A 71,751-nucleotide genomic window follows, 5' to 3' on the forward strand; every position below is an offset into this window, starting at 1 on the left:
GCAAGTGATGGAGTTACCGCTTCAACCAAGAGGGATGACATCATTAAGCCCCAACACAAACCCGAATTCTGATCTGTACTTGGCCCATCTTTATCAAGTTGATTTAGCAGCGACAGAAAGGAAAATCCGTATTCCAGGGGAGGCTTAATGCTTTATACAGCGAGCGAACTCCGACGCTCTATTAGTCCAATCTTTGCACAAAAAATAGGTCAACCTTACAAAAGGTCTGCAGTTATGGTTTTTTTAATATGTTGTTAGGACCTATGCAAAATAGTAAGAAATCAAGTTTGGAACTTCGAAGGACACATGCAGGAGGCGCAGTGGCCAAAAAATCGCGTAATTTTCGCACTTCGCGCAATCACACACCCAATACGCACTCACACAAATAAATACATTGCATTCAACCTATCTAGTAGATGGAGTACTCAATATTCCTCTATCAACCTGCATGAAATAACAAACTAGTCTAATTGTGGTCGATGGAATATTTTTATAAATATTCTGCATCGAATCAAGTCACAGCTCGAGGGGCGATGTGGGTGTTCTATTTCGCCATCCGCCCCTCCCAATTCACTCTACTAAGTACACTCACTCATACAAAACACAGAAACACATATTTTGGCGACTATATAAAAAATTCTTAATTCCCCTAAAAAGCGGAACAGGGGAAAATTTGTTGTTCTTGGTATAAAACTGAATTTGGCATAGTTCAATGGCAATCGATGGAGAATAATAAGATGGAACAGGAAAATTAATTTGGTTAAACAGTAATGGGCAATCAGTTAAGGATTGTAATAATTTATACAATAATATACAATCAAAGAAATTACTTCTGTACAGAACAGTCGTCAATTTCAGATCCGTCATTAACGATGAGTGCGGTGTATCTCTGTATTCTCCAATTGTCCTGTTATGTATCAGGCATAAAAATATTTTTTGAACCGCTTCTATGCGAATGATATGGGTAGATTGAAAGGGAGCCCAAAGCGGTGAACAGTAATCTAATATTGATCTTACAGTGGAAATGTATAAAATTTTAAGAGCATCTGGATTATGTAAATGTTTAGTATGACTTGTAATAATTCCTAAAGTTTTATTGGCTTTAGCAATAGTTTTATTAATGTGTTCTCAGAGGCCGTTCTCTCTGACTGAAAAAAATATGTGGAAAATTGTCTGAGAACGAATAGGTTTTAGTATGAAAGTTTATCTGACTGTCAATAATGTTGATATTTAACAATTTCACGTTTAATTAGGAGCGAGTCTGATATAGAGTAGTTAAATTTAATAGGATATTTTGTTTTATGGAAAGTCATAACTAAACTTTTTTCAGAATTTAAAAGAATGTTAATAGTTGAACACCAATTATTAATGTGTAGTATTTATATCACAACTTCATACAATAACAAACACGGGCAAAAGGCTACTCCACATAATTGTTACTCTCAGCCATGTATCTTTTCAACACAAGAACATATCCTACGTAACAATCACTACCCTAAACACATAAAAACAGAATAATCAACAACTACAACTCAACACTAACACCATCCACTATCTAATAAGTAATAACACTACAGCAATTCTATCAAACACAGACAAGATTTGTTGGTTGTCAAGTTATAAAAATATAGGCGGAAACCCTGTAGTTTTGAGATAAACTAAAAAAAACCGCAACAGACCTAGGATGGGAGGCCGTTCTCTCTGACTGAAAAAAATATGTGGAAAATTGTCTGAGAACGAATAGGTTTTAGTCGGAGATCTGTGTTGGGAAGGACATTTCCATAGCTATCCCTGTGCGCATGATCTCCGTAAGCACCCGCTGAGTGCATATGGAAGGTCGGACGAAGGAAGCGTTTAGCATGCGAGGGTGCGAAAACTACGCCTACAGAGTCCTTTGAATGCTTACCGGGTTCCTTTTCGCTCGATTGTTTTTTGTAGTTTATCAAACTATAAACTGGCAGGCTTTTTGTACGTTGTTTTTTTAAGGTCTGCTTCTTGTAGGCTATCCAGCAATAGATGTACGGTCTTATTAGGTTGTTTACCTTTAAAGTGGTAGGCTCTTTGATGGTTGTCAAGCAAAAAGGCGGTTTAACGGTTAGCCAGCGATAACGTTGTCTGCGTTTTTTAGAATATCCAGCAATAAAGACGTTGGGACTTTACAGGATTACAAAGCTACAAAAATGAAAGCTTTTTACAGGTTACCCACCTATATGAGGTAGGCTCTTTGTAGGTTATTAGCTTATAAAGGATAAGGTAGAACATCCAGCTACAAAAAGGTAGACTCTATGTAGGTTATCAACGTATAAAGATGTATGCATTTAATTGGTTGTCCAGCTAATACATTTAGGGTCTTTGTAGTTTATAACTTATACGCTATAAAAAAACAATAGGCTCATTGTAGGTTTCCAACAACAAAGATGTAGACTTTTTTTAAGGCAGGATCCGTTATAAAAATACCTGTTGATTACGCCTCGATGTATTGTAAGTGGCTGTGGGATCTAGAGTCTAGAAAGTCTAGAAAAAGGGATTTATTAAAGGTCGTCATGGTGGCAAAGAGGGTTACCCCACTTTCTAATGAAAAGAAGAGAACTCCATTCAACATCGTCTCTTTTTGACATCTATACCCGAGGACTGGATCGATTGATGTTGTCACCGACGTCGTGGAACGACTAAAAACAGTGCAGCTCATTTAAGAGATTAACAAAGCGGGAAATGAGCCCTCTCTATTTTCGGCTTATCCGCGGTTTATCCCTCGGCTCGTCATTTTCAAAAGAATGTTTTGTCACTTGTTAAAGGACGGGATTAAACTCTAAAGCAAGCTTAAAACCGCATCCCAGCCTCGGCTCAAAAACAACCCCCCCCCCTCGGGGGACGTTTCCTCCCCCGAGGACGGCGAGCGATGGCCCCATCTTCGTAGCCAGGGCAACCAGCGGGCTCGAATGTGCCGTTTACCGTGGATCTTCCAACCCCATCCGAGGGCCGAAAGCGGTTCAGAGGGAGAAAAGGAAGTGACTCGCCCCCGGGGGAAGAAAGTCCACCATATCGAGCTCGGAGTCCGGATGAAAGCGGGAGCGAATAAAAAAATTATCGCACCCCAGATAAATAATTTAAAAACTTAGTATTATTCATATAACCTCGACGATTACTGAACAAACAAGCTGAAACAGTACGTCACGTTATCAATTTTGTCAATGTGCTGAAGAAGATTGCACATTTGACGATTCGATAGACAGCTCACTAATAAAAGTTTACACTTTAAAGTACAATAACAAATAAGACATTTTTTTTCAACGGGTAATCCAGAAGTAACCTCATATTCATAGTTTAAAAACCAACCTAGTTTTCGACGGATATAATAAACCATAACTAACCTATAGAAATCATACTTTAGGTCGATTAACCAATGAAAAACCTACAAATTTTGATCGGATAACTTGCAGTCAACACTCATTTTGAAAGTTCGAAAACTTATGAAGTTCGTTTTTGTAATTAATAATCTATAACGAACCGTCTTACTTTCAGTATAGACTGGTAACCTACAAACACAAGCGTACAATTAACAAAAAACTGACTTCATGTAAACGGATGACCTTAGATAAACTTTTTTTTAAATAGATAACCTACACAAACCCTACCTAATTATTTAAAATCGGAAAGCTTAGATAAACATTCCCTTTTACATAGATAAGCTATATAAACCCTACATATTTAAAGTTTGATAACTTATAAAAACCTATTTTTCTAAGAGTAACCAAAAAATTGACATTTTTCCAGTTTAATGGCCTACAACAACCAACATGTGACCTAGGAATAACCTTAACAGAATTCTAACCTTAAAAACCCTGCTTTTAAGTTGGTAACCAAAAAACCAACTTCTTCTCGGTTAAGAACCTATATAACAGCCTAAAATTAAATTCGATAATAAAATCCAACTTTTAAACGGGTGTGGTGGCCACCTGGAGTTACTACGGCACTCGGTAGGTGTCGCTACCAGTTCTGGAATGGTCTCGCCCTGCACTCTGCAGTTATAGTAGACTGTAGAGCTATTTTGTATATAAGCCCCACTGACTTCAGACTCGACTACTCGACGAGCTTTCGCCAATCACTAATGAAGCATCAACAACGACAGCAAGGGTACTCGCAGCATTAGCCTCGAACTCGCCTTCCAAACACAGCCAACTTGGCTACTAGTCCACTGCTGCACTCAGCGACCTGATGCACCAGAGCCCCTTCAACTGTTGCAGAGCCAACCGACCCACGGACACGGAGTACTGCCAACGGCACAAACATGGTCACGACTTCGATTCGTCGTCTCAACACAACAAAACATCACCAGCCTTTGTCAGGCCAAAAAAACGCCAGTCATTAAAAAGGGTAACCTACGTACAACCTACGTTCAAGTTAAAAATCTATAAATCTACATTTTGACGAGTAACCTACAAAAACTTACCTCCACTTTAACAACCTTCAAAAACTCAATCAACAGTACTGTACGTAAATCAACTGTAATCATCAATCAACAGTTATTATTTTACTGCTATTTATTTTTTTAATAATAAACAGACTCTTCTGAGATAGAAGAAGTGCATGTAGGTGTGCGACAAGGGTCAATACTCACTCCGCTGTTGTACACAATTTTTACTTCTGATATGCTCATAAATGAGAATACTCTTACCGCCACCACATACGCAGATGACACCGCCATATTAACAAGTCATCCCTCTTCTACACAAGCGTCACTTATATTACAAAACCACAAATCAACAATTGAAAGATCTTTGGAAAATAAAGTCTAACCTTAAAGTCACAACGTAATACCTATACACTCCGTCATGAGACTTGTCCTAGCATATATTTATGCAATAAACCTGCTCCACAATCCGACAAAGTTAACTATTTAGGATTTACTACTTATTTGTTGGAAGACTAACTTGGAATTGTTGGAATCCCACACACGATTAAAAAAGACTCTCAACAATCGATTTAAAATGCTTTATTACCTACTCAACCGATAATCAAAATTTCCATTAAAATCAAAACTTTCGACGGACACATACCTACTCAAACCTATTTGGACGTACGGGTCAAGCTTATGGATCGGCTAAATACTCATATTCAAAGGTTACAAAGTTTACAATCCAAAATTTTAAGACTAATTGTTTCTGTTCCTTTTTACGTGAACAATAACACACTCCACAGAGATCTTCGCATGCCAACAGTTTTTTCATTCATCAAAACATATTACAAACGTTTTCATAGTAAATTATAAAATCATACTAACACACAAATACGATTACTCCATTTCCCACAATTACCACGTAAACATCTGAAAAGAGTGTGGATAAGAGACCTCTTAAATGATTATTATCATTTTATTAGTCCAGAGCGGCTGCCAATATACTTTCTCATAACGCCCGTAATGCCACTATCAAAAATTATCCAATCTGCTGATTGTATATACTAATGTACAGTTGTAGATACAAATAAATGAAGTAAAAGAAAAAGTAATAAACGATTCCTAACTAGTATTAATGAAAGAACAACATAGCGTTATTTCTGTTGGCCCAACTTTACAGTCTTGGATTTCCTCGATCTGAACCAAAAATTTGGAACGTTTTTCTTCCGAATTACAAAATTCAGAACAAAGTTTTCGATGTGTGGATATTCTGTGAATGATTTGTGTTTGTAGCCACTACACAAATCAGTAACCGCTATGTGGCGAATGTCAAGACGAGCATCTCTAGACTTGGCAAATGTTCGACGTGGATCCATGTCTTGGCTACCGTTGGTATGTCGGTGAATTTGGCCAAATAAATAGTCCATAAATATAACCACGATTAAATATTTTTCCGAATGAGTGAGATGGTGATTTTGGTTTGGCTTCCAAACAAGGAAGAAAATCTTTTTAAATTTTTACAATGTTTTTACAACATGGTTGTAGCAGATCGTGACAATTTTAGGCGGCTGCACAATCAGGCCACCGGAGGACGAAGTGCTTTTAATTAAGCACTCAGGCCGATCAAGAGTGGCTCGACAGCAAGGTCCGGCCTTTTTTTCTCTCTCTCTCACCCCTGACCTCACTGTACAAGCCGTCTTTTTTTATTCCACGTGTGAAAAATCCCCCCTTTCCCATGGAAAATAAAAACAAACAAATATATCGTCCGCGAGCCTGCGTGACGTCGAGATCGGAGGATCAAATCCAAACTTATCGCCTTGTTTTGTACCATTTGAATAAATCCGAAAATCCGACATCCCCCCTTCCGTCCTAATATGCCTTTATCCTTTATTTTATTATCCAGTCGAAAACCTCACCAACCAGATTGGGATCGGGGAGTAAATCGAAAATTGCCCGAGATATGACTATCACAAGGGGTCCGCCTCGCATACATTCTAACATAACTATGTCATGCCAACGGGCTTATCTGACGAGCAAAACTCTTTTTATACATTACTCAAATTATATTAAAATAGGTCTCGAGGTTTTAATATTTCATCCTTAATGTTTGCTAATTATATTTAATCAAATAGTACGCTATTCCTACGTCACCATATAAAAACTACGTTTCTCATACATTCCTCAACTTCACTTGTCTAACGATAGGTTTTGATCGTTTATATTTCGTAAAGTACATGTTGCTCAAATTATTAGGAGGGAAGGTCGTTACCCGTCAAAACTTATGTTTTAGAGGTTGTCACCCTGTAATCATGTACGCTATACATGATTTACCTAGGGTGTAAATTTGGGAAGAAGTAGGGTTTTTTTTTTGGGAACTGTTTATTAGTTACTCATCGTCATTTTTTCTCTAAGTTAAGGTTTTTATAGGCTGTCAAATTGTAAGTATTTTAGGTTACTCAGCGAAAAGTAAGGTTTTGTTGGTTGTCGAATCATAGGTAAGTTGTTTTTAGATTACTTATCGCCATTTTTATAGGTGAACAAAATGAAATGCATGTAAATTGTTTATATTCTACCCGTTGAAAATTAGGTTTTTATACGTTGTCAAAATGTAGGTACGGTTTTAGGTAACCCGTCGAAAAGTTAGTTTTTATCAGTCATAAAATTGTAAGTTTTTTAGGTTACCCATCGAAAAGTAAGGTTTTATAGATTGTCACATTTTAGGTACGTTATTTTTAGGTAATCAGTCAAAAAGTTGGTTTTTTTATAAGTTGTCAAATTGTAGGTAAGATTTTTAGGTTACCATCGAAAAGTAAGGTATAAGTTGTCAAATAGTAGGTAAGGTTTTTAGGTTACCTGCCGCAATTTTGATAGGTTAACAAATTGAAAATAGGAAGGTTTTAAGTTACCTGTCGAAAAATGGTTTGTCAAATTGGACGTAATTTTTTGTAGGTTAGCCGTTGAAAGTTAGGTTTTTATAGATAGATAAAATATGTATGTTGTTTTTAGGTGCGAATAATGATTGAGATTAAAAAAAGACTTGTCCTAATCTAGTTTTACATGTCAACAACGACAAATTTGACCCCTCTTTCAGTATGCTTTTTTTTTTTTTTTAATGCCTTCGTTTTTCAAAGGGTTGGTATTTTCTCGATTTACGTTCGATGAGAGCAACTTTTTTGTGTTAATTTTTGACGGCCTTTGATGTCCCAATCAATCTCCTTAATTGATCGACAAAGGACGAAACTCGATTATCTCCGGCTTGGCCTCGCAGAAATTTTACAGGCGTATCATTGGAAAAACTCTCCTCGTTTGTCGATTGATTTTCGCCTGGATTTGTCGGCTCACGGTTTTTCAATTATAATGCTTAATTATGTCATCGGTGGGGAGGGGGACTTGACAGGGTGACGGATGGCGAAGTCTCGGCCCTGGGTGAAGTCCGAGGTGGAAGAAAATCTTTCTTTCTTCTCCTTGACAAGTCTGGGACATAAACGGAGTATAATTCCCCCTCCTCCCAGAGGTCCTGACGTGTTGGGCCAGTGCAAACAAACCCTGAGGATCCCTTTTTCCAGCCGTTTTCCCTTAAAAGCCTCCCGTATAAATATAACTCCATTTCATCAAATATTGACGTACGAAGACATACCCAAACTGGAAGGATCCGATTGTCGGCCGCAAAGTACTCCTATTAAATGCCGTCCGTAAATAATAATGGGCCGTGGGGAGGAACTTGAACGGGGGAGTAAAAACAACCCCCTCCGACCCATTCTTCCGCCCTTTTCCTTTCCACTTCCAGCCCTCGGACGTTGAAAGGGTCAAGGGTCTTTAAATCTAAGAAAGATTTGCTTTTTCTGATATGACTGGATGTGGATAAAAAAAGACATGCTCGACAACATTTATTATCAATAATAATCATAAAACATCAAACTTTTTTTTAATTGACTAGGTACACTTTTTCTCTCTACTTAAGTCTAATTTTTGAAACAACAAAATTCACACTGCAAAATATTAAAAACGAACAAACAAAAAATACACAACAGATAAAGAGAGTCAATAAACAAATAAAAATTGCCTTATTAAAAACATCAGTCTTGAATTTTTCTTGACATTTTTCACTTGTCTTGCTTTGTCCAGTGAATAATTAATAAATAAAACAACAAAAAACGATAGGGTTAGACAGAAACATAGAAAAAGCACGCATGTACGATACAGTACATGTACAGTTCACCTGAGGAGAGACTGATAATTTATCTTTAAAAAAAATAAGTTAAAAAATATATATACGTATGTATGTATGCCTAAAAATATATTTTTTCCTCAGCCGTTGGTTTAAAAAAACAAAAAAAAACTATATTTAAAATAGGTTATCTTTAAAAAAAAGTAAGTTTTTATAAGTTCACTTTCAACCATGTAGGTTTTACTAAGGTTACGTTAGGACAATGTAAGTATTTATTTATAGATTATCCTTCAACAAAATTGGTGCAAAATAGGTTACCTTTCAATAAAATAAGTTTTTCATAAGTTAACCTTCAACTAGGAGGTTTTATTAAAGTTATCTTTGGACAATGTAAGCATTTTATTTGTAGGTTATCGTTAGTCATAGGAAGTTTTTCATTAGTTAGCCTTCAACAAATCAAGTTTCACTAAAGTTATCTGTGACTGTGAATAATGTTTTTGTTTTTATTTAATTTATAACTTCTCTTTCCACAAAGTATGTTTCAAATAGGTCATTTTTCAATAAAGTAGGTTTTCCTCACCTGCAACTGCCTGCAACTAAGTAGGTTTTACTAAAGTTAACTTAGGTCAATGTTAGTGCTTTATTTATAGATAATCCTTCAACAAAGTGGGTTAAAAATAGGAACATTTTCAATAAAGTAAGTTTTTCATAATTTAACTTTCAACTAAGTAGGTTATGTTAAAGTTTCCTGAAGACAATGAAGTATTTATAGGTTATCGTTAGTCAAAATAGGTATTTTCGTTAATTAGTCTCCAACGAAAAAAGGTTTCATTAAAGTTATTTTCGAATAATGCTGTTATTTTAAATGTCTCTTTAAATAAATTACGTTTCAAATAGGTGATTTTTCAATACATTAGATTTGTTGCTAGTCAGCCTTAGTAAGGGTTCTCAGTACGGGAGGTTTTAGCTGGCTATCTTTGGTCATTGCTTATTCATGGAAAACTAACGTTTTTGATAAGGTATCAAATTTAGGTATGTTTGTTTTAATTTGTTATTCATTAAACAAACCCTTCATTAAACAAAATATGTAGGTTAACTGTGCATGTGCAGGTTAATTATAGAGTATGTGTTTAAATAAATAAAACGTAGGTTTTTCAGTGGTTATCAAACCGTAAGTAGGCAGCTTTCGATACAGGTTATCCTTTTAAAAATGTTACTTTTTTATAGATTATCGTCGACAACCATCCTTTCGAAAAGACGAAAAAACGAAAGCCTTTTCGAATTATCAAAAAACTACAGTTTTCCATTGAAATTGTCCTTTATAGGTTATCAAAATGTAAGTAAGATGGTTCTTTATAGATTATCCGTTTAAAAAGGTAATTTTTCGTTGGTTATTCGTCGATAACGAAATCCTTTTAATAGGTTTTTATAATTTCGGTAGATTACAGGTTATCCGCTCACCACTGTGTTTGAAGGTTATGTGACTGTTGGTGGGAAGGATAGTTGTAGGTTATATTCAAAAAAGGAAGGCTTTTGATTGGTTCGATAATGTACTTTGTATTAATAGGTTATCAAACTCTAAGGGTAGGTTATTAAAGGTTAACCATTCAACAATGTCCTTGACAGGTTATACAACTGTTGGTGGTAAGGTTTGTTACATGTTATCCGTTAAAAAATAGTACGTTTTACATTGGTTATCCGTTGATAAAGTTTTATATATATATATATATATGAGTTGTTCTTTAAAAAATATTTATTTTTTTTTATACCGCCAAAAGCGCCTATAGTATTTACAGATAGCCTCGTGTTGATCATAAAAGGGTGACTAATGAGACGGGCTTTCGCGTCGAAGATCGTGAGTGGCTCAGGTTGGTCGAGCCCCTCTTTGACTGAAGGGTTATCGACGAAGTGAGGGTCGAGCTCATGTCGCCAGCGTAGCCGAGGCAGTTGTCGTTCCCTGATGAGGGGCAACAACACCTGAAGAGCCAGGAAAAAGGGGCAAACTTCCTAATAGCAAAAATTACAATAATAAATTGAATGATAAATTTCACAAAGACAGATGGTTCGTACCTGAGGCCCCTTGATATCCTCGTTGAGAATAGGCAGTAGATGAGCGGGTTGGCGGCGGAATTGAGCGGCGCCAGGCTCTGGACGAACGTGGCGATGGCAAGGTTCGTCTGCGTCTTGGGTACGTAGTCGTAGACCTGAAGGAGGTCGAAGATGATGTAAGGAGACCAGCATATTATGAAAACTGAAAGAGAAATACGATTTGTTATAAGTGGGAAGGTTACCCACCAATAGAGTTAGTTTTTATCGAAAATAAGCTTTCTAAAGGCTATGCAAGTATGAAAAGGTTTGCAAAGTTTATCTGTTTATAAAGTCAGTTTTTTTGAAAGGTTATGTATGATTTAAAAGGGAGGATTTTCAAAGGTTATCCTTCTATAATGCAAATTGTATGTGCAAATTGTACAAATGGTAGGTTTTTCGATGTTTATCCTTCTATAAGGTAAATTTTTAAAGGTCTTGAAAGTATGAGATGGTAGGATTTTCAAAGGTTATCCATCTATAAAGTTAGTTTTTAAAGTTTATGCAAGTATGAAATGGTAGGTTTTCAAAGGTTATCCACCTATAAGTCAGTTTTGTAAAGGATATGCGAGTATAAGAAGACAGACTTTTCAAAGGTTATACCTTCACAAAGTAAGGCTTTTTGTAAGTTAACATCGAATAGCATATTTCCAAATTGGCGCTACTTACCGAAAACTATGACGAATGTCATCTTGATAGTCTTGACCTTTGCCCTTGGAATAAGACCTCTTGAGCTCGCTCGCCTGCACTCGTGCTCGTGTTCGAGACGCACCCTTTGCAACATACCTAAAGAAATTTAAAGAAAAATAAATGTCATCAATTATAATAGAAGTTTATCTGTCTGTAAGTAATAGACGAAAAGGTAGGTTTTGTATAGATTATACATTTATCTTTTAAAAACATAAGGCTATTCTAAATTATGCGCCAGCAAAGTAGTTTTTTGTCAGTTCTCGAACTGAAATTAAATAGATAGAATTTTAATAGATTATGCTTTTTTAATCGAATGATTATCCGTTTTAAAGTAGGTGTTGTAGGTTGTCTGACTAATTTTTAAAAAGTAGGCTTTTTGAAGGGTGTCCATTTAAAAAAGAGGAAGGTTTGTTTGAGGTTATACGTTTGAAAAGCCTCTTTTTCATAGTTATTAAGTCGTAAATGGCTTGGATTTTTTCATAGGTAATCTGTTTAAAAAAAGGAAGGTTTTTTCTGATGTTCTCGTACATGAAATTGGTTTACTATGTTATCTTTTAGGTAGGTCTTTGATTGATTACTCATTCTTAAATTAAGTAAGTACAGTATGGAGTTTATTCTAAGGTCATCCAATAAGTGTTCGATTACATAACCGTAACACCGCTAAAGGCAAACTCCTACTGGTATATTGACGGCTCCAAAACCGCCAAAGGTACGAGAGCTGGAGTCTTCGGGATGAACCCAAAGACCGAACTGACGGTAAAACTAGGTAAATATGCTACAGTTTTCCAGTCTTAAATCATAACGATTGAACTATGTGCCAGAGAAATAAAAAGGCTAGGAATACATTCCCGGAAGATAGCCATTTTTTCTGACATTCAGGTAGGTTCACTTAGGGCCCCTAGCCTCATGCGAGTCGAAGAGAAAGAGGGTTTGGAGCTGCATGACGGAAGTCAGCGACACCAATGACCTGACGCTGGCCAAAAGAGGATACATCTTAAAATGGATCCTTAACGAGTCCAAACCCTGGTAGAACAATACAACAGGTATGAGACATTGGAAGAGAGTCATAGAAGGACCATCCGCAAAACTAACAAAAGAATTACTGGATGGCAACCGAACGAGGATTCCGGTTGGTCTCCCAACAGAGCACTACCACTTAAGAAAGCACATGCAACGGATGGGAGTGCAGTCAGAAGAAACACTGTGCAGATACTGCCAGGAAGAGGAGGAGACCGCAGAACACATTCTATGTTTCTGTGATGTGCAGTTGTGTATGTGCAGGTTATTGCACCTAGGACAAAAAAACCACAAGCAAGATCCTACACTAAGGAGCCGCTGGCAAAGCTATGGAGGCTAATTAATAACCTGAAGCTGGTCAGTGAATTATAAATAACAGGAGAGCACAGTAGATCAATACAGGTCGAGGTGCCGTAGGCCTTGTGGCCGCCTCTTTTATTACTATCTCTACTTAACTATAAGTCAACAGGTAGGGGTTTTATAGGTATATTATAGGTTATACATTGCAAAACAAAATGGGGTTTATTCTGAGGTGATCTAGCCTATAAAGTTAGCTTTCTATAGGTTTTATAAACCTTCTCTTTATTTATAAAGAGAAGGTTTTTCTTTGATTATCCCTTTTTTTAGGGATATGCAAGTAAACGAAGGATTTTCAAAGGTTATACATTTAAAAGGGGAATAAATTTTCTCAATCCCTTTTTATATTATTTTAATGTTATCCAAGTATAAATATGTACGTTTTTGTAAGAATTTGATGGGTGTTTTTGTATTTCTTTTTCGAGATGTTTCCAACATCCAGCCGCCGTTTTCTCGGAGGCGAATTTAATTAGCCAATTCGTCACGTTCTGCTTTAAAAGGGGCCGCCCGCACCGCCCGTTAACTCATTCAGGAAAAAGAGGTTGGGGTGAGGAGGATAGAAAAGGGTTGGAGATTCAGAAGGGATTTACCTTTCTGGGTCCTCTTCGTGAGTACGATGACGTTGCTGCCTTTGCTCCAGATGGTCGAGACGATGACCGTGTAGCAGGCTGTTATGATGACGGCGGGTATGACGAAGAGAGCGAGGCTGACGACTGTCATGTATACCCTCCACTCCCACTGTTTCATCTCGATCCAGCACTGGAGCTGGTCTGTAATACTTCTCATAAGTCAAAGCCCGTTGAAAGAAGTATGAGTGCTTACCCTGAATAAGCTCCTCTCTGTACATAATTAAACTCGGCAAGGAGAACAAAGCGCTGAGGGCCCACGCGATTCCCACGAGCACTCTCGCCCTCCTCCCTTAAACCGAATTGAAATATTAATAAAACGAAAATGTAAGAGTAGAACGGGGCTTGGATAATGTGATTACAGCTTCTCGAGAACTTCATTGGGTGCTTAATAGCGTCGTACCGGTCGATGCTTAGAGCGACGAGGACGTAAGTCGACGCGTAAGTTACCAAAGCCTAGGGGAAAAAACACAATTTAATATTCAACATCACAGGGACTTAGTTTTTATTTTCTTTGTTCAGCATTACCTGCAAGTATCTAATGAGCTTGCAGGCCACGTTGCCGGCATGCCAGGTGATCGTAATCCGCCACACGATGTCCGTCGAAACGCTGATGAGACCGACAGCGAGATCTAAAAGTTTTCAAACGGAAAATTTTTAACTTTCATTACCAATATCAAAACTAAATGAACAATCTGGCTTAATCACCTGCCGCCGCGAGCTGCATTATAAAGTAGTTCATCCTGGATTTTCGATTCTTCGAGAAGGATAGGGCCAGGATGACGGTCGCGTTGCCGAACACGATCAGGATGAACAGGGTCCAAAGGACGGCCAACTGTTCCGTCTGCCTCGAAAACAAAACAGAAAAAATCGCACTCGACGGAAAAACGGTGAATCATGCAAATTTAACTTACTCTAATACTACCTCGTAGTTGTAATAGCCTCTTAAAAAACTATCTAACCCAACTAAACCCTAACCAACTTGACTCTAAACATAACCCTCTCCCAACCAACCATAACACTAACTGGAATTCTAACTGCAAACATGCCTCACTCAAATCCCAACCTTAACCCTAACAAAACCTTCCCTAACGTGTGCAGACCCTAACCACAAATAAACTACTACCTCTAATCTAACTAGAACTCTAATCATAACCCTAAACCTAACTAATCTTAACCCTTCCAAATTCTAATCCTTTTAAATCTACTCTAACCGTTTCATACTCTAATCACACTTAACCGGCCCCTAACTCTAATGAAACCTAATTCTCATTCTAACTCCAACCTTACCTAACCCGTCTCTAACTCTAAACCTTACCCTAACGTCCCTGACTCAAATCAAACCTAACTCTAAACCTTACCCTAACGTCCCTGATTCAAATCAAACATAATCCTCATAACTCTAATTCTGACGTAACTTAACCCGTCCTTTACACCCCTAACCCTATCTAACTTTAATTCCAACTTTACCTTCCTGTATCTAATTCTACCTAACCTTAACCCAAACCCACCCTAAATGCAACTAACGTATTTTTAATTCTAGCTAACGCCTTCTAACCTGCTCTTAACCCTAACATAATTTTAATCCTAACCCTAACTCTACTTAACGTAAATACAGTCCCTATTCAACCCCTCCGTAACGTTACATAACCAGTCCTTAACCCAAACCACCCTGTACCTAACCTTAACCTCCACCCTCTAACTTTAATCCTATTGTTCATTCTATCTACCCTTATTTCTATATCATTATCCGTCTTTTATCTGTCTCGAACCGTAACTCAACCTGACTCTCAGCCTAACCGTAACCAGAAACGCAACCTAACCTGCCACAGCCCTGCCAATCATTCCTGGGTTGCGACTCTTACCATCAATAATGCTGGTAAGATCTTCACATTCATGTGAACCTCCATCTGTTCCCGTAAACCGTTTACTTCATCTGACGTCACATAAGAATTAAAACTCTTAACCCCTTCAATCCTTTGTAAACTTTAGAATGCAGCACAAAAAATCCACTACCTGGGGCTGTAACTAGACTATCGACCGACCTCGAACTACAATATATGCCCAATATACTAGTCTGAAAGGGGGGAAATACACTAGGTCGAATTCAAAGTTCATAAGGATAAAAAAAATTTCGGGAAAACCTTCCCGAGAGAACATAAGGTTTGGTGGATGCTTGGATGAGCAAATAGGATTAGGACGGAGGGTTGGGTATTAAGAAGATAGCCTGTCGGTTTGCATTTCACGTCGATATAGTCCAGACAATTCATATTTTATTTTGTGCCTCTGTCGTTTTTTGAAATTCGCCATCTCGTAAACCGAAGGAACGTAGAACAGCCCTCTTAGCTTGGTTTGCTGAAACATGTTTTCTCTCTCCATTATTTGGGGCAACTGTTAAAGAGACACCCCGAAAAAATGTAGGTGCTCCTCCACCCCCGCCTTCCACTCTTGAATCCGCTATTTACTGTTGATGCGTGACCGGATAGCCGCAGGGCGGATTATCCACCCCCCGAACCCCGATTTTATATACACCTCCGACGAATCCAACGGTTTACCCCGGCCCGTAAATCATCCCACGGGGAAGACGAAGAAAGCTTTTCAAGGCTCTTTTTTTAATCCTGTTCCGATCTTTAATGATTCACTTTCCATTCATTTCGCCGACGGTGGAGATTTTCCTAACAGGCTGGATTTCGCTCGCGTCATCTTAGGAAAATGTTGCTCGTTGATTAATAGACGAAGGATCGCATAATAGAGATGAAAATCGTCAATCCTTTCCATTCTGAACTGCACCATGAACATCACAACCTCCTGTCGGCATTTATATCATATCTTACGAATTATAATACATTTTCAGGATTGTATGAAATAGGTGCGCCAAGTAATTAAGGAAATGTTTCAGTCGAAAAGTAGGTTTTGTATAGGTTATCAAAGGTATTTGTAGGCTAACCGTCAAAAAGTAGGTTTTATATAGATTAAAAAACTGTTAAGAGGTAAATTATTTGTATGTTAACCTTAGAAAAATAAGTTTAATATAGGTTATCAAACTGTAAAGAAGAAGATTATTTGTAGGTTACTCGTCCAAACTTCTTGCTTTTGTATAGATTAAAAAATTATAAAGAGATTTTATTGGTAGATTATTTTAGAAAAGTAGATTTTGTATAAGTTATCAGACTCTACAGCGAAACATTATTTGTAGGTAGACAGGTACGTTTCAAAACGGTTATCAAACTGCAAGGAGGTAGGTTATTGGTAGGCTCACCGTCGAAATGTAGGTTTCTGTAGGTTATCAGACTGTAAAGAGGTAAATTGTTTCTAAATTAACCTTCGAAAGGAAGATAGATAAGTTATTTGTAGGTTAATTTAGGAAAGTATGTTTTGTGTAAGTTAGCAAATTCTAAAGAGAAACATTATTTTCTAGGTTACCCTTCCAAAAGTAGGTTTAGTATTGATTAAAAAATTGTAAAGAAGTAGTTATTTGTGGGTCATTTTTAGAAAATTAGGTTCCATAAGTAGGTTATCAGACTGTAAAGAGGTAAATAATTTGTAGATTAACCTTCGAGAAGAAGGTTTCAAAAAGGTTATTAAACTGTAATGAGATATGTTATTTGCAGGTTAACCGTCAAAAGTGGGTTTTGTACAAATTAAAAACTGTAAGGAGATAAGTTATTTTAGAAAAGTAGGTTTTTTATAAGTTATTAGACTTTAAAGAGAATAATAATTTTTAGTTTAAATTAGACAGGTCCGTTTCAAAACGGTTATCAAACTGTAAGGAGGTTGTTATTGGTAGGCTCACCGTCGAAAAGTAGGTTTCTGTAGATTATCAAACTGTAAAGAGATTATTTGCAGGTTATCTGCCGGTTGTATTTTTACAAAATATGCATCAAAAATAAATATATATAATTAACAATGTTTATAATCTGTTTGTTACCAACCGCGTAAAAGTAGAACTTGTTGATCTCCTCTGTGGAATTGGAAGCGTTCTGATTCTGGATGTCGATCTTGTTCTCCTGATCCATCTCCACCTCCTGTCCGATCCTACGGGTCAGATGTGAGTTTTAAAATATTGGCGGATTGAATCGTTCGCTGGATCTCAGTATTTTAGTCTGTCGGAATTTTTGTTCGGCAGAGGGATTGTTCGTTTTTTTTATTTATTTAAATGCCTTTTTGTATCTACTTGAAACGTTGAAGGAGTTTAGAGGTTATTTCAAGGTTATCATCTGTAAACAAGTAGTTAATTAAGTAAAATGTCTCTTCTGTTATCCAGTAGTAAAAACGTTATCCGTCTAAAAGTAGGTTTTTAAATGTTAATCGGTTGCTAACACTTCCTTCACCTTCGAAGAACCTAATATAAAATGTACTCTGCTAAAGACCAAAAATGCTGAATATGAAAGAAAATGCTGAAAAGTAGTAAACCGAACTATTTCTTTATAATAGAAAATTACCATCTTAACCTAGAAAAACTACGGTATTATATAAATGAGTGTAAGATTCACTTCTCTCTTTTTTTTCTGAAAGGAAATATTTTTGGTCATACTTATGTAATACCGTCGTTTTAATAAGTTAGGTTATTTAAGTGTATAACAAAATGGCGAACGTCCAGTTGTGATTAGTTATTTTTATTTTGTTTTAAACGCTTGATTGACTACTGTTTAGCCTTTTCTTTTAACTCAGATATTTACCTTTCTCTAAAATTAGACAATCACATTTTTTATAAAATAGATCTTTATTTGTTTTTATTAACTTTTTTGAAAAATGAACGAATAATTAATCTCATTTATATAATATCATTGTTTTTATAAATTAAAAAGGTAATTTTTTTGTTATAACATAATGGCGGAACGTCAAGTAAGTTTGTAAATGTTTGCCCTCGTACTTTTTAACCATTTCCTTGCCTCACATTTGCTTTCTGAAATTGATCAATAATATTTGTTTGTTTTTGTTATTTCCTATAAAAATAAAATCGTCTTTATTCACTTTTATATGATGTCTTAGTTATTCTAGGTTAGGAAGGTAATTTTGGTGTTATAGCAAAACGGCGGAGCTTCAAGATTTGATTGGTTGACCTTTTTTTAAACGCTTGCTTCAGTAATTTTTAACCTTTTTTTCAACTTAGATAATCATCTTATTTTCAAAATAAAACCTAATTTTTTAAAGTTATTTCCTGTAAAAATAAAAACGTCTTTAGTTACTTTTATATGATGCCTTAGTTATGCTTGGTTAGGGAGGTAATTTTTATGTTATAGCAAAATGTCGGAGCTTCATGATTTGGTTGGTTGACCTTTTTTTAAACGCTCAGTAATTTTTAACCTTTTCTTTCAACTTAGATGATCATCTTATTTACAAAATAAATCTTCATTTTTTGTTTTTGTTGTTATTTCCTGTAAAAATAAAATCGTCTTTAGTCACTTTTATATGATGTCTTAGTTATTCTAGGTTAGGAAGGTAATTTTTGGGTTATAGCAAAATGGCGGAGCTTCAAGATTCGGTTGGTTGACCTTTTTTTATACGCTTGCTTCAGTAATTTTCTGTAAAAATAAAAACACCTTTAGTCACTTTTATATGATGCCTTGGTTATTCTAAGTTAGGAAGGTAATTTATAAAATAAATATTAATTTTTTGTTTTTATTGTTATTTTCTGTAAAAATAAAAACACCTTTAGTCACTTTTATATGATGCCTTGGTTATTCTAAGTTAGGAAGGTAATTTTTAACATAATTTTTTTTAACTTTTTTTAATTTTTAACATAATTAAAATAACAAAATGTCGGAGCTTTAGGATTTGATAAGTATGTTCATATTGTAGGAAAACTTGGATCAACTGAAAGAACTTTGATGAAAGGAAAGTTCAAATGTACTAATGTAAAAATAACTAATTAAATCTTGACGGTTCGCCATGCCGTTGTAACATTTAAATAATCTTTTTAATTGATAAAAACGACGATATTATTTACGTTTCACCTCCGAAGAAAATATAAAATGTAGTGAACTAAAATGTGGAAACAGCGATGATAGGCGGGCCAGAATGATCTTAAAATGGACCAAACTACGAAAAAATAAAAAGTATATTGTGATTCACCACGTTTTCTTCCTCGTCTTAAAAGGATTTGCGATTCAGGAGGCATAGCGCACGGCCCAGATTTGCAACCTTTTTACCTGGGAAAGAAAAAAAATTCCTGCGATTTTTTTTTTAATATTTAAAAACCTTGCGTGTTGAATCCGCCTCGTTTCACATTCACATCAGGTTTAAGCCTCTTTCTGTCTTTTTATCAAAATTTGTCGGGGAAAAATGTAAGGAGGGGAGCAGACTTAAAATTCGCCATTCCGCTCCCCGAAAACGGCTCAACAGGCAATGAAAATTCAATTTCGCCCCATTTCAAAACGGCTCATTAACCACCCGATTGAATAATTTATACCGTCCTTTCTATTTGTTAGCAAACATCCCATTTTATTCGAAATGAAGGGGGAATTATGGACGGTACTTTTTTTTAAGGCTTAACGACTTTAGACTGGAGATAATAATAAACTTTATTTGCCAGAATGTACATTACATATAAATTTATAACAAAAATAATAGTTTGGTACATCCCAGCCTGCCGTCAAAAAGCAAAGCTTGTACTAGACAACAGGAAGTTTCGGAGATCCTCAGAGAAATAGACTGAATATATCTTTACAAAATCATAATGAAAAACAAACATAATACAGAATAAACGTGTAATATGAAAAAAAACTAACCAAATTAAATCTTGGCTTTAAAATATCTTAACTACAATTAAAAAAATTTTGAAATTATAAATTTTTTCCTTTTTGGTAGTTTTTGAAATTTTGATTAATAACCCTCTCTTTATAAAAAAAAAAAAAGAAGTGCCATATTTAATGAAAAATTATAATTGTACTTGTATTATAATTGTTAATTGTAAAAATGTGAGTTAGCCGATGAATTGTGTCTTTTGTTATATTCACTAGTATTATTAATTATTAGTTACAAGATTATTTTTGTATTTATACAAACTTGAACATTTAAGAAAGTTTTGGTATAGATCATTATTATTACTTTCACTGTACAATTTTTCTTATTATATCTATACGGTTTACTTAAAATATTGGTTGTTTCACAAGAAATGTCCGATTTCTGTTTATTCTATTCTTTATTTATTAATATTTCTGTTTATTGATTGTAGTTTCTGAAATTCAGAGAGGATATAGCGGTTTTCTATCGTTCACTTCCAATTGTTTACATATTATAATTAAGGAGTCATTATTAATCCACCAATTTTGTTTAAAATGATGAACTCCCAAATCCGTTACACACTTTTTGAACAAGGAAACATGCGGTTTTCGTCCTTTACTTCTTCTTTTTCTTCTTAGTTCTTTTTTCCTGTTCCTATACGACTTTAAACTCGGTCATTCGGCAGCTGAAGTTGCAAGAAACATCAGTAAGCCGTTGGGAAAGGGAGTGTAAATGAGCCCTTCGCCGTTGGTTTTCTAAGTTATCGGAACGTAAGACCGAATTGGAAGACCCTAGAATACCTCCAACTTTAATTGACATCGATGTCCTTAAGCTTCAGGTGGAAGAAAACCACCATTATCAAACAGTCAGAGGACTCGCAGCACTACTAAAGTGTGTGTCAAGACAATTAAAGAACAGTCAAAAATCTTGATCTTTGGCCCCCGTGAGCTCACTGAGCAACAGCAGTTAAAGCGCCTTGAGACATGTGTTTCGTTGTTCGGCTACTAAAAAGAATAATCACTTGCAACGAAAAATGAATTGCAAATGACAATCAGCGTCGGTCAGGGCAGTGGTTAAATATCGACGGAAGACCAGGACATATGACAAAACCAAATTAACACCCAAAAAATTGATAGTGACCATATGGCGGTGCATGGTTGGAATTATTCATTATTCCTTTTTGCCTAGAGATGAGACGCATCGTACTGCAAGGAAATTGACGAAATGCATAAAAAATTACTCAAAAAACAACCTGCATTGGTAAATCGGAAAGGTCCTACACTCCTCCACGCCAGGTCTTATGTTTCAAAACAAATTGAAAGGGCATGGCTGTGAAGTTCGTTAGCATTCACCTTATTCTCCAGGCTTTTCTCCAACAGATTTTCACCCGTGAAGGAATTTAGACAACTTTAGTCAAAGGAAAAATTGTAGAAAATTACGTTCAGGTCCAAAAAGCGTTTTCAGATTTTGTTTCATTTCAAAGCTCAGAATTCTTCAGTTCTGGCATAAAAAAGTTAATGACGCGTGTGTGAAAATTAAGGTAAATAATTCGAATAAAATGATTTTGTTTTTATATAGTAATGTTACTAAAAAAAACCTTATCTTGGAAAATGACATTTCATTTGAAACAACCCAACAATTTTAAGAAGTGAGTTTACAGTTACATCCAGTCTTAGTATAGCATTTATTAATAACTCCCCAGGAAACAAATACCATAGGAAGGATGTGCAAGAGAAAAATATATTGCCCTTAAGAGTTCAATTTTCATAAAGTTGCGTAAAAATTCTAAATTTATAAAACAGCTTTCTCAGGCGGGAAACCAAAGGATCAATATTGCTACTCATGTTACAAACATTGCCAGTAGATTCTACATTCAAAATGGGACCAAAAAGTCCTAATTATCTTAATCCAATCGCACATCAGAAATCCCGCATCCCGACGAGTCCCCTCAAAAACCTCTCCGCCGACTAAAGAGACAATGGCCGCGAGATCTCCTAGGAAATGATGGTGATGATAGTGAAAGTGATAATGACAGAAGTATTAATTAAGCAGACAATATTTTAGTAATACCAATGGGTATTTTCTCCACTCTTGGTTTTAATGTTTTATATATTACACTCTCAACACGACACGCAAGGATGGCACAATTACACAGAAGACAAACACTTTGAGCCCTGAAGATGATTTCAATAAAAGATCGAAACGTTGGCACGATAAAGAAAATGTTTTTCTGAAACCTACATCACACCCGACCGCATCTCACGATAACTGAATAACTATCGATTAACGGTCACTAATCTCTACACATTTATATATTACATTGCTCATTGTTACTGTAATGTTCTTTTAATTTAATGCTCATTTTAACGGTTAATGCTCATTGTAACTACTTGAAGGTAGTTATAATGTACTACAAATAAAAAAAAGGAATATTAGAGATACCAATACACTCTGTATATCATACAAACGTATGATCAACAGTCGAAAGCATTTTTAATGTCCAGAAACAATCGAATAACCTTTATTAATTTCTTATGAAATCAAATTAGTAACATTAAACTAAGCCTACTCGGTGGATATTTTGTCGTTTTCTCGTCGGGGCCATATTCGCCCGATCATGAAACGTGAAATCGATGGACCAAAAAAAAAAAAAAGTCCAAAAGTGTTCTTTATGTGTTTGTCCTCTTGAATCTCTAATAGACTAATTGCCTATCGGGCCAAGTTTCCCGCCCCCTGTTAATATTCACCGTGATTTATGTACCTTCTGGACCATTTAAAACAGACAAACGGGACAGATTTTTTTTCCCGAAATACTACTGTTTTTTATTGGATCAGGAATTACTTTCTAGCCGTTATCGTGATGCCCCCCGGCTCAAAAACACGGTAGCATTATCCCAGGATAATAAGGCCTATCCGGCCCGGGGCCTGGGCGGAGTTTACTTTTACAAAAATGGAAATTCCATCCTCTCGGGCGCAATGACGGTGAGTCAGTCGCGGAAATAAATACACTCTCACCGGAGAGGTGTGCTCAGGAGATGATGGAAGAGATGAGAAACGTCCTGAATCATAAACTCGTATTAATTTTCCACCCCGTGACGCCTTTTGAATGAGGAAAAGGGACAAAAGGCGGCTTTGTACCTTGTAAAAAGGGTTTTACAGGAGGAAACAATGGACCTTTTCTAATTGAGGCCCTTTTGTGCCTCGCGTCCCTTGTTTACCGCCAAATTACCTGTAAATCCAATACATTCTAAACCCTTTTCCAGCCATTGAAAAAACAAATTTATTATAATACAAATGTATCCTCCCTAACCTTTGAAAACGAAAATATCGTTTGGTAAAAAATGCTTCCTTTTTTTACATCAAATAACAGTAATTACATAGGGATAAAAGAGGCGGCTACAAGGACTACTGCACCTCGGCCTGAATGGCCTATTGTGCTCCCCTGTTTTTTATAACTCACTGGCCAGCTTCAGGTTGTTAATCAAACTCCATAGCCTTTCCAGCGGATCCTTAGTGTAGGACCTTACTTGCGGTTTTTCCTGTCCTATTTGCAAGAACCGGCACCTTTACAGAAACATAGAATGTTTTCTGCTACCTCCTCTTTCGGCTTCCTGGTAGTATCTGCAGAGTGTTTTTGTCTGTACTCCTATCCGGTGCATGTGCTTTCTTAAGTGGCACTGCCCTGTCAAGAGTCCAACCAAAATCCAGGTTCGGTTGCAGTTGCCTTCCAGTAATTCCTTTGTACGTTTTGGGGATGTCCCTTCTATGAATCTCTTCGCTGCCTCACACCTGTGATATTGTTCCACCAGGTTTTGGACTCATTAAGGATCCATTTTAAGATGGACTTTTGTGGCAGGTTGCTAAGCCACAGTAGAGTTCAGGACCCAGAGAGGCCATGATGGCCCCATCTTTTGCCACATGTCAAACTTTTCGTTGTCTCTTTGCACCGAGTGTCCAGGGCCCATGCCAGGGTCAGGTCATTGGTGTCGCTGACTTCCGTCAGGGCCTCTATGCAAATCTGAACATTCTTTGCCTTTGCTCGAGGCTTAGTAACTGACTGTCAGAGAAAATGGCTTTCTTCCGGGAATGTATTCCTAGTGTTTTTATTTTTCTGACGCATTTTTCAATCGTTATGATTTCAGACCGGAAAACTGTAGCATATTTACCTAGGTTTACCGTCAATTCCTGGGTTCATCCCGAAGACTTCAAGGATCTAGAGAGAGTCCATGACCTCTTTGGTCAACCTTTTTGTTGACCAAACAACCATCCTAACTTATTAGAAAGACATGATAAAAAATGAAACTAATCATCCATTCATTTTGGCAATAAACAACAATAACACTACGTTACAATATATTTGCTGGTGTCGAGGATGTGATCCAATGAATGTGGCCAAGTTTTCGGTGTTTTATTTCTACTTCCTCAAGGCTCTACAACGGATATACAAATATATATTTTTTATTTATTACTTATTTTTTAATAATTATTGACCTAGGTAAGTGAAAATCAACAATCAGCTTATTAATGATTATAATATTATGATTATGAACCGGTGGCACTGGCCACCAAACACAAAACAAACAACAAGCCACTCGTCATGAACAAGAAGATGAGATAGGAGGTGTCAGCTGATTTCTGTATGTCAACATTCAATTCTCCCAAACTACCGTTACAGCCTGGTACACACGAACCTCGTTATGCAAACGACGCCTAAGTCCTCCAAACGCCCAAGAAGTTCTCCTGGATCTGGATCTGTCAAACTTTTCATTCCTGTGTAAAAACTCCAAAGCCGGCTGCCTCGTCAGTAAGTGATCCTAGTAATGACTTTGTTCGTAAGCTTAAGCCTAATGATAGATGAAAAGCTCTCATGCTTGCCTACAAAACAGTACCTGAATACATTAAAGGAGAACATTGATAGAGTGTATGAAGAAATCAAAGCGTCGAAAAAAGAAAATATGGGACTGAGGAACGAAGTGCCCGCCTACCTCAAGTGGATAGAAGGTGTGAAATGCAGGTGGAAGCTTTGGATAATTTTAACCGAAGAAATAATTTAATTTTTTTCGGTATTTCTTATAAAGTTGATGACAACCTTGAAGAAGTTGTTCGCACTTTTATGAAGTTTTACAGTTGTCAAAATCCTTTGAGATTGCAGCTGTGAAACCTTTAGGCCGCAAGAATACTTTTCCGGGTCTTTTGATGGTCAATCTTGGTCGCGTGCACGCACATCGGATAAGATAAATGGGAAATATTTAAATCTGCCTCCAGACTAAAAGGTACGAAATGGAGAATATGGGCAGATTTTGGCTTATATCACTCGCATTAAAATAAGCAAACAAGTACAGCTACGAAGGAACATTAAGCAAATCAAACCTGACACTATCTGCATTTTGAGTAAAGACTCATTACACATAAATGGTTGCCGTTTTCACTGGGACACCATTGTCGGCCTTACATACCAGAAAGTACCAGGATCGGATAAGCTGGGTGAAGTTTTGGGAATGGATTTCAGGAGTCTTTTGAAGCAACTTTCATCGAACCAAAAAGTCAAGATGAACCAGGTGATCATCGCACCCAGGGATGTTCGGCGCTTCAAGATCTTCAGAAATCTCCAAATCAAGCTCGGAAGGATTGACGAAGGCAGGCCTACCGAAAAAATTCATACCAATTCTAATGTTAAACAGTTTAGTTTGTTAGCGTATAATATAACTATAACAAATAATATATATTATTAGATACATAGCTGAGCAATTATAAAAAAAATATATGTCTGTATATCCGTTGTAACGCCCTGAGGAAGGTGAAATAAAACACCGAAAGCTTGGCATAGTTTCAACACACAACATTCATCGGACCATACCCCGATCCAACCAAACATATTGTGAATAGTAGCTGTTCGTTCATTTTTACATCATTACGTTATAACACAAAAATTAACTTTTCAAACTATCAAAATGTAAAAATGAAAACACCGGTTTATCATAGTTTTATTTGCGCAAAAGGTGATTTCCCATCTTACCTGCCGATCAATTGTAACACAAATATTTGCGATAAATGGTTTCTTTTTGTTAAAAATGATTTTGTGCAACTTCAACAACTGTCCAGAAACAATGTCACCCGAGACGAGCTATTCGATAAATTCGGCCGCCTTCTGTGAATATAATTAAGCTGTTTTATTTACCTTTTTTCTTTCCTTTTTCCCTTTTATTTCTCTTTATAATACGCCCGTAGCACTTTGAAAGGCGCACACCAAAAAAAGGCGTTGTTTCCTTTGGAACAAGGACGCGGGCAGATGTTTTGAATTTGGCCAATTCATTTAGGCCGACAATGGAGTTTGTTATTGTTCTCCTTATTTTTGCAGGGTTTCCTTTCGTCTCGGACTCAGCTTTTTTTAATATCAATCCGAAGAAATAACAAATTTGCCGCAGCTCCCCGACATTGGCGTTATATTTTCGTTTTAGACCTTAGACCTTCGATATATATAAAAAAAAAGTGTTAAATAAACGACAACAACAATGGAATCTATATTACAATAAAACTATATTTTATTTGATCGTAGTTTTAAAGAAACAAAGACTAGACAAATTTAGAAAAAAAAATACAGACAACTTTTTTTCTCTGGGGAATTTTCTACTTAATAAAAGTGAGTGCGCTGTTCAATCTTTTTAAAAGCTAACTGTGAGTAGGAAGTATCTTTTTAAAATGTTTCTACTTAGTTTGAAAAATATTATATAATAAAATTATACTTTATTACTGTTGAATTGAATGTTTTCCATTGGAATTAGTTACGTATATAGAGTTTTTACGTTAAAGAGGTTTCAGTCGTGTTACAACACAATGGCGGTTAGTCAATTTAACCCTGATGGACCCTTTCTTTCCCTTTGGATGTTCATATTTTGTCAAAATAAAATCATGATAAATCACAGATTACATTAACATTGTTTCTCTGTCAAATTAAAAGAATGCTAATCAAGTTTAAAATATTATGGCAGTTTATTCAGGTTAGGAAGGTTATAACGAAATGGCGCCCGGTCAGGGTTCAATTTGTCCTTGATGTAGCCTTTCTTTCTCTTTGGAGTTTCATATTTTGTCAAAATAAAATCATAATAAATCACAGACTGCATTAAGATTGTAAAATTTAAAAGGATGTGAATAAGTTGAAGGTTTTTTGCCGGTTTTTTAGGTTAGATAGGTTTTCTAGGGTTATAGCCAAAACCAAAAATGGCGGCTTGTCCGGTTACAGTTAGTACATCTTAACTTTGTCTTCCTTCTTGGATGTTCTTCTGCTGGTCACATACGATCCCTATTACAAATATCTTTTGTTTATATGTTATGAAAGCGGTATTTTTCCCCCCGACAGCTTGGTCATTTTAGCCCGAGCGTATTAACAACACATGCAATACGCATTCACAGAAATAAATACATTCACACCTATATACATTGCATTCACTCTATTTACTAGATGGAGCACTCAATATTCCTCCATCAACTTGCATACAATAACTAAACTAATCTAATTGGGGTCGATGTGGTTCTTTTATAAATATTCCGCCATCGACTCAATTCACGTGCTCAGCTCGATGTGGAAGCTATTTCACCATCAGCCCCTCCCCATTCACTCTAATTAATACACTCACTTAACACAAAACACATATTTTGACGGTTAGAAGCAATGAAAAAAATTCCCAATTCTCCTAAAAAGCGCAACAGAGGTCACTGAAACTCGCTACCGTGTCCTAGAACCATTCTTATATCTGGCGGCATACCTACACGCTCTTTGTATGGAGCCAAAGCATGACACGCCTCTATTATGTAGGACACATCGAGCAACCTTTCTCAGATAAGGGGCACCTGCGCGGGCTTTGGCCCAAAAGTATGGCCTATCCTTAATCGAGTGAGGTCTATTTACCGGTCGTGCTTTTGAACTCGCAAGAGCCTCTCAATGAAAGCGGTATTATTAAAAACGACAAAATTTACGTGGCTGAGAGTGACGTTTATTTAAAATTAAAACGTCAAAGTTCGCTATTAAATCATCTTCCATCCATGTCATCCCTTTCGGGAAAAAGAAGGTAGACCATACCGGAATAGCCAGACGAGGGCTTGTTTTCCTCTAATAATTCGACGCTGGGGAATTAATCCAAATCCAACGTCAAACTGGTTCCGGCCGTGAAATATCGCCGCATGCAAATGCAAACGCTGCCGGATTCGAAGTCGAAAAAAAGGTGAAACCGACCTAATGGATTTCCACCGGATTAATCCTATTTAGCGTCAAGCTAACAGAGGATAATCCTTTTTCAAACGGATAACAATACACGAATTCCATGCTACAGACCTGTTTTCTTAATTTTACTTATTTTAAAAAGTACTTGGCAAATATCACAGAATCGTATTTCAAACTTTATAATTCTATTTGAAAGGTTTAAACTAGATCCAAAGAGAAAGAAAGGGTTAACAAGGGTCAAATTGAGCGCTGAGTAGCCGCCATTTTGTTGTAAACAGGAAAACCTTCCTAATCTAAAAAATGTCCATAATATTTTAAACTTGATTCACATCGTTTTATAGACAAACCATCGTAAACTTTACATTATTGTAGAAAACAGTGATGATTTACTCTGATTTTGTTTTGACAAAATATGAACTTATGAGTATGAGAATGGAACGGTTTATAAGCACTAATTCAATACCGATCACCCGCCATTTTTTCTACGAATGCTGCTTTATAATAAATTGTACAGAAAACAAGTCAAAGTTAATGTTTATTTTTTATAAAAACGTTAATTTTTATATTTAAATGAGAAGGAAAAAAGGACTAAATCAATAAATTTATTTATTCTAGGTTAAGAAGGTTATACTCGTGTTATGATAAATGGCGGTTTGACAAGATTTCGATAATTGTTTTTTGACTTTTTTAAACCTAACATGGTTGTTTTAATATTTATTTTAATATTTACCGTTTGTATAAAATATGAATTGCCAACTCTGATTTTTTTTCTTCACAATTTATTATAAAAGAAGAAGAAGAAAGAAACAAAAGTCCGAAAACTGTTAATGCCACCTTGACAAACCACCATTTTGTTATAACACGATTATCCCCTTTCTAACCTAGTAATAATCAATAATATTTGATATTTGTCTTGTTTCATACATAGTTTAATACAAAAAGAACCACTTTTATAAAAAATAAATTCTAATTCCGACTTGTTTTCACTATAATTTATAATAAGCTGCCTAGAAAAACAAAAGTCTGACGACTATTAATCCCATCATGACAAACTGCCATTTTCTTATAATACGAGTGGTACCTGCCTAACCTCGAATAACCAAAATATTTGATTTCAGCCTTTTTTCCTTCCATATTTTAAATCAGAAGAAGAACTTGTATAAAAAAGAAATATTAACTCTGACTTGTTTTCATCATAATTTATAATAACCTTCCTAGAAAAACAAAATTCTGACTACTATTAATGCCATATTGACAAACCTCCATTTTCTTTTAACAGGAGTGGTACCTGCCTAACCTCGAATAACCAAAATATTTGATTTCAGCCTTTTTTCCTTCCATATTTTAAATCAGAAGAAGAACTTGTATAAAAAAGAAATATTAACTCTGACTTGTTTTCATCATAATTTATAATAACCTTCCTAAAAAAACAAAATTCTGACGACTATTAATGCCATATTGACAAACCTCCATTTTCTTTTAACAAGAGTATTACCTTCCTATAAAATATTTTCTCTTTTTGTAAAACGATGTCTGTCCTTCGTGGTAGTACACAGCGATTGATTTTTTATCTTATATGCTTTATGCTTAATTATGTGTGTAATCAGTTAATTCTGGATTGATAAAAAACGCGTTTGACTCTGTAAAGAACGATTTTTTAAAATTAAAAGTGCACAGTAGTAATTTTTTTTTAACATAAAAGTACCACAGTGACCAGAGATAAGCCCATGAGCTTTAAGGATGGAATTATATCTATAACCCATTTTTATCGTAACCAGGGTTTCCTCACCCTTCATTCCTGCACATAGAACATGCAGGTTTCTAAAATATAGGAAGTTTCTAGGGTTTTTTTTTTTTTTTTAGGTGGGTTGTGTGTTTGCGTTCCAACCCCTTTGGAAGACCAAAAGTAGGAAGCGGCTCTTTCCGCCCCCGGGCATCTTTTATTCAGCTTCCACCGACTCAAATTCCCTCCCGGGTCTTGATTTCATTATTCACGCTTTACGCTCTTGTCAAAAAAATTTTCCGAAACTGTAGGCCACCCCAGAAAAAAAATATATATCGGAAGGGAAAGATTTATTCACCACCCCACCCTTTAACTGGCGATCTGATCTTCTTTTTTTATTCGATAGTTTTCTTTTCAACCTTCCTGCTTGAGAAAAAAAGCGACCCTTCCAAGCCTTCAAGAGCATGGGCGAAAATTCCCGGAAGTTTTCCCCAATTAAAAAACAATTTTTATCGTACAAATAAAAAGCTTTTAATCAACCCCCCTTCGGATGTTTAATATTAATCCTTTTCCCGAAGATTTTAATATAATCGGACCAAGGGACCTTTTGGGAGCGTGTACAGGTTTTGTATTTTGTTTTGTTTCCTCGCAAGGCGTGACAGTAGCTAAGACCCCTTTGATGTCCCGATATTGCCATCGGACTTATTGAACCCCACCCTTTCATCCACCTTCACAAACTTTTCATTACTTAAAAGTGAAATATTATGTTCAAAACAATTACCACCACCCCTCGTCAAAGAGGTTTTAACATTCGAAAATTAAAAGCCGTCTCGAAACGGGTGAGACGCGAATGTTTAAAAGGTAGTCGGGTTAATTTCAGCAAATTTTTCTACAGTCAGATTCTGTTTCGCTTTTTTTCCGATAAAAAAATATTAATAATTGTAAAAAGCAGTCGAAAAAATACTGAAATTTTATGTTTAAATTCTCGATCTGTTGTTCTTGGGTCCGTCCAGTTTCGCTTTTTTCCAATAAAAGAATGTCTTCTTGAAAAAGCAATAACGAAAAAACCTCAACTGTTAATTTTAATAAACCCTCGATTGGTTTGTTCTTGGGTCCGTCAAGTTTCACTTTTTTCCGATAAAAGAATCAATCCTTGTAGAAAGCAGTAAAACCAATCCTCACCTTTTCTTTTCAAATCCTCAAACTCTTGTTCTTGGGTTCGTCCTGTTTTGCTTTTTGTCCGATAAAAAAAAATCAATCCTTGTAAGCTAGGAATTTTAAAAAATCCTGAACATTTCTTTTTAAATCCTCGATCTGTTGTTCTTAGGTTCGTCCAGTTTAGCTTTTTGTCCAATAAAAAAAATCTTTGTAAGATAGGATTTTTAAAAAATCCTGAACATTTATAAATTTAAATCCTGTTCCTCCTATTATCCTATTATTTAAATCCTCGATCTGTTATTCTTGGGTCCGTCAAGTTTTGCTTTTTTCCGACAAAAGAATATTAATCATTGTAAAAAGCAATCGAAAACAATACTAAACTTTTCTTTTTAAATCCTCAATCTGTCGTTCTTGGGTCCTTCCAGTTTCGCTTTTTTTCCGATAAAAGAATCTCTCTTTGTAAAAAGCAATAAAAAAATCTCAACTTCTTTTGTGTTTGTGTGTTGTTCTTTTTAATAAACCCTCGATTTGTTTGTTCTTGGGTCCGTCAAGTTTCGATTTTTTTTCCGATATAACAATCAATCCTGGCAAAAAGCAATTAAAGAAAAATATCCAAAAATTTTCTTTTTACATCCTCAATCTATTATTCTTGGGACCGTCCAAATTCGCTTTACCCCTTGTCAAAAGCAATCAAATTAAAAAATCCTCAACTTCCGTCATTAAATCCTCAATCTGTTGTTGTTGGACCCGTCCAGTTTCGATTTCTTCCGATAAAAGAATCTATCCTTGCAGAAAGCAATAAAAAAAATCCTCAACTTTTCTTTTTAAATTATCAATCTGTTGTTCTTGGGACGGTCGCTATATCCCTTACAAAAAGCAATGAAACAAAAAATCCTCAACTTTTCTCATTAAATCCTCAATAGTTGTTTTTGGTCCGTCCAGTTTCGCCTTTTTCCGATAAAAGAATCAATCCTTGTAAAAAGCAATAAAAAAATCCACAACAATTTTTTATAACCCTCGATCTATTGTTCTTGAGACCGTCAAGTTTCGCCTTTTTTACGATGAAAAATCGATCATTGTAAGATAGGAATTTTAAAACATCTTGAATTTTTTTAACTCCTCGATCTGTTGTTTTTGGGTCCGCCAAGTTTCGCTTTTTTCCGATAAAAGAATCTATCCTGGCAAAAGCAATTAAAGAAAAAATCCCAAACTTGTCTTTTTCATCCTCAATCTGTTACCCTTGGGTCCGTCCAGATTAGCTCCTTGTAACATAGTATCTAAGCCAAACAAAACAAAATTCTCAACTTTTCTTATTAAATCCTCAATATGTTGTTTAGGGTCCGTCCAGTTTCACCTTTTTCCAATAAAAGAATCGATTCTTGTAAAAAGCAATAAAAAAATAAAAATCCTCAACTATTTTTTAAAACCCTCAATCTGTTTGATCTTGGGATCGTTCAGTTTCGCCGTTTTACCTACAGATTAAGTTATTAATATCTCTCAAAAAAATACAAAAATCTAGAAACCCAGTGCACTTTGGTTTTAGAGGTCTGAAACTATACTATTCTACATTTTTTTTCTTCCATAAAGAAACTAATCATTTTTTGGGTCCGTCCTGTCTCGCTCGGTTCTGGGGGGGGGGATCAAGCTTAAACAAAGAAATTCTGTGGTGTTTTTTTCTTTTTTTAAATTTACATCTCCGAAAACTCAGCTTTTCTTGTTTTTTCCATATANTTTTTTACAACGAAATTTTTCCTTTTTGGGGTTCGCCCAGTTTCGTTTTTCTCCGGAGAAAAAATGTTTTGGACTTGCTTTTGTTACAAACCATTCTTTATACAATTATTCATGCATGTAGGGATCCGCAATGCCTCGCTATTTTAATAGGAAAATCTTTTTTTATATATATTAAAAAAAGCCTGGATGCATGATTTTTTATTTTATTTTTATTATTAGTTCCTCAGAAGGTTGTTATGTAGAAATTTTATTTTATTTTTTTTAACAAACCTCAGATGCGTGTTTCCGCGATCGTTTCCTCCATGTCAGCGTGAGACTCACCCCTCCGGCGTCTGGGACACGACTGAGAAGACGCCGACTAAAGAGCGAGGACCAGGCGGACCGCGCCGTCTCGCGAGGGGAGGGGGATCGGCTAATCCCACTCCAATAATACGCTGAAGTGGAGGAACAGACAAAGAGAAACAAAAACAATAAAAACATAACAAATACGTAAGGGGTGGATTGGGGGAGAGAATAAAAAAACGATTGTCAGTCCAAAAACGCCGAATGCGTAGGGAAAAAAGGATAAATATAAAGCAATATTTATGTTTAGTTAGACAAAAAAATAAATAAATTTTATTCCAATTAGTATTTTGAAATTACAAATGGATCCAACAAAATATCTCCCTATTTTTAAACTAGAAGTAGATTTTTTTTAAATAACTTCATTTCTGCCTGCTCTCTCTTTGTCAGACTACAGGAGTAAGAATTATGAGTTCTTAATGTAATAGAATACAGTTGGTTGTACATGTTTCATTTTACTTATCAAAATTGGTTAATAAATTAAAAGTATAGCATACTATTAATAATGCAAATAAATAACAATTTGTGCAAATAACAAATATAGATGTATATTATACAGTAACTGTAGATTAACTATTGCTTATCAATTTATTGAAGAACAATAAATTTATAGTAGATGATGGGTTTTAATCTAGAGAATGAAACGGGATGTCTCCAACAATGATTCAAGACCATAGAAACCATCATAAATTAGTCGAAGAAATCACGAATAAACTAAAAATATTGCAACATGATTTTGGTTGGAACATTACAATTTATTGGATAAAGGCACATTCTGGTGAAGTGGGGAACGGGGTGGCCGATTTCACCGCAAACAGGCAGCAAAGGTTGAGGAAATAACCATATGTTTCGCTGAAGTTCCTATAACCTACGTCAAAATTCATACTTAGGAGGAGAACATAAAAAAATGAGAGGAAGAATGGAAAAATACCAACGATGCAGAAATTACAAAACGCTTTTTTACGACTATTAACCTCGCCTTCGATTAGATATAAAACATTCCTTCACATCCACAATGGTGACAATTCCATGACAAACCATAGAAAAAATAGATCATATCTTGCAAAATTTAATATAATAAATAATCCTGCCCTTGTGGCTACAATAACCAAACCTGGAGTCACGTAATAACAGATTCGACATAGAAAGATCTATTTTGATACGATATTTGGTACAAAATAGTAAAACTTGGCCAACAGAGGAAGAAAAACTGAAAAACTCTCTACACTTTTTAAAAGTTTCTTACATTGTTATTTTTATTGATAACTATGCATATTGCCCTCAGGTTGTCCAAATGTAGAGTGGAAAGCTTGACATATGTAAAATATAGCATCGTAATTATTAATTGCCATACCGGACCACATACCCAATCAATTCTAAAAATCCAGGTAACCTCTCTATTTCTTACATTTTAATCATAAAATTGACGTTTGTAATCTGGAACTGTTAATATCAATTTTTCCTGAAAACCATTTTTCACGAATTTTAGTATTTGGCCATTAGAGGGGAAACTATTGGTCCTAGAGGTCCTTTTGCGCTCAAAACAAAGCTAAATAAATTTGTTATAACTTATTCCAAATGACTTTTCTCGTAGGATGAAACATGACCAAAACTAAAATTTTGCCCTTTTTTTTTATGAGCTGTATCTATCAAACGCGCAGAGCTCATTCTGACCTTGCATTGTAGCAAATTTGTTTTCTTCTAAAAAGAAAACAGGAAAAGGGAATTTTTGGTAGGATGCATAATTTAGGACATATTTCGCGAAAACCAAAAAAAAGTGCGAAAATTCATCTGCTTTTGGGCCAAAGCCCTCGCAGGAGCCCCTTATGCAGATAAAGGTTGCTCGATGTGTCCCACATAATATGTGTGTCATGGTTCCATACAGAGAGCGTGTAGGTAGGCCGCCAGATTTAAGAATGGCTCTCGGACACGGTAGCGAATTTCAGGGTCCCCTGTTCCCCTTTTTAGGGAAATTGGGAATTTTTTTTATTGTATATAGCCGTCAAAACATGGTTTTGTGTTTCTGTAAGTGTATTTATTAGAATGAATGGGGAGGGGCTGTTGGTGAAATAGCAACCACATCGCCCCTCGAGCTCTGTTCACATCCTTTTAAATTTTACAGAGAAACGATGTTAATGCAATCTGTGATTTATTATGATTTTATTTTGACAAAATATGAACTTCCAAAGGGAAAGAAAGGGTTCATCAAGGTTAAACTGAACCCTGATTAGCCGCCATTGTGTTGTTGCATGAATGAAACCTCTTTAACTCTGAAAAACTCTGTATATGTAACTAATTCTAATAGAAAACTTTCAATTCAATAATAATAAAGGATAATTTTATTGGTGTAGAATATTTTTCAAAGTAAGTAGAAACATTTTAAAAGGATACTTCCTACTCACAGTTAGCTTTTAAAAAGATTGAACAGCACACTCACTTTTATTAAGTAGAAACTTCCCCAGTGAAAAAAGTTGTCTGTATATTTTTTTTATTTATTTGTCTAGCCTTTGTTTCTTTAAAACTACGATCAAATGAAATATAGTTTTATTGTAATATAGATTCCGTTGTTGTTGTCGTTGATTGTTGTCTTTATATATATATATATATATATAAAACTATGATAAACCGGTGTTTTCATTTTTACATTTTGATAGTTTGAGAAGTTAATTTTTGTTATAACGTAATGTAAAAATGATCGAACAGCTACTATTCTCAATATGTTTGGTCTCCAAATAATCATTTATTCTTATGTGTATACTTGTTTCCTATTATTCTATTTAAGCCATTTTTATTGGGTTTATTGCATTTAAGTAATTCATTATGTGTGGTGTTTAGTGACCGTTAGTTAATGATTATTTGGAGATCGTTAGATGCGGTCTGGCGTGACGTAGGTTTTAGAAAAATATTTTCTTTGTCGTGCCAACGTTTCGATCTTTATTGAGATCGTCTTCAGGACTTGGGATTATCCAAATTATCTAAAGCTTCCACTTGCCTTTCACGCCTTCTATCCACTTCAATTAGGCGGGCTACTTCGTTCCTCAGCGCCATATTTCCTTTTTTCGACACGCTTTGATTTCTTCATATACTCTATCAATGTTCTCGTTTAATGTATTCGACTACTGTTTTGTAGGTAAGCATGAGAGCTTTTCATTTTATTGTATTTAGCCTTCAAAATATGTGTTTTGGGTTTCTGTGAGTAACTCTAATATTTATTAGAGTGAATGGGGAGAGGCTGATGGTGAAATAGCATCCACATTGCCTCTCGAGTTGTGTACGTGACTTGGTTCGATGGCGGAATATTCATAAAAAAGGTACCCCATCGATCCAAATTAGATTAGTTTGTTATTATATGCAGGTTGATAATATGCAATATCCATCTATTAAATAGAATGAATATTTATTATTGTGTAAATGTATGTAAATGTATGTAAATGTATTTAAATAAATGTATTTATTTGTATGAAAAAATTGCGAAAATTACGAGGTTTTTTGGCCACTGTGCCGCCTGCCGGTGACCTTCGAAGTTCCAAACTTGATTTCTTTCTGTTGTGCATAGGTCCTAACAACATATTAAAAAAACCATAATTACCCGATCTTTTGTAAGGTCGACCTTTTTTTGTGCAAAGATTGGACTAATACAGCGTCGGAGTCCGCTCGCAGTATAAAGTTCTCCCCTTTCTTTTCTTTCTTTTCCGTCGCTGCTAAATCCACTTGATAATGTTGGGCCAAGTACAGTTCAAAATTGGGGTTTTGTTGGTGCCTAATGATGTCAACACCCACCTCAGCCCTTTTGGTTGAAGCGGTAACTCCATCACTCATCGCCATTAGAAGAGATTTCCCCATACGAAATTTATTGAGTAGAAAGGGTCGAATCGATTCTTGATGAATCTTTCCCGATGTAACAGGGGATTCTGAAATATATCATGTGGATTTTCCAACGTTAAGCACCTTACGCCGTGTCTATCAAGCTTCACAAGACTTAATTAACATTTATACTCAATACAATTGTATTTATGGATATATCAGATTCGTTGTGGTGTTGATCTAACGAGGTCCGTCGGCGATATGACGTGACTAGACTTAAGAATTTGTCCTGCATAATTTGTATTTTTAGCAGATTCGTTTTTCTTGTAAAACTCCATGCAGGACAAGTGTATAGCATGGGTTGGACGATCACCTTGTAAATAAGGCGCTTATTGTGCATTGACATCCCTGATTCCTTAGCCAGGGAACAGAATTCTGTTGGTTAATTTGGTTTTTGCTATCCAATGTAAGCCAAAGTGAAGTCTTCTATCCAGAATTAAGCCCAGGTAGTTTACCTTTTTTGACCGTGGATTGAGAGTTCCATTAATGTTGATTATCGCTCTTATTGTGCGGCGCCTCTTTGTGAATAGGAATGGTTCAAATTTTGGTTTGTTAATCATCAGTAGTTTCCTCCTTAGACAGAAGCAACTTTTTTTTTTAAATTTAGTTGTTCAGCCTGTTAGTAATGGCGCTTGTTCTCCAGGAAGATAGAAGCACCATATCATCTGCGAACAGTGCTGCTTGACAGGATTTGATCTTGGGCATGGCTATTAAGGAAAGGTGTAAAAACATATGGTCCCAGAATTGATCCCTGTACCACGCCTTCTGCTATGCTAAAAGGGGTGGGTGGAAAAGGTGTCGTTGAGGGTTGTATATATGGATGGTTCAGTGGATATACCGGACAATATTAGATGTGCAGTAGAGTTATTATCAGTCAGGGCATCAATGGCGCATCTATTTATATACTGATCAATGACAAATGACAAAGTAAAAGAATTAATCACAAGCAAATAAATAAAATCTATAATTTGCCCTTGTTCTGCCTAAAGTATATGGCAAATTCCTTAAGGGAAAAGAAAAATACTTTGTGAAATCGGATAAAATAAGCATAATTAATTACATAAAACATAACCTATCATGTATAAATGATTATTGCACTTTTATCTTTTTTTTAATTATTTGAAAAATCGTAAAGAATTTGTAGGGGGGATCACACTGGGATGATAAATGTGTGAATGAAAAATAAAAGTGGGATTGGTATTTGTCCTTGTCGGAGTACTTTTTTTTAATCAGTGACTTTTTTCTGCCTTCCACGATCACCCCCCCTTACTTTGTCTGTTTCATTATTTATATATTTAATTTACAAGTAGATCTCTTCCTTCGCAATCTTCTTCCTTGTCGTCGAATATTTAAATCCCCGATCCCTCGGGTGATGGAAGGGGGGTGGAATAAATTTAATTTAAGAATTCCTCCTCCTCCCACGACCTGCTAATTAAACGGAAATTTCCAAAACGGATGAGGGATCCTGGGCAAGAAACTAATATTATTAACCTGTGGGCGAGCTGGAGCTGCCTCATCCGGCCGGATAACGGTCACAAGTTTAAATTGGGCTGAATCCTAATCAAAACCCGATTTCTTAAACCAAGGGGGACGGTGGACTAAGCGAAACTATCCGGACTGATGTCTGGGTCAAGTTTTATTCCTCCCTTCCCGAATCAATAGATGCTTCTAATCTCATACCGTGTTTGAATATTTTTCGAAGGTTGAAAGTCGAGTTTGTAATTGTTTTTTTTCCACCAAACTTTCTTTGACTTTTCCTCTCCCTCTGGGATCTTCCAATTGAAATTTACTTAACAAATCTCGCAATAATAAAGTCCCTTTGAAGCCCCTTTGACTCTCCGACCCAGCCGGTGCAGAGAAGATGAAAGATCAAAGGGTAAAAAAGTAGAGGATTTTCTTATTTCTCCAGGGCCGGGACAGTTTGTAAACTCCTAAATACAAGTCTTACCTCTATTAAAAAAATCCGCTAATTAACCATCGCCTTTAAGACCGAAAAAAGCAAAAGTCAATTAGGGAATTGACAAAACGTAAGGACAGACGGCAGGCGTCGAGGCGCTCCCGGGCAACGATTCCGCCTCTTGACGGTTTAGCATACCCGCTCAGCCGTGATTTTCCGATGAGAAATACCGATTATTCTACGAAACCTAATATTACTAATTTAGTGCATTTAAATGCCAGAAAGCCAAATAATTGAAAAAAAAAGTTTATGAGAAGGGCTATCCTTTCCGTTAACGTTCATCACGATGGAGTATTAGTTAATCATCAGTTTGCCAAATGGGGTTAATCATCATGGTTGAAATGGTTAACCAAGATGGCGATTTGGTTAATCTATTTGGTGAAATTGTTAATCATTATGGTTGAATGGTAAATCAAGATGGCGATATGGTTAATCTAGTTGGCGATATGGTTAATAAAGATGTAGTATTGGTTAATCAAGATGGCAATATGATCAATCTAGTTGGTGATATGGTTAATCAAGATGGCGATATGGTGAATCAATCAGCAGCGGTTCTCTATGATTTCAAAACTTGTCTCAAAATATACTTTTTGCATGATTGCAAAAGTTTTTTAAAATTTATTTTTCAGTATTTTACCATGCATTTATAGTAGTAAAAACTTCTTTGAGGTTTACCGGGAATGAAATTTATGCACTACAGGGTGTCTGGCGCCTCCTTAAACCAAGGAAATCCCCAGAATGAAATGTTTCCTTTCGAGTTACATTATTTTCTTCATGGCAGTCAAATAAGTAGTATTGTCGGTTTTATTTTGAAAATCTCTATTCTGCCCCGTTTTTCTTTCTCTATCCTCTGTGTTCTCTTTCTTCTCCAATGCGTTTTGACTTGTGGAATTTGACGTTGACACTACATGCCAGGCCTGTTAGGGGGAGAAAGACGTCCGAGGGCCGTCCGGCCGGAAAATTGTCTCGGCCAATTCTCGACCAATTTGTAAAGGTGGTCATTTTCGTGTCGATCGACTCGGATAAACATCACACAGTGAATTTTCGGGTCCGATTGCTTCTCGAATCCCCACCCGAAGGCGATGTGTGAACAATCCAAACAAATAGAAGAAAAGAAAAAATAATAATCCGCATGCAAAACACGTCTCATCACATACAGTCAAATACCTGCAATAATATACATATATATTTTTTTTTATAAACAAATACACACCGCCCTTCGACCAGCTTTCACTACGTGACTCGAAAACACAAAGAACGCGAAAACGGAGAATTAACATTCCTAGGGTCAATTAATGACCCCCGGGATGAGCTCGCATGGGAACATTCCGACTCGAATGAACCGATAAAAATTATTTCTAGGGCAAAAGTGATGAAAACAAACGAACAATTTGTTTGATATTAAATATTTTTCTTATTTTTACGCAGGTGAAGCGATCCAAGGGGCCTATTTTGTTTCTCATTAGCCCTCTTTTATGTCAACAACAGCATTTTTGCCCCCCCCCCCTTCAACAACCGGCCGTTATAACCAATTAGTGACTTGTCACACCCAATAAAGCGATACATAAAAAGAGAAACCCTTCTCCACCCCTCCTTCAGAAATAAGTTAACCAAGTAAATGTAATTTATAGATTAATTATTTATTTTCTAAAACACGGGAAATGTGTTTTTCACTTCTAATCTAATGACAGATGATATCGTTTTGATTCCAAGATTTATCAGCACAGGTTTCGCCATCTTGATTGATCAGACGACATCATGATTGACATATCGCCATATTGATTGTCCAAAATACTCGTACCTTTATTGATGAGACTACATTATCATTGACCATTTCTCCATCTAGATTGACCATATCTTGAGTGACCAAAAAGTTGATCTTTATTGATTAGACGCCATTATCATAGACCGTTTTTCCAATTAGATTAACCATGTCTCCATCTTGATTGACCATATCGCCATTTTGATTGCCAAATACTCGATCTTTATTGATCAGACGCCATCTTGACTAACCATATCGCTATCTTGATTGCCCATAATCTTTATTGATCAGACGCCATCTTGATTAACCATATCGTCATCTTGATTAACCATATCGTAATCTTGATTAACCAATATTTGATCTTGATTGATCAGACGCCATCTTGACTAACCATATTGCCATCTTGATTGATCAGACGCCATCATGATTGACCGTTTCACCATCTTGATTAAACATATCGCCATCTTGATTGAGCAGTACTCCATCTTGATTGATCAGACTCCATCATGATTGACCATCTCGATTCCATACCGGGGAAATATATTAACATTTCATACATAAGTTTCTGAAATATGAAAAAAATTGATTCTGACATTGTCATCGGTTGTTATCATCATTGTTATCACTTATTAACACTTTCACTCCGGAGATCTATTATGGGTTCGGGCAACTGGTGGCTGAAATTAGATTTTTCCAAAAATTGGTCAATTTGGGCCCATAATAATTTGTAAAAATATTTTTTAAAGCAGTATTAGTAAGTAATTTCGTGGAAAAAATTCTTCTAAATTTTGGACCCATAAGCGGTTGTCCTCAGTCAACAAGTAAAGCAGCCTAGGCAAACCCGCATAGCAACACATTTATTTCTTTTTATTTTTGATTTGGGGAACAGATTAAACAAAAATTATCGTTTGTTACCACAATTAATATAAAATCATATTTAAACTTACATAATTTAGCTATAAATACGTTAATAATTACATGAATAGAAAAACAAATACTGCCTACACCTAACACATTGCGTTAATTTGTTACTATTCAATTAATTTATTACAAACTAAATATTATAACAGAACTTACAGCAAATTTGAGAGTAGAGTTAATGTTAAATTTGTATGTTTCTATGTAGTACATTGTGTATGATGTGTTACTGATTACCACGGGGGGGGGGGGATTAACATATTACTAAGTTTTAAACCAATAAACATATTTAAATAATTACAAACCAATTCTGAAGGTCGGGTTCAGTTTGCACGATCACTAAGTGGCAATCACACAGAAAATTCCTGCAAACATCAAAGAAACAGTCGCACAAAAAGACTATTGAACTGCACAATTGCCTAGAGCTTTCTGGAGACAATCAGTGGATTTACAGGTTTCTAAAGAAAAAGACCAACTTCCCCTACCCGTTTTCTACAAATAGAACTAAGGATGCATACATGGTTGTCCCCAGGTACTGGAAATTGTCTGGTGAGGAAAACTCTGTGTGCATCCCCGCAGTGAAAGTGTTAATATTAATTTTTGAGGCTGCATCGGGCATCCTAAATTTGATTCCAGGTAAACTTCAAGGAATGTTTCAACTACTATGTTTTCATTATCACTTTCATATGTGTATATATATAACTTTTCAACATTGCATATAGTACATGTCTGAAACATTAAAATAAAATTGGTTTCTTGTAATCATGTGATACAATCATTTGTCTTTCTTGGTTAACCATTTCAACCATACTGATTGATCAGTTGCCCTCTTGATAAACCATATCACTATCTTGATTGACCACTTTGCCAGTTTGGTTAACCATTATGCCATCTTGATTGGCTCTAACCTACATAACGGATTTGTCATTGAAGAATAATTATAAATGCCAACTGTGATGTTGTAACCTAAATTTGATTACCAGTATCCTTAATAACCTAGAAAATATCAGCTTTAACACAATTCTCATGTAATAAATTTCTGAAAAAAATAAATCTGTCTATCAGAAAATATAAGTTGGGAACATGATTATAATGCATGTTATAACTTAATAAATTTCTGAATTATGAAAAAGTTCATTTTCTATAAAATATGAATAAAATTAAGTACAGGAAGCCAACGGTGAAGCTGAAACCTATATTTGAAGCAAATAAACCTCAAGAAAGATTATATACTACCTCATTATTAAATCCTCAATACTTTTTTAATTAATGTCATAAAAATAATTATAATCAAATTAATTTAGTTGACTACAGGTTCTATATTTTACCCGGTTGCAAATATAAAATATACAAACTTAACCTACAGTATTTATTAACATTGTACATAGTTTTATAGATAGTTAGTTTATACATTTTTTTGTTGGTTTTTTTAAGTGAAGACAAGTGTACAAAATGTAAATTGAATTCTGTTTTATTGGTATTTATTTCATTTTTTAATTAAAAACATTAATAATGCTTTTTTGTAATTTTATTATGTTTTGTACAAGTTTTATTGCACAATTTATAAGAGCGTTGCATAGACAGACTTTTTTTTAATATCCAAGGCCTTGTTAATAAATAATAAAATATTTACAAAAGGGAAATATATATCACAGTCACCCGGAGGACGATGAAATCGAACTCTTCAACGTGCCAACTGTGATCATTACGGTTTTTCTCACTCCCGCCTCAGATTTTCAAGGCGAGCCAGTAGGTCGGCGTCTGCATCGATCGGTGCTGCGGCGTTGCCACCTCCTGCCAGTACGGCCACCCTGCCTTTGGCGGAGGCAGCAATCGACTCGGACGGCAGGCCTGGAAGGGCGTCCTTGAGCTGAAGGCCGAGTTCGTCCAAGACTTGCGATACAATCTGATCACTGAAATATTTATTTTTTTTAATTGGTAATTTTATTAATGAAATGTAATAATTTTTCATTACCTTTCTTCTTCGTCGCCTTCGTCTTCCATCGCATCATCAATTGCGTCATTCATCACCTCTTCTTTCATGTCCATCATCTCCGATTGTTTCTCGAACTCCTGAAGTATCCTCTGGATTTGCGGCAGGTTCAGCTGCCTAGTGATTATACATAAAAATAATAATTATTATTATTTTTTATTTTTTTAATATGATACCTGTTCATGTTCTGCATGGCTTTCGTGACGCCCTTCATCGCCTGAGCCATAGCGTTCTGCGACCTGAGCGTCTGTATCTTGAGCGACACAGCCTGTATGTTCGCCCTCATGAGCATAAACTTCTTCTCGTAGCGGCGAGTGCGTACGAGGTCTTTCGCCATTATCTTCACCGCCTCCATCTGGCCCTCGTTGGCCGACTTCTTGATGTCCGATATGATCTTCTTCTCCTGCTGCTCCATCCGAGACCGCTCCCTGTCGAGGTCTCGCATTGCGCGGTTGAGGGCCGTCTGGTTCTTGCGGAGCATCTGCTCCGGTGTGAGCTTCTTACCAAACAGCCACTCCATTTCTTTCAAATAAACTTAGAAAAAAACAAAAAACATTACTCATAAATAATGAATCACCACAAGGTCAAAACTCACTCGATTAAACAGACTAAACAGACTCTGAGAATCACTTCAATCGATCCCCAACCTGCACTTAAAAACAACGCTTAATTTCAATAAATTAGAAAATATATTTAAACAGAATAAAAATGAATCTTACCGGAAATCCTTTCGACAAAAGACGAAATCGACCTGGGTGGAAAGTCGAGATAAACAAAGTAAACACTTCAAACCTCAGGCTGTCGAGTTTCACAGAAGCTGACGACCGTTGAATTGGGGAAAGGGGAAAAACCAAGAGGGAAAACAAGGAAAACCCGAAGATTTTTCCTAAAAAGGAAAAGTTTTTTAAAGATCAAACCTTTAAACGGGTAAAACATCCACTTTATAAAATTACGTTCTCTTCTTGTCTGTATGAATCACTTCAAACGTAGGGTACCATCGGGTTATCCAAATGGAGGGAAATTTAAAAATTTGTACTTACTAAATACAGAAAAAACGCAGTGAAAATATCAAAAATAAAATTTTAAAAACTTGGGAAATTTATAAAAAAATTGTTTTGTTTTTTTATATGTTAAATAAACAGCCTCAATGCGGAATTACAACAGTGTCAGCGATTGATCATTTAACTGAACCAGTTCCATAAATTTGCAAAGTTCACCGCAATATAAGACGCTTCTATTAAAAATGGTTTAAATTGCCTATTGGGTCAACACTGCACAACTTTGTAATCGGCCTTTTTATCAAAAATCAAACGCAATTTTCTGCGTCCTGAAGCTTCCTGGCTGAGCCTGTACCGGAGAATCAGACACAGTCACCTGAGTCTTTCTGATTTTGAGGGTCATGCCTTCTCAAGGGATTTGTCATAAGAAGAGGGTCTTCAGTGATCAACCGCTTTCAAGACCTGACACTCCAGCATGAAGACTCTAGTTACTAAATGTAAGCCCTTAAACTAGAGGATTTATTCAATTAAGCCCTTTTCCCTTCATTGCTGTCAAGAGGAAGTAAGACACTTATCACACTAGTTCATATATTACTTGAAAAACCCCTCCCTCCAAAAAAAAATGTACAAGGCCCAAATCTATCTAGGACATGAAATATTAAATTACGCATGTTTTTTGTCTTTTAATATAAGTTTCAGTGTTTTTTAAGTGTTTCTTTTTTCTTTTTTTTTTTTTCGGAAAATGGAATAAGATTTGCCTAATGACTGCGATCCTTTTGTCTTGTCCTTTAGTCTCAATTGTTTCTAAGGCAAATAAACTTTAGATATACACTGACAGGAAAAAAATTCCAACCAATTGATTTTTCATTTTCTTGATAAAAGAATGACTGCAATCCTTTTGTCTTGTCCTTTAGTCTCAAATGTTTCTAAGGCAAATAAACTTTAGATATACACTGACAGGAAAAAAATTCCAACCAATTGATTTTTCATTTTCTTGATAAAAGAAAATTCTGCCCTTAATTTGTCTCATTGTTTTTATCAATAAATATTTCTTTATGTTATGTTTTAAATTGGGAATATCAATTAGAGGTAAACACACTTAATCCTTAATGCAAAACAAGGATAGATAATTTTTCAATGTTTATTTTTTACGGTATTTAAAATGTTTATTCAGTCTCATTTGAATTCTGAAGCAATAAACTGTTTAGTTTTCATATTTGTTTTCTTAATTTCAATTTTTAAACTTAAAAATGCCACTTAGAGCTGAGGATGTTGGGCCCAGTGTGGCACTTATTGATGATGGATGTTCCAACAGGTAAGTGTCTATTGCCATCGGAGATCCCTATGAAACACTGCGAGATCCTACCATAGAAGACCTGGTTCTGGTCACCCAAGGGTCACAGAACCACAGGATGACCTTTTTTTTTTTCTTTCTCTTTGCAAATTTTGCGAAACTAGCACCTTACTGTTCACGCGATTCATCAGCTCCAGGAAGTTCGAGGTGACCAAATTTCTGAACGCACTGCTTGAAGAAGATTAAATCGGTATGGAATGATGGCTTTTTGCTCCCTAAGAGTACCAGAATTGACTGGAACACACAGAGTTGCATGGTTCCCATTTGCTTGAGAATACAGCCATTGGTCTTTGGACAATTGGTCTGCTGTACTTTTAATGGGGGGGGGAGGTTGTAGATTTGCTCTACGATCTCCGGATGGGCGTGAAAGAGTGTGGAGATGGTGAAATGAAAGGTACCCGGCCTTTTCAACATAGCTCAGTGATGGTGTGGGCTGGAATTTCAATGGAGAGTCCACATAGTTGGTTGTAGTTCGTGGAGGGTCATTGACGGCCAGTCGTTTGTGGATGAAATTTTGGAGCACATGCATCACCTATCCTCGATGAAATCAGCGACAATCCTATTCAAATGGATGATAATGCCTGACCACATGTCGCTCGCATAACATAACAGCATAACATCGGGGTCTTAGCCTGGCCAGCCCGTTCTCCAGACTTGAACCCCATTGAATATTTATGGGACAACCTCAAAAGATGAATAAGAGCATGTCCATCACTTCCTGATATACTCCACGATCTTGAAAGGACTCTTCATCAAGAATGGGCTAACCCCTGGCAAAGAGACATTTCCAGACTGGTAGAAAGTATGCCAAGCTGTCTTCGAGATGAAATTAAGCCATGAGGAGGAAAAAGCTATATTGAAATGTTAAAAGACTCAATTATTAAACATTAAAGTGAAACTTTGATTAATATATAAACATATATACAAATCAAATTATATTACAAGTGGGTAGATTTTTTTTTCCTGTCGGCGTATCATCTATGCATTTAGCGAGAAAGTGTAATGTGAAAGGAAGTCGTGGTATAGCTGTGTTCAATAGATGTATCATGTCTGCAAGTATCGGACCGAGGTTGCTACCCATGGCTGTGCTAAATAGTTGTAAAAATGATTGTTGTATGTAAAGCATCCATTAATTATCCAGTGTTGAACCATTGTTATGGATATGTTTTTTGATAGTCTTATTTTTCTAAAGCTACATCACACCAGACCACATCTCACGACCTTAAGTAATCATTAATTAACGGTCACTAAATACCACACATTAAAATATATATATGTAGCAACTGAGTATAGTTTTTGTTTAAAATTAATCAGAATAAACCTCCAATACCTGTGTTTTATCGTTTCAACACGGCGTCGATAGATGGCACATGCGTGTTCTCTCGCTTCCACGGCCCTGCCAAGGACAGGAATGCAGACCTCCTGTCGTTTCCTGGCCTCCTGGGATCCAGGATCTCTCCGGAGCGAGTTGTTGGAATCATTCGGATGCCAGGCATTGCTCGAAGGATTTCGTTCCCGTCCGCCAACGACGTTGTTAAGAGAACGTACGATTTCAAACGAAAAAACGCCGAGAAAAAGGGTTTCTCCTGATTAAAAAAAGAATTTTTTTTTCAATTTTTTTAAAATATTTTTTTTTAATAATAAAACATCCCGACTGAATCGGTCTTTAACTCATATGACCAAAAAGTTTTAAAGGATCATCCCTTAACCACCGGTTTGAGGTCACCCGCTGGACATCCCTAGTCCAAAAAATTTGTTATTTTTAAACGCACCCTATAAAATTTTTCCTTTTTTTTTTAAATTTTACGCGGGACCTCTGACAGGGATTTTATTGGCTTTTGTATTTTTTTCCAGGGGGCCCAGGTGAAGAGAGGGATAAGTGGGCCAACGCCGAAAATTGACCTTACCACTCCGTGAGCTCCTGGCCCTCTCTGTACCCCTTGTACGCAGTACTGCTATTCAGGTTCAAGTCGAGGTCACTGGGACAATTGAGGCCGGCCCTAAGAAAAAAAAGTTTTTTAACTTTTTTAACTTAACTTTTAATTAAGTTTTAAAAGTTTAATTAAACAATACAAAAAATGGTGTTTAGTGACCGTTAGTTGATTATTTAGAGATCGTGGGATGCGGTCTGGTGTGATGTGGCACCTTACTCGTAATAAAACAACCAGAAAGAAGGCACATTAATCCACAGATTTGTATCAAAAACCGAGAAACACAGATCGCTACCTCAACTTTACACCATCCCCTTCATACAAATAATAAACACGGCCAAAGGGCTACTTCACAAAATTATTACCCTAAGCCGTGGATCTTTTCACTACAAGGACATAAAGATACATAAATAGTCCTGCATAAAAATCACTACCCCAAAAATATAATCAATAGAATAATCAACAACTACAACACTCCACCATCTACTATTACTGGTAACACTACATCAGTTCTATCAGAGACAAACCAACATACCATGCCACGGCCTATCACACAAATTAAACACATTTCTTATGATAACTTTAAAATAGCCTTCAAAAACTATAAAACTATTCACACCCTTTTTTTCCAAAATTGAAGATCCCACACCTGTAACAAATAAGTCTGATGTAATTTACAAAATTTTATAAATTGTCCGGCAACTTACATCGGAATTACATCCCAATATCTGGATAAGAGGGTAAAACAACATATCTATGATTGCAAAAAACCTAAACAACTGACTTTTCAAATGCTTTTGGTAGTGTCGATCATACGATTCTCCTACAGAAATTAGAAAAATTTTGTTTGCAAAAGTTGGTTGAAAAAGTTAGTTTGCAACCTAATTAGAAGGTCGAATGCTTAAAATAAAATTGAAATCGGTATTGTCGCGTAGTTTTCTAGCAACTTCTGCAGTTCGTCAAGGGTCGCACTTAGAGCCTTTTCTGTTTGAAATCTATGTAAACGGTATCTCTGATTCTCTTGCATTCGTTAAGACCTTACTTTTTGCAGATGATTTAGAAATATTCTTAAAAATTAATTCTGTTTCTGACTGCTTATAACTTCAACATGCCTTAGTAAAACTTAATAATTTTTTTTTTAAATTGTATTCATCATTCATGTCCTCACTCCCTCTCTTTCTAGCTCTCTCATTCCTCACTCACTCACTCTCTTTCTATATCTCTCATTCATTCAGTTACTGTCTTTCTATCTATCTCATTCACTCACTCACTCTTTCTATATCTCTCATTCACTCAGTTACTCTTTTTCTATATCTCTCATTCATTTACTCACTCATTCTCTCTCCCTCTCATTCATTCTCTCTCTCTCATTCATTCTCTCTCTCTCTCTCTCTCTCTCTCTCTCTCTCTCTCTCTCTCTCTCTTTCTCTCATTAATTCATTCACTCACTCTTTTTCTTTTTATCTCTCTCCCTCACTCTGTTTCTATATAGCTCTCACTCATCATTCATTCCCTCACTCACTCTCTTTCTACATCTCTGATTCATTTACTCACCAATCTCCCTCTCATTCATTCATCCACTCACTCATTCTCTCTTTCATTCATTCTTTCACTCACTCAATCTCCCTCTCATTCACTCACTCACTCTCTTTCTCTTTCTCTCTCTCTCTCTCTCTCTCTCTCTCTCTCTCTCTCTCTCTCTTTCTCTTTCTCTCTCTCTCATGAATAAATAAACCATTAATCAATCAATCTCTCTCCTAGATAGAGATCATACACATATATTTATATGTTTTCTTACTAAGCAGATATTTATAATTAATCAGCTAGCACAGATCATAGACGCGTCTAAATTTTATTATTTATATTTTTCGTTTTCATTAAACACGATTTGTTAAACAAAAAAAGTAATCACACCAAGGGGCCTTTTGGGCCACCATAACCGACCGTCCTAATCAAGCAATTGAACGTCCAAAAATTTGAACGTGAAACGTTTTGATGAAAATTTTTTTTTGATCGATGTATGCTCGTGATTTCACGCTCAACAGCTCAAGTTTTAAGGAACTTGCAATTTTCAGATTTTTCCCATTACTGACGATATGAAACCAACCTTTTTACCAAACATAACGTTTCTACCTACACGAGTAGTTGCTTCTAATTTTGATGATGAGGCTACACCCTCCTCCTCAAAAGTGACATTAATTTTGGGAAAATTGAAATTTTCACATTTCTTACCTTTTACACAATCATACCTTTATTAAGGTTTTCATCAGGGCTCTACAACTAATTATAACGTTTATAATTAATAAATAATAAGTAAAACAATAATATATATAATTATTGTGACCATTCACGCACAAGTTTTAAGAAATTTGCAATTTTCAAATTTTTTCGTTTACTTACAATATATGATCTGCCTTTGTACAAAATTTCATGTTTCTACCTAATCGGGAAGTGCTTTATAATTTTGATAGTGAAAGTACACTCTACCCACTAAAGCGGCACTAATTTTTGAGAAAATTAAAATGTTCAGATTTTTTCCTTTAATTCTATATAAAACCTATTTATTAACAGAATTCCACGGTTCTAGCTATACGAGAAGTACTTTATAATTGTGATGATCATTGAGCCAGTCAGTTAAAAAAAATGCAAATTTTGAAATTCTCCCCTTTCGAAAATGCCTTAATATTTAGTGCTCAAATTTTTACAATGTCCTTAGCGTAATGTATTTTTCAAATTCAAAAGCCCATCTTAAGAGGAAGCAAACTAATAACTAAGGTAGTATAGATACGCCTAGCGGCTTGGCCAGAATGAACGAACTTGAAAAACTAATAATTTTCCATTTAAATAGTGTATTAATTTTGGTTTTGGTTTTTAGCCGCATACTCAAATAGATACTTAAGTAGATCGAAGACATGATTGCTCAAGTGGTAGAGTACCGGCGTATCTAGCCGAAGGTCGTGGGTTCGAATCCCGCTCGTGACACTGACTTTTTATCTCAACTAAAATCGCGACTTCGATCCACTAGGACACCATCTTCCCATCTCATCCCCATCTTTTGAACATCGTGACACTGACTTTTTTATCTCATCTAAAAACCTTTATTCTTAGGTAAAAAGAATAATTAATTAAAATAACTGTTAATTTTGGTTAGGGCAACATCCAATTTATAGGGCATCTCATCATTTAATTTTTTTGTATTTGTATACTTCCTCCTCTACTAAAAATACAACCTCACGGTTTGGAAAAGGTTTATTAACATTTCAATATTGCGTATTTCCTCCTCTTGGCTTAATAACATCTCGAAGACGCCTCGGCATACTTTCTACCGATCTGGAAATGTATCTTTTGCCGGATGTTAACCCGTTCTTCACGAAGAGTCCTTTCAAGATCGTGGAGTGTATGAAGCGATAGACATGCTCTTATTCGTCTTTTGAGGTTATACCATAAATGTCCGATGGGGTTCAGATCTGGCGAACGGGCTGGCCAGGCTAAAACCCTGACATTATGCTGTTGGAGGTTTGCACTATGCGAGCGACGTGTGAACGGGCATTATTAGATTAGAATAGGACTGTCACTGATTTTATCGAGGACAGGAGGTTCCGAAATTTCATCCACATAGCGAATGATCGTCAAAGACCCTACACGAACAACAACCAACTCTGTGCAACCCTCCAATGAAATTCCCGCCCACATCATCACTACGTTGAAAAGGTTGGCTCTGGGAAAAATTACAAGCTTCGTACCTTCCTTTTCGCATTCTCCACCCTCTTTCACGCCCATCTTGAAACGTAGAGCAAATCTGCACTCATCTGTAAAAAATACTGCAGACCAATCGTCCAAAGACCAATGGCTGTGTTCGCGAGCAAATGCGAGCCGTCCAATTCTGTGGATTCCGGTCGATTCTGGTCCTCTTACGAGGCAAAAAGCCATCAGTCCATACCGATTTAGTCTTCTTCAAGCTGTGCGTTTAGAAATTTGGACACCTCGAACCTCCTAGGGCTGATGAATCGCTTCAACCGAAGGTGCCGGTTTTGCAAAACTCTCATAGTAAAAAAAACGGTCATTCTGTGTTTCTGTTAACTCAGGACATCCAGAACCGTGCCTTCTGTGGTAGGACCCAGGTTCTCGAAAACTTTTAACAGCGCCTCGCAGTGTTTCGTAGAAAACTCCGATGGCAATAGGAAATACTGCATATCTGAGGAATGTCCATCATCAATAAGTGCCACGCCACGCCCTACATCCTCAGCACTAAGTGGAATTTTTAAAAAACCATTGGATGAAATTTTTTGCTTGTCAGTGTATATGTTTATTTTTCGCTTTTTCCAATTGTTTGATGTATCTACTTCAAAATTTTATTTGTTTATATACAATTTTTATTAATTTTTGTATTATTGTAATGTGAAATTGTACATTATTTATAAATTAAACAAATCGCGATCTATTGGATAGTGCATACTACACGTTAAATTTTTGTAAAAAATTTAAGGTTAAAACTGTGTCTCTCTCTTCTCTTCTCTCTTTCTTTCTTTCATTTTTTTCTCTGTCTCTATTTATGTTTGTTATTATGCCAACAATGTGTAAATCTTCAAAAACAAGGAGGGTACTTAAGAATTTCCTATTTTTCGCCTAGATATCGCACCAGCCGTGATAACCAAAATTAATGCTTTTTATAAATGCTTTGATGAATAAGTGGTTTTATCGGGTTGTTTTTTCTTTTTCTTCAAAATTTTTTATATTTGTTCCTTTTCCTGGAAATAGTCATGCCGTAACTAATTTGCCCGTGGAATCGAGAGATACCGGGCTTAAACTGGGCCGTTAACAAAAGGCGTAAACGCGATAAATTCGGTTGTAATCAAGGCTTCTGAGTAATTTTGAAAAAAAAAAGAAATCTGTGTAATTCGGCGGCTAATAAAGTTCACCCGTAATCAAAGCCGACTTTGATACGGTGAAGTATAAATAGAAAGACGCCGGTTGAGTTTGTTCAGAATTTTATTTTGACATTCCAGAGACGGTAAGTGGACTTTTTTTTTCAACGGACCTGCCTGTTGCCTTTGTTAAGGCGAGATGATATTGCTTTTTCTTGTCGTCTTGTTCGGGGGAGGACAGAGCTTTCCGCAGAGGCTCACGAGCCAGGACTTGATGAAGGCGATTGTCGGACCTTCTGAGTTTTCAGACCAAAAAGGTATCTTGGTGAAAGACTGTTGTGGAAGAGCGGAAGGTCAAGTTAAACCAACTATACCTACTGGGGACACTACCAGGGCGACCAGAGAAGACAAAGAATGTTGTGGTCGGCTGAGCAGCGATAATGACTGCTGTGGACGTGTTGAACTACAAACTAAACCATCTGAAACTTCCGAGTGCTGTGGAAGGACAGAAGAATCCGCCAGGCTTGCGAGGGAGGCCAAGGAATGCTGCGGACGATTTCTCAACGATAAACAAGCTTGCTGCGGAACAGCCGTGCTGGTAGGGCCTTCCGGTTGCTGCGGAAGGGCAGAGGAGTGTGCTAGGATTGCAAGGGAAGTCAAGGAATGCTGTGGACGAATCCAAACCGACAAAAAAGACTGTTGTGGACGAGTTGAACTTGAATTAACTGAACCTTCTGAAGCTAAACAGGCTGAACAATCTGAATGCTGTGGAAGGTCAGAAGAATCTGCAAGAGTGGCAAGAGAAGTGAAGAAATGCTGCGGAAGACTTCACGACGGCAAAAAAGACTGCTGCGGAAGGGCTGAAGAATCTGCCAGAGTCGCCAGGGATATCCAGGAATGCTGTGGACGACTCCATAACACGACTCATGACTGCTGTGGAAGGGCCGAGCTTGTGGGAACGAAGAATTGCTGTGGACGAATCGAAGAGTCTGCCAGGGTTGCCCGTGAGGCCAAAGAATGCTGTGGACGCCTTCACAACACAACCCATTCTTGCTGTGGAAGAGTCGAGCTCCAAGCTTCTTTCACCGGGCCTTCTGAATGCTGCGGAAGGACGGAGGAATCTGTCAGAGTGGCAAGAGAAGTCAAGGACTGCTGTGGACGACTACACAACAATACACACGAATGCTGCGGTAGGGCTGAACTTGTGGGAACTACTGATTGCTGCGGAAGGTCGGAAGTATCTGCCAGGGCTGCCAGAGAAGCTAAAGAATGCTGCGGACGAATACATAACACAACTCACGACTGCTGTGGAAGAGCAGAGGCGTCTTCAAGGGTTGCAAGGGAAGTCAAGGAATGCTGCGGGCGACTCCAAACCGACAAAAAAGATTGCTGTGGACGAGTAGAACTTGAAGCTAAACTGGCTGAACATTCTGAATGCTGTGGAAGAGCAAGAGAAACTGTCAGGGTTGTCAGGGCGTCCAGCAACACTACCCATTCCTGCTGTGGACGAGCTGAACTCCAAGCCGGACTTACCGGTCCTGCGGAATGCTGCGGAAGGACGGAAGAATCTGTCAGAGTGGCAAGAGAGGCCAAGGAATGCTGTGGACGACTTCACAACAATACACACGAATGCTGCGGTAGGGCTGAACTTGTGGGAACTTCTGATTGCTGTGGAAGGTCGGAAGAATCTGCCAGGGTTGCCAGAGAGGCTAAAGAATGCTGTGGACGATTACATGACACAACTCACGACTGCTGTGGAAGAGCAGAGGCGTCTGCAAGGGTTGCAAGGGAAGTCATGGAATGCTGCGGGCGACTCCAAACTGACAAAAAAGACTGCTATGGACGAGTAGATCTTGAAGCTAAACTAGCTGAACATTCTGAATGCTGTGGAAGAGCAGCAGAAAATGTCAGGGTTGTCAGGGCGGCCAGCAACACTACCCATTCCTGCTGTGGACGAGCTGACCTCCAAGCCGGACTTACCGGTCCTGCGGAATGCTGCGGAAGGACGGAAGAATCTGCCAGAGTGGCAAGAGAGGCCAAGGAATGTTGTGGACGACTTCACAACAATACACACGAATGCTGCGGTAGGGCTGAACTTGTGGGAACTTCTGATTGCTGTGGAAGGTCGGAAGAATCTGCCAGGATTGCCAGAGAGGCTAAAGAATGCTGTGGACGATTACACGACACAACTCACGACTGCTATGGAAGAGCAGAGGCGTCTCCCAGGGTTGCAAGGGAAGTCAAGGAATGCTGCGGGCGACTCCAAACCAACAAAAAAGACTGCTGTGGACGAGTAGAACTTGAAGCTAAACTGGCTGAACATTCTGAATGCTGTGGAAGAGCAGGAGAATCTGCCAGGGTTGTCAGGGCGGCCAGCAACACTACCCATTCCTGCTGTGGACGAGCTGAGCTCCAATCCGGACTTACCGGTCCTGCGGAATGCTGCGGAAGGACGGAAGAATCTGTCAGAGAGGCAAGAGAGGCCAAGGAATGCTGTGGACGACTTCACAATAATACACACGAATGCTGTGGTAGGGCTGAACTTGTGGGAACTGCTGATTGCTGCGGAAAGTCGGAAGTATCTGCTAGGGTTGCCAGAGAGGCTAAAGAATGCTGTGGACGATTACATAGCACAACTCACGACTGCTGTGGAAGAGCAGAGGCGTCTGCCAGGGTTGCAAGGGAAGTCAAGGTATGCTNTAAATTGTTTAAATAAAATTTAAATAACTATTAAAGGGTAAATAAAAAATCCTTGTCCTAACCCCAAAACAACCTTTACTTTCAAAAATAACCTCTTTGCAACCTCCAAATTTAACCTAAACCAAGCTTTCCGATTGTTAGAAATAGAGATTGTCTGGTTTTGATATTGCATCGAGGGTTTAACATTAAAAAATAATCATTTGACTCATAATTACTGATAATTATATTATTATTGAATAAATAAAACAACAAAAATCTATCAGTCATCAAAAAAGAAGATACCGGGTTAGGTACTCCCTTATCCTAACCTCAAAACAAAGTTTACTTTTAAATATATTCAGCAATTCCTATTTTTATGGTATATAGTAATTATAATTACGTAACATAAAGTGAAAGGGATCGAAACGATTGGAAAATGGTATAATTCAATGGGGAAAATAAAACTTATTACTCCCAGACGCTTGGCCCCGTTCCTGTTCCAATTCCCCTTCAGCCTTTTTCGAACTTTTAACCTCAAAACAAACTTTATTCGAAAACAAACGAACAATTCCTGTTTTTTATGGCATTTATTAATTATAATTACATGATGTTATAGTAAAAGGGTTCGACTGGGAAAGGATAAAGTCTGGGAAAAATAAAGCTTTTGGCAATTATAGTTCAATTTTTTTCTTTTTCTTTCTTTCTTTCTTTTAAGTAACATCGTTATAACATTTTGCATTTCTTACACGCATAAAATATCTCGATAAAATTTAAATTACTTTTTTTTAAGGGAGGGAGGACGTACATTAGTTTTTCGGGCGGGAAAATAAAGGGAGACGCATGATAGAAGAACATCTAACAGTATAACAAGAGAGAAAATGGGCAAAAACGGCGTAGAGGTTTTTTTTCTGTTTTCTACTTTCTTTTATATAAAAAATATACATTTATGTGTTGTTGTTTTTTTTCGAAAAGACGAAGCAATTTTCTTTTATGTATATGTACAATGAAAGCCTTCGAAGACTATGAGGGTTTAGGTTTTTCTTTCTTTTTTATTTATTTTTTATTTCTTTCGTTGTTCCTTATAAGGAAAAACATAATGGTAACTATTTTTTTAACAATTAGGCTTGAAAATTGTAGAGAAATAACGTAATCTCTCAGGGTGTGCAACAAGGAAGACAAGTTTTTCCTTATTCTTACAGACTTCCATTTTTCCCCTTGAAAATCAAGCTTCAAGCTTCTTTTAACGTTAAACAGTTAATTTATACTATAAATACATGCAATAAATAACTTCAAATATGACATTTAATGTAGATATTTAAAAGGGGCAACGTTAAGCCTGGAAATTAAATTCGAATGCTTCCATCTTCCAAAACAATGTTGTTTTTTCGTTTCTTTTAACGATTTTGGCCAATTTTGAGTTTAAAATTTTAAAAAACAAAAATAAAGAACAAAATACAATCAATATTTAACAATTTATAAGCGAAATTCATTTGGGATGTTTCAAATTTTGGCGGTTAACCTACACGGAAGGTTTTGCTTGCAACAAGTCAACCCATTATTATATTTTTTCTTTTTTTTAATAACAACAACAAACAACAAAATGAGCTATGTCTATGTTTAAAAATTTTAAAACATTCTCTCTATACAATAACGTTCAAAATAGGCCATTTCGTAGTGAAAAGTTACCCGCTGGCCTAACCTCTTCAAAACGCCATCCGGATAAAGAACCATCGATTCGGCATGCAGTTTCTACATATACATTTAGGAAAAATATACAATATTTAAAGAAAAAAAAGATGTGTAGTATTTAGTGATTAATGATTATTTAGATATCGTGAGATGCGGTCATGTAGGTAGATTTAGAAAAACATTTTCTTTATTGTGCCAAAGTTTCGGTCTATATTTAGGAAAGTTAAATTTGATTTTTCTCTTACAAATACGTGAAAACAGGAAAGAAACCCTATAGAGTTCAAAAATTCCTTGAACGTAACCAATGTAACGATGATGCTTTAATCATATACACTAATGGTTCCAAAAAATCACATATGACAGGTTGTTCTTATACAATTGAGGTTCTCCCTTTTATTTTTCGTTTACCCTCATTTTTCAGTTCACATTATGCAGAAATATTTGCCATTTTAAATGCTGTAGACGACCCCTCTATCAGTCACCATAAAATACTTGCATCCTCTCCCTTTTGTCTGAGGTGGGCTGACCCCAAAATTCCCTGGACTATAAAAGAAATGTTAAGGCAAAACCTCGCGAAAGTGTAAAAACAAGAAATCTCTATAAACTTATATAAATTCACATAATCTTCAATAAACCGCTGGTAGTACAAACGAAAAAAAAGAAATTTATTTGGATCATCTTCAGGGCCTGGGTTAGAAATTTTAGATTTTTTCAAAGTATGTACTCACTAAAAGTGTGTTTTCTGTGTAGATGTGTCATTGTTGTGTGTCGTGTTGAGAGTGTCAGTGAGAATTTTTTATTTATTTTTTTTAAAATTTGATTTTGAATGAGTGGGGAAGGAGGTAGGGACAGAATTCGGTTTTCTATGAGGAGGCTTCTATAAGGTGAAAGGTGCCGACAATGGAAAAAAAGGGGCAATAGTTTGTCGTTCGGGCTTAGTTATCTTTTCAGTATTAGGGAAAGGAAGGAGAAATTGTTAGGGATTTAGACTATGTAGAAATTGTTTAATGTATGTATTGTTTTATATATTGTACAATATGTTTTATGACATATGTATGTTATATATTAGCATAGCTGCGGCTGAGTTTATATGTCTCTGTTCTGTATTTGATGGTGTGTTTATCTCTGTTGATGTAAACCATTTCTAAAAAGTTACGTTTAAGTTTGTTCTGTTTTTTGTTTAATATCAAAACAAGATTCTTCTAGTAAGTAGATTCTTTTGTTTAAGTACTTTTTTATTTTTATTTTATTTTTTCTATTTATTTTTTTTTATTTTTTTATTTTTTTTGAGGGGGTGCAGAATGTTATTATTTTTACATTCTGCACCCCCCCCCAAAAAAAAAAAATAGAAAAAATAAAACACCGGTGTGCTACAGCCACAGAACGGGGGATACAAAAGGTCTTAAATGGCGCAGTATATTACACCCCGACCAATACGTCAATGTAGAAGCAGCGTGGGAAGGAATGTGTACGTTTGATAAACCACCCAACCTTGGGAATGAATCTGTGTGTGCCAAACTTCAAAACTCAAATCTGTACAATCTTGTGGAAGATGTCGACCCCCGGTTTTTCTAAGCTACCTCTTTCCTGACCGCTCCTCACGACTTCAACAAACTAATTTAATGATTAGACGTATAACAGTTAATAATAATGAACTGAGGTGTGCTTGGTTGAGATATGGACAACTGAAATCGAAACTTCTCATTTTCACCAGGGCCTCCATACTTCTTCTTCTTCTTTGATCTCTTCTCCTTTCTTGACGCTGAAGTCTATGGGCATTTCTTGCCCTTTTTCTTTCTCGTCGTCTTTGGACAGTTGGACATAGTGGCTTGGGAGGAGGAAGACGACCTGACCGTCGGGCAGGCGAGACGGTATGACCTGGAGGAGCGAGACGGGGTTGGCGCTGGTGGAGGCGGGACCGGATTCGACCTGACCCTTCGGACGGGGCTTCTTCGGCCTCTTGTCCCCGCCCGCCCCTGCGTTGTTCGAATTGTTGTTCTCGTCTCCGGGGGTGTTGGTCGATGAGTCGGGCCTCGTCCCGGCGGCGCAGCTCTCCTCGTCTTCCTCAGTGTTGACGAGCAGCTCTTCGAGCTGGCGGAGTCGCCTTTCCGTCTCGCAGTCGATCGGTTTGAGCGGTTCGACGCAGGACGAGGCAAAGTCGAGGGCGATCTCGGCCGCACACGATTCCAGGTGCCTCGTGAGTCTCTGGCGGACTGAATTCTCGATCAAAGGCTTTCCGCAACCTCCGAGCTCCGGGCTCTCTAAAAATCTTGTCACCTAAACAAAAATAAAACATTAACTCAGGGCTAAATCTACCTAAATTAAACTATTTTAATTAATTATTCTTTTTATGTAAGACTTTGGTTGAGATGAAAAAGTGTCACGAGCGTCATTTGTGTCGCTGACCTCTCCGTCAGGGCCTCCTTGCAGTACCAAACACTCTGCCTTCACCTCGCAATGTATATCTAGCTTTTTTATTTCCCTGGCGCAGAGTCAATCGCTATGATTTCAGACTATCATATCTACCTAGGTTTACCATCAATTCGGACTTTAGGTTCATCCCAAAGAATACACCTCCCATTCTAAGTAACAAACCTAACACCTCTCATCTACTTAAAATATATTAAGCCCTCAAACGATTCAATATACCTTGGCATGCTGGGGAAGTGCATATGAAAATGCAAAAACAAATCACCGACAGTCATATGGAAAAAATTATTCGTGCAATTTTTTTAAATACAATACTACTACAATGCTACTTTTCCTCAAATACCATATTTTACCTGTACTACACTTTTCCTAACCGTGAGGTTTTTTTTTTTTTTTTTTTTTAAATAGACGTGGAAATATACAAATATAATATATAATATGAAATGCCCTATAAATAGCATGTTGCCCCAACCAAAGTTAGCAATTATTCCAATTAATTATTCTTTTTACCTAAGGTTTTTAGTTAAGTTGAAAATGTTAGTGTCACGAGCGGGATTCTAACCCACCACCTCCGGCTCAATACGCCCTTACTCTAACCACTTGAGCTATCGTGACTTCGATCCACTCGGACACCAACACATCATTGAAAATATGGCAAAAAGAGTGAAAATTTTAACGGTATGTAGTAGGTTGTGATGGGTAGTTGATGCCCGAGTAGATCGAAGCCATGATAGCTCAAGAGGTTAGAGCAGCGGATATTGGCCGAAGTTCGTGGGTTCCAATCACGCTCGAGACACTAACAATTTCATCTCAACCGAAAGCCTTAGATAAAAAGAATAATTAATACGGTCAATCAAAAACCAAAATTAGTACCTATTATTTAAATGGACTTTTTTTTTCAAGTTCGTTCAATCTGGCCAAGCCGCTATGCCTATCTATACTTCCTTAGTTATTAGTTTGCTTCCTCTTAAGATAGGCTTTTGAATTTGAAACATACATTACGCTAAGGACATTGTAAAAATTTGAGCACTTAATATTAAGGCATTTTCGAAAGGGGAGAATTTCAAAATTTGCATTTTTTTATCTGAGTGGCTCAATGATCATCACAATTATAAAGTACTTCCCGTATAGCTAGAAACGTGAAATTCAGTAAAAAGTTAGGTTTTATATAGCAAGTAAAGGAAAAATCTGAAAATTTCAATTTTCTCAAAAATTAATGTCACTTTTGAGAAGGAGTGGGTAGTCTCATCATCAAAATTATAAACCACTTTCCGTATAGATAGAAACATGAAATTTCATACCAAAGTACGTTGTAAGTAAAGGAAAACATTTGAAAATTGCAAATTTCTTAAAACTTGTGAATATATATATAATTGTGTTACTTATAATCTATTAATTATAAACGTTGTAATTACTTGTACAGCCCTGATGAAGACCTCAATAAAGGTATGACCGCATCCCTGATCTCGAACTTGCTAGTGATATCCTGAAGGGTCGATTCATCCTCCCTTCGTTTATTCACTTAATTTAACTATTATACATTATTTTCCATCCTAGTCGATTGTTTTTCCTATCAATAATGCATAGTTAATTAGCAATTGGCTGCAATAATCTTAGATTTTTTGTCGAAAAACATTCTAACCTGGACCAGGACAATCACACTCTAATGTGATACAATTTTTTTTTATAATACGCGATATTTACTGTAAATTTAAAAAAAAATTAATTACTTCTCTCGCGCATTCGATAAATCCGGCCCTGTACTTGTCGACGGAGCTCGAGTTGAGTGCTTTTTGCCTCTGCAAGTGCCTCACAGTGAGTTCGAGTATGTCGGCCTTTTCCAGTTTGGAGTGTTTCGTATTCTGCAAAACGCGGGGGGAAATGATTAATTAATTTTTAGTTAATTAAATTTTTTTGTGTTTTTAAGTCGGGCGTACTTCAAGCTTGGCCGAGTCGAGTATGAGGCTTTTAAGCACGGCGAGCGACTGGTTGATCCTCGCCCGCCTCCTCTTCTCCATCAGTGGTTTGTTCGCCTGGAAATTTTATTTTTAGTTGTTTTTTTTTACCAATTTAGAAATAAAATTTTGACGTCTACTCACTCGGCGGTTTGGCGCTTTAACCTGTGGTGTGCTAGAGTCGGGTGGCTGAGTCTGAGAAGCTCTAGCAGTCATCCCCTAGCATCCCGGTTTACAGCTACAACAACGAAACAATATGACTTTTTATAACACGAGGAAGATTTGGAAAGTGATCAAACGAGGACGGACGGACCCAAAATCAAATGTCGCCAAACACATCTTCAAGGTGACGTTCTCTTGACGACATTCGGGAAGGATCTAATAAACTACGAGACTGCACGGACCCATGTTTATCCCAATCTAGGATAAGCCCAATTGACGAAGCGACACGGTCCCGCTGTACCCAAAGTATGCTACCCAATTCTGTGAAGAAATTGGCAAGCATCATGGTGATGGGTGGTTCACCAAGGGTCCGTTTGGTCTCGCTGTGTTAGATCAAATAGGACATCAAACCTTGTCTAATGAGCATTATACATATTTAAAAAAGGGAGACCAGTGAATTGTGTGTTTCATAACGTCCTGTTTCGTCCTGAATGGCTTTGAAAAAGGATGAAGTCATGAGGTCTAACGACTTATGATGGTTGAGGTTTGATTTATGATTAATTGGTTAAGATCCACTAAGTAGAGGACTTTTCAAGAAGTCTGATTCATGTTTCAAACCGTACCTGACAGACCTTAGATAGTGCTGGATTATTATTACGCGTAGCCCAGCGAGACCGAACCAGGAGAACAAAACAAGTCAATTAGTACACGTCCGATATTCAGGGGAATATTTCAATACATGAAAACGTAGCGAGACCTGGCTGACCTGGGAGTTTTTGTTCATCTTTGCATCCATCCTGAAGTCCGGAATTGGTTTATTTCGCTCTGGTTTGATATCAAGTTTGATCGTGAAACAAAACTAGACCCAGGGGATTACAAGATTTCACATTTTAATCAGTACCGTCATTTTTGGGGAATGGGTTAGCGAGACAGAGCGTACCCTGAGATTACCTCAAGGTTCAAATTATAAATCACCTTGGGTTCGTAGTTGTGGACTTTTCAAGGAGTCTGCTTCATGTCAAATGGACGGACGGTTATTGTGTAGGGTCCGTCTGGTCTAGCCTACCTCACTACGCCAATAAGCCCATCATTGCCCAACTTCAAAAACGTTTTAATCACCATATGATGGTTGGAAACTCTCCCCGTCCACCTGGTCATGCTGTGCAAGGTGAAATAGTACATCAATTTTTGTCTTATGTACGTCACAAGTATTTAAAAAAAGCGAGACTAAGCGGACCCACCAATGGGAATTTTCGCCTCATACGGGTCCGTCTGGACTCGTCCTGAATGGGTTGCTCAAAAAAGGATGAAGTCGTGATGTCTGATGACTCTTGATGGTTATCGCTTGATTTATGATTAATTAGTAAAGGTGGTACCAAACGATAACCAATCGGGTCGAGTTTTGGTACCGATTGATTCATGTCGTCTCGCTGTGCCACATCACTTCGGTCAATCAACTCTCGTGACAAACGTGGAACCACCCTGGCAAATGGAAACCTCAAGGGTCCGCCTCGTCTCGCCGTGCTCTTCAGGGATTATGACAACCGATCGATGAATAAACGACATGACTAAGGCTTGAAATCTCTGTGCCTGGTCTCGCTCATCCATCTCGGTTCATCCAAGGATGAACGAAAAAATAAAAGACGAAAAAAAGTAGTCCTAGGGTCCACCTGGTCTCGGTTTATTTATCGGTTCTGCTTGAATATCAGACCTGTTTTCTATACAGGTCCGTCTGGTTCAATCTGTGCAATGCCAAGAAAATGTAAAAAAAAAACAATACGTCGAATCCTTAGAAGAAAACCAGCGGGAAAAATCACGATAACGGTCGGGTTTGTTTCACGTCTCTAGGTCCGTCTGGTCAAGCTGGGCTATGCCAAGAAAATGTCCATCAGGTACAGTTTGAAGAAAAAAGCGATAACGCGCGGACCCAATGGTGAAATAATTCGCTTGATCGTCTACCTGTCCACCTGTCTCACTCTGTTACGCCAAAAACTACACGTCGAAATCCTTAGAAGAAGTCCATTCAACTGTACATGTATCCATCCAACTGTACTGTAAGATGTATCCATCTGTCATCAGTCGGTATCAAAACCCGACCACTCGATTATCTTTGGTGACTTCGACCGTGACTGTATCACACATTGTGATCATCAAGCATCCAACCTTTGGGTTTAACTCTTAGACATGGAGAAAACGGCCAATCCATCAGTCTAATCCTCAACACAAATCGTGAGACAAAAAGAGACCTCCATCACCAGGGTGCTTGTCAGGCTCTAGAGAAAAGCGAGACTAGGCGGACCTGACACAACTTTAATCATCCATTCATTAAGTGATCACATTCATCGGCCACATCTCATACCTTAAGATGCTGGAATTAACACTCCGTACTAAAACCAGGCCAATTCAAAAATGAAAACAAATCGAGTAGGGGCGGATCAACATGAGTAAAAGGCCTTAGTCGATAGTCGAACTAGGTATGTCCGAGGTTAATATGGACTTGTGTTTCCTTGCTTAACACGATTCTGAAGTGAGATAGGATCTGATGAAGCCTATTAGGGTAGTTTCACAATACAGCGAGACGAGGCGGACCCAAGTCGACAAGACAGGTTCCTAGCCTTTAATCTTATCGTCATTCATTGATCTACGGGTCCATCTCTTCCTCCTTTGTTTCATATTTGGACCCCTAATCGCTTGTAAATATATCATGGTACATGGTGGTAAATAACAAGCGAGACATGTCGGACTGCGAGGCTTTTTTTTAACCATTTCATCTTGTATCGATCTTGAAGCCCGGATTTGACTCATTAAGCATAACAGCAAGACGAGGCGGACCCATTGACCGGACGTGAAATACTGCAAACTTTCACGTCAAAACGTAAAACAAAGACGGCGGACAGCATAATCGACATAAGGCATTACCATCCATCAGATTTCAAATGTTAACCATGTCAAGTCAAGTTTGACCTACTTTAGATTTCTGGGTGAAGCAATGCGAGAAGAAGCGGATCCCATCTTAAAAAATTAATCATAAATCAAGCGTCAACCATCACGAGTCATCAGACAGTGAAACCAGACGGACCCGTACGAGGCAAAAAATCCCAATGGTGGGTTCGCTTGATCTCGCTTTTTTTAAATAATTGTGACATAGATGTAGACAAGGATTGATGTACTATTTGACCTTGCAAAGCGAGACCAGGTGGACGGGGACAGTTTCCAACCATCACATGGTGATTAAGACGTTTTTCAAGTTCAGACTTGATAGGCTTATTGGCGTAGTGAGGCGGCACAGTTAGACCAGACGGACCCTACACAATAACCGTTCGTCCCTTTGACATGAAACAGACTCCTTGAAAAGTCCACAACTTTTCCCAAGGTAATTTATAATTTGAACCTTGAGGTAATCTCAGGGTCCGCTCTGTCTCGCTAAGCGATTCCCCAAAAATGACGGTACTTATTAATGTGTGAAATCTTGTAATCCCCTGGGTCTAGTTTTGTTTCACGATCATACTTGATATCAAACCACGAGCGATATAAACGACGGCATTACAACGATTTTCAATGGGTCCGCCTCGTCTCGCTGCAAATAAGCCAATAACGGATTTCAGGATTGATGCAAGGATGAACAAAAACTCCCAGGCTGCCAGGTCTCGCTACGTTTTCACGTACTCCCCTGAATATGGACGAGTACTAATTGACTTGTTTTGTTCGCCTGGTGTGTCTGGTTTCGCTGTGCTACGCCTAATAATAAATAATCCAGCCCCGTCTAAAATCTGTCAGGTACGGTTTAAAAAAAAAAGCGAGAACGCGCGCAACTAAAGGAGTTTTGATTACTTCAACATAGCTGGGTTTGCCTCGTCTCGTTCTATCACGCCAAAATGAACACGTCGAAATCTTTAGAAGAATATCAGCGCGAAAAATCGCTGTAAAGGTCGCCTCGTCTCGCTTTTCATCGGCATATAAGTCGATTCCGACTAGGATCTATCCAGGGATGAACGAAAAAACTAAAAAGACGAAAAAAATAATCCCAGGATCCGACTGGTCTTGGTTTGTTTCACGCCTCTAGGTCCGTTTGGTCAAGTTGTACTATGCCAAGAAAATGTTCGTCAGGTACAGTTTGAAGAAAAAGCAATAACGCGCGGACCCAACAGTGAAATTAATCGCTTGATCGTTTATCGGTCCGCCTGGTCTCGCTCTATCTATCACGCCAAAATCAAGACGTCGAAATCCCTAGAAGAAAATCAGTGGGAAAAATCGCCATAAAGATCGGTGGGTCCGCCTCGTCTCGCTTTTCATCGGCATATAAATCGATTCCGGACTTAGGATCTATCCAAAGATGAACGAAAAACTAAAAAAACTAAAAAAATAATCCCAGGGTCCACCTGGTCTCTGTTTGGTTCATGTCTCTTGGTCCATCTGGTCAAGTTGTACTATGCCAAGAAAATGTGCGTCAGGTATAGTTTGAAAGAAATAGCGATAACGCGCGGACCCAACGGTGAAACGATTCGCTCGATCAACTATCGGTCCGCCTGGACTAGTTCTATCACGCCAAACACGCCAAAATGAACACGTCAAAATCCTTAGAAGAATATCAGAGCGAAAAATCGCTATAAAGGTCGGAGGGTACGCCTCGTCTCGCTGTTCATTGTCATATAAGTCGATTCCGGACTTCAGGATCTATCCAGGAATGAACGAAAAAAATAATCCCAGGGTCCGACTGGTCTCGGTTTGTTTCACTTCTCTAGGTTCGTTGGTCAAGTTGTGCTATGCCAAGAAAATGTTCGTCAGGTACAGTTTGAAGAAAAAGCAATAACGCGCGGACCCAACAGTGAAATTAATCGCTTGATCGTCTATCGGTCCGCCTGGCCTAGCTCTATCACGCCAAAAACAACTCGAAAACCAGCGGGAAACTCGTCATAATGGTCAGTGGGGCCGCCTCGTCTTGCTGTTCATTGGCATATAAATCAATTCCGGACTTCAATCTATCCAAGGATGACTTAAAAAGTAAAAAAAAAAAGTCCCATGGCCCGATTTAGGATCGTAAAAAAAATTAAAGATTGAAAATAGAACTGTTCACTTCTGGGTCCGCCTCGACTCGCTCTACCAAAACCACAGCCTAGGTTCAAATTCGGTGTATAATAAATTTTAAAAAAGCTGGAAATTTTAGCGTCAACATTTTACATTTTGAACAAAAAAATACGGAATGTTTTATCCGACTAATTTCCGTACTTTGAACCAACTGCCGTAGTTTTTGTTTTTTGGTTGCAATTTGTTTTGTTTTTTTTGAAATTTATAAACTTTCCCCCTGTAAGCAATTGATTCATTTTTTCTGGTGGAATTTTGGGGATAAAATTAAAAAAAAAATCTCCCTGCAAGATTTTCAAAGGTGGGATGAAAATTTTCAAAAGGTGTCAAATTTCCGCTCGATTTTTTTATTTTTTTTTAACGCCGGGTGTCAAAGAAAAAAACGCGTCTTACTTTTCTCTCAAAATTTCCATCCCCCTCGGTTTAATTAAAGATGGTCGTTGAGAGTACGTACCTGTGATGACGTAGGGGGTATGGAGTCTAGTTGGGGTCTGCGAAGCGACTGGTTGAGGGTAGCCTGTAGACGCGTGCCGTTCTGAGGGTGGGGGTTCGTCTATGGTAAGTCCGTGCAACCCCTGTACCCTCGAGGGGATGAGATTGCGCATGAGGCGGCGGCACAACCCACCCCCGGACAACTCTGGGGGTGGTCGCTGTCTTCTCCTCTCACACTTCCGTTATCAACGGCCCTTTTCAAACTACCTATTATTAATATTGTCAGACCAAGAGCCAGTGTGGAGAGAAACTAACCAGTACTGTAACTCTCTTTTGGGTGCGTTAAGGTAGAAGGTCACGAGGCAATCGTTTTAATTGGCGTGAAGATAAGGGTGAGACGTCGAGGAAGAGTTAGGGCTAGTGGGTTAAGTCCGAAGTAGATGTATTAATCGGGGCGTAATATACTTCACCCTTTGACAGTTATTGTATCCCCCGTTCTGGGCCTATAGTACACCGGTGTCAGTTTAACACCGAACACACAATCGAACCAACTACCGCGGGGTCTACGAGCCGAGAGTCTTTCATGCTAACCACTGGTCCCCCTAGTGATACGGCTTGTTCAGCAGGTTTAGGACAGATCGTAAGCTTGTTGTGGACTTTTGGAAGCGGGATTAGATCAGTTCCTTGATGAAATGAATGGTGCGTATAGTAAGCGTGAGAAGTATTCACAGAAACACATATCTGGCTTGACTATCATATCAGATATGGTATTTTTACAGGCCTTTGACATGCGAGCAACTAAACCCTTTTCTTGCCATGTGTAGCTCCCAGTTTCATCAAGATGATGAGAAATACCAAAAAGCATCACTGATAGTGACGTAGTAAGGAGCCATATGTCTGAGAGCTTTGAACCCCACAGATCCACTCCGTCCAAACTGATCGTAGTCATACAATTAGTCTAGTTCGGACGTCAAAAGAGATTTCGGTTTTAAAGTTTGGGAATGGTTAGGGGACTTCAGTGGGGATTCCAGTCAGTCTGATGTGCTAAGTAGCCGAACTGAGAAATCCGTGAATCTTTGTTGTTAATGGGGAAAACAAGCTCTAGTTTTCCCAAGTCATTATTAATCTCAAGGTTTTCTTGGTCGGTGGCGTTTGCGTAGCATTTAGATTAGAATTAAAAAATTGGCTCATAAGTGGTAATGGTAATGACATATGGCACTCAGATGGGACCAAGAATGTTCCGTTGTATTGGTCTGATATCCGAATATTCGTTGGCGCGCCTCACCCTGGAGCAACGATTAGTTAAATAGGTTTCCAGGGTAAGGTAATAAGTAGTGTTTAAAAAGCGCTTAAGTTTATAAAATATACCTGGGTGCCAGACCCTAACAAATGTATGGACAATTTTTCTTTTAAAGTTTGCACTTCTTTGCGATGGAACCTCATTATATATTACTGTGTGGTGATTAGTGACCGTTAATCGATATTTATTTCGAAATCGTGAGATGCGGTCTGGTGTGATGTAGGTTTCAGCAAAATATTTTCTTTATCGTGCCAACGTTTCGATCTTTATTGAGATCATCTTCAGGGCCTGGGATTTACAAACATTGTTTACATATTACAATTACATTTTGGATGTGGAAAAGTGAATTTATACAATGCAAAATATATTTTATATATTCAATCAAAGTATTTCTACTCACTCAAAGTGTTTGTCTTCTGTGTAATTGTGTCATTCTTGCGTGTCGAGTCGAGAGTGCCAGTGAGATTTTGCTATTTTGTGTTTATATATGTTGGATTTTGAAGGGGTGGGGAAGGATGTCGGTATAGAAAAGACATTTTTGTCGTTGGCACGATAAAGAAAATGTTTTTCTGAAACCTAAATCACACCAGACCGCATCTCACGATTTCTAAATAATTATATATTATTATTTAGTAAATGCAAGCCAAAACCTTTTTGAATTTACGTAAACATTAATAAAAAAATATCTGGAATCCAGAAACGCACTTTTAGTTTTTGATGGCACTAAGCCGGTGTTTTTTTGTGGCGTTGAGACGATGAATTGAGGCAGGGATCGCGTGTATGCCGTTGGTAGACCGAAAGAACCGTTGGCTAGGTCCGGGCCCATGAGGCGGTTGAATTCTGCAACGGTTGAAGGGACCCTTGCTGTCGTCGTGGTCGTTGACGGTGCTCCATTAGTGATTGGGGAAAGCTCGTGGGATAGACGAGTCTCCAGACTCAAGGCGTGCAGTAAGATCTCATCAGGGTGGCGAGTCTGAAGTCAATGTGGCAGTGCCCCTGCTTATATATGAAAGGGCTCTACTCTGATTGCCTGCAGAGTAGAGAGCGAGACCATTCCATAACCGGTAGGGTACTTAGCGGGTACCATGGTAACTGCAGGTGGCCACCACAACACGCGTTGTTATCTCGAGAGGATGAAATAATTCGAACGACTGAAACCTTGATGGGTCGAATAAGATTCGTAAAGGAACAAAGGTTAGTACTAACAAGGTTAGTAGGCCCGGTTTCAGTGGTTGAATTTCTTCTAAATGTACATCCCAAAATACTTCCTCCTGCGGGCAAGTATAGCAGCATAGTTTGTTAATAGATGTGTTGGTGTCTCCTCTGCTTCTTTGCAGTATCTGCACGTGCCGACTTGGGTTATACCAATCTTCTTTAAACGTCCATTTTTGTTTGCAGTGTCCTGGTTAATAATCCTCTTAGGATTAACGGTTTGTGGAGGTTCTTTCTTGGCTTGTTTCTGTCCAATGAGTGAATTCCATTGTTCTCTCATTTTCTTATGTCTGATGTACTCATTGATAGTGTGGGTTCCTATGCCACAGAAGGGTTCTGGTCCTATCAGCGGTGTATCAGCCCCTTTTCTTGCAAGGGTTCCGCTTTCTCGTTGCCTTGTACACCCATACTTCCTGGGACCCAGCAGAGGCTGACTTTGTTCTGCGCGTACCTAATATGTTTAATTCGGTTTTGCAGTTCAACACCATCTTTGAACTTGAATCAAAGCTTAGTGCTTTGATGGCTGCTTGTCTATCTGACATGATAGCAATGTTCTTATTTTTGTACCCTTTAGTCAAGTTGAATTGAATCCGTCTCGCGTTGACCTCGGCTTGGAAGATGTTGGTGTATTTTCCCAGGGGTTCTGAGTATTTGGTTCCAGGACCCCTGAAACTTCTTGTGTTCTAGATCCATCAGTGTACCAAAAGATGGTACGGTTTTTAAAGAAGGTGTTTTCCTCTCATATCCATTATTTTTTGGTACCTAAGTTTATCTCGAAGTGCCATGACATCCAAGCTCATGTCGTCCCTTGTAGCCATGAGTATCGGATGGTTGTTCAATATTTTGTTGCTATCTCTCCATTTTAGTTTTATTCCTATAGGAGGTTTCTCTTTCATAATACTAATAATAGTTTTCTGTGCTGTCCTCATTATCGTGCGGTGTAGGGGGATTAATCCCAGTATCTTTCCCATATCAATTGTGGGATATGTTCTCATTGCTTCCGTTATGCAGATGCCCGAAAGTTTCTGTATATTTGTGAGTTCATTTCTTTTTGTTACTTGTTCTGCTTTATCGGCCCAGGCTATGGGTCAGTAGTATGTAATAATAGGTCTTACCATTATGGTGTACATCCAAAGCAGGGTTTCGGGTCTACATCCCCCGTTTCCCCCGTTATTCTTCTACACACCACACATGTCGCCTCCTTCATGAGGGACCGATATGACTCTTAAATATAAGTGTTTTATCTAGTGTAACGCCCAGATATTTGACCTCGTTATTGAGTGTTATTTGCCTCATGTGATCCAAAGGATGGAGGGATGGTTTAGAGTGGAAATTGAAGAAGCCTGTTCGGATAAGATCTTTCACGAAAGGTTTTTAAGATCTTTATGGATCATTTGATTGGGACATACGGGAGATATGCGGAGAACTTTAAAGTGAAAAGATTGAATTCGTTGGATATTGGTTGATTTGGCCGAGCCCCACAGTTCAACACCGTAGGTCCAAATAAGTCTAATGAGTGTTTTGTAAGCGGTTAGTTTGTTGCGTATGCTGTTTTGGTCCCAGTAGGTGTCTAGGTAGTTCCTGCCGTGTTAATCTTGTATGTGGGTTCCATGTAAGTCCAAGTAAAGCCCAAGGTAGCGGACTTGGTTCTTGTTGTTAATGTGCACTGGTTGGCGGGGCGTTTGAGCGTAAACGTGACTTGTTGGATTTTTGTTCGTTTAACCCGATCCGCCCCAAATTGCACCGGTCAGTAATGAGGTTCAGATGTTGTTGGATTGCTTCTGTTGCTAGGATAGGATTGGAGTGTGTTGATAAGATAGCGGTGTCCTCCGCGTAGGTTGTGAGTTGTGTGTTTGGATCTGTGGGTGCAGTGTACACGATGAAGAGGATTGGGCCTAGGATACGTTCTTGAGGTACCCCAGCTTTGATTG

General features: G+C 37.4%; 4 protein-coding genes across 10 annotated transcripts; 1 reads left to right on the forward strand and 3 right to left on the reverse strand.

Annotated features, from left to right (window-relative positions):
- Positions 1 to 10,074: 10,074 nt before the first annotated feature.
- On the reverse strand, positions 10,075 to 33,233 carry LOC106671967 (cardioacceleratory peptide receptor-like). Of its 4 annotated transcripts, none has more exons than XM_014402993.2 (10): positions 33,166 to 33,233; positions 17,272 to 17,374; positions 14,048 to 14,183; positions 13,868 to 13,971; positions 13,702 to 13,795; positions 13,536 to 13,631; positions 13,304 to 13,483; positions 11,319 to 11,435; positions 10,635 to 10,815; positions 10,075 to 10,571 (listed from the first exon to the last, which is right to left on the reverse strand). In XM_014402993.2, the coding sequence occupies exons 2-10, from the start codon at positions 17,353 to 17,355 to the stop codon at positions 10,376 to 10,378; spliced, it is 1,188 nt and encodes a 395-aa protein (XP_014258479.1). In that variant the 5' UTR covers positions 17,356 to 17,374; positions 33,166 to 33,233; the 3' UTR covers positions 10,075 to 10,375. The 4 variants fall into 4 exon arrangements, with proteins under 4 accessions (XP_014258479.1, XP_024083374.1, XP_024083378.1 ...); XM_024227606.1 differs by lacking the exon at positions 33,166 to 33,233 and adding an exon at positions 24,757 to 24,777; XM_024227610.1 differs by lacking the exon at positions 33,166 to 33,233 and adding an exon at positions 18,835 to 18,856.
- A 10,214-nt stretch (positions 33,234 to 43,447) lies between these two features.
- On the reverse strand, positions 43,448 to 44,768 carry LOC106671963 (charged multivesicular body protein 2a). 4 transcript variants are annotated; one of them, XM_014402982.2, is made up of 6 exons: positions 44,685 to 44,768; positions 44,451 to 44,617; positions 44,327 to 44,378; positions 43,908 to 44,265; positions 43,714 to 43,848; positions 43,448 to 43,651 (listed from the first exon to the last, which is right to left on the reverse strand). In XM_014402982.2, exons 4-6 carry the CDS (start codon positions 44,249 to 44,251, stop codon positions 43,456 to 43,458), a joined length of 675 nt encoding a protein of 224 aa, XP_014258468.1. In that variant the 5' UTR covers positions 44,252 to 44,265; positions 44,327 to 44,378; positions 44,451 to 44,617; positions 44,685 to 44,768; the 3' UTR covers positions 43,448 to 43,455. The 4 variants fall into 4 exon arrangements, with proteins under 4 accessions (XP_014258468.1, XP_014258467.1, XP_014258470.1 ...); XM_014402981.2 differs by having other exon boundaries at positions 44,451 to 44,705; XM_014402984.2 differs by having other exon boundaries at positions 44,327 to 44,383; positions 44,451 to 44,705.
- An 8,310-nt stretch (positions 44,769 to 53,078) lies between these two features.
- Positions 53,079 to 55,624, forward strand: LOC106673699. The gene is made up of 2 exons (XM_024226713.1): positions 53,079 to 55,571; positions 55,616 to 55,624. The coding sequence occupies exons 1-2, from the start codon at positions 53,079 to 53,081 to the stop codon at positions 55,622 to 55,624; spliced, it is 2,502 nt and encodes an 833-aa protein (XP_024082481.1).
- Positions 55,625 to 58,613: 2,989 nt separating this feature from the next.
- Positions 58,614 to 67,485, reverse strand: LOC106671959 (transcription factor HES-1-like). Its single transcript, XM_014402977.2, has 5 exons — positions 67,331 to 67,485; positions 61,777 to 61,870; positions 61,615 to 61,710; positions 61,408 to 61,539; positions 58,614 to 59,524 (listed from the first exon to the last, which is right to left on the reverse strand). The coding sequence occupies exons 2-5, from the start codon at positions 61,846 to 61,848 to the stop codon at positions 58,955 to 58,957; spliced, it is 870 nt and encodes a 289-aa protein (XP_014258463.1). The 5' UTR covers positions 61,849 to 61,870; positions 67,331 to 67,485; the 3' UTR covers positions 58,614 to 58,954.
- Positions 67,486 to 71,751: the final 4,266 nt, after the last annotated feature.

Source organism: Cimex lectularius, unplaced genomic scaffold (assembly GCF_000648675.2).
Source record: "Cimex lectularius strain Harlan isolate CLEC.00 unplaced genomic scaffold, Clec_2.1 scaffold14, whole genome shotgun sequence".
In the NCBI taxonomy this organism is placed as follows: Eukaryota; Metazoa; Arthropoda; class Insecta; order Hemiptera; family Cimicidae; genus Cimex; species Cimex lectularius.

Coding starts and splice junctions, on each gene's coding strand:
- LOC106671967 (XM_014402993.2), bottom strand. CDS start 17,355: ATGGATCAGGAGAACAAGATCGACATCCAGAATCAGAACGCTTCCAAT. Junction 13,972..14,047: donor AATGCAGCTCGCGGCGGCAG/GTGATTAAGCCA, acceptor GAAAACTTTTAG/ATCTCGCTGTCGGTCTCATC. Junction 13,632..13,701: donor AATGAAGTTCTCGAGAAGCT/GTAATCACATTA, acceptor ATTCGGTTTAAG/GGAGGAGGGCGAGAGTGCTC.
- LOC106671963 (XM_014402982.2), bottom strand. CDS start 44,251: ATGGAGTGGCTGTTTGGTAAGAAGCTCACACCGGAGCAGATGCTCCGC. Junction 43,849..43,907: donor GCCATGCAGAACATGAACAG/GTATCATATTAA, acceptor TATAATCACTAG/GCAGCTGAACCTGCCGCAAA. Junction 43,652..43,713: donor GAAGGCGACGAAGAAGAAAG/GTAATGAAAAAT, acceptor TAAATATTTCAG/TGATCAGATTGTATCGCAAG.
- LOC106673699 (XM_024226713.1), top strand. CDS start 53,079: ATGATATTGCTTTTTCTTGTCGTCTTGTTCGGGGGAGGACAGAGCTTT.
- LOC106671959 (XM_014402977.2), bottom strand. CDS start 61,848: ATGACTGCTAGAGCTTCTCAGACTCAGCCACCCGACTCTAGCACACCA. Junction 61,711..61,776: donor TTAAAGCGCCAAACCGCCGA/GTGAGTAGACGT, acceptor TAAAATTTCCAG/GCGAACAAACCACTGATGGA. Junction 61,540..61,614: donor TCGACTCGGCCAAGCTTGAA/GTACGCCCGACT, acceptor CGCGTTTTGCAG/AATACGAAACACTCCAAACT.